The sequence below is a fragment of the Sturnus vulgaris genome, chromosome 1 (genome assembly GCF_052056855.1).
Source record: "Sturnus vulgaris isolate bStuVul1 chromosome 1, bStuVul1.hap1, whole genome shotgun sequence".
Lineage (NCBI taxonomy): Eukaryota > Metazoa > Chordata > Aves > Passeriformes > Sturnidae > Sturnus > Sturnus vulgaris.
Genome location: NC_142243.1, coordinates 49,729,858 through 49,801,028, shown reverse-complemented (window position 1 = coordinate 49,801,028; position 71,171 = coordinate 49,729,858). Strand labels below are relative to the sequence as shown.

Below are 71,171 nucleotides of genomic sequence, written 5' to 3'. Positions count from 1 at the left end.
AGGTCCTGCTACAATTCTCTCAGTACAGCACGTACAGTAGTCGTGTTTTAATGTGATAAAGGGATGTTAGGATGTCATTTCACCTCAATGGAATATGGGGCTGAATGGCTTTTAATCAGATATTCAAAGCCTTTCAATGTTTTACATATATTATTTAATGGCCTAGAAAATATGCTTTTTAGCATATAGGACTGTAGAATTAATACGCAAGGACTACATTATTGTTACAAGTTACAAGTGGCAAAATCGACCACCTTCCCTGAGCATTTAATGAACAAATACCATTGCAAAAGCACCACTTATCTTCTACTACAGAAAGAGCAAAGATACTGTGCTAATACCCTGTTATTTGTATTTAAATAAATGTACAGCATAGACAATCATCCTATCAAATAAATCTGTAGGTGCAGCAGAGTGCATGTTTTTCAATGAATTGTTACTTACCTGCAGCTTTTTGATCTTTTGAGGTGTGTTTGCATGAGGTGCTGATTCAAGGAGACAGTGAGTTTCAACGGCATTCTACATACCTCAGAAATATGATCTAATAGGTGTCCTTGTTTTGTGTTTCAGTCAATCGGAGGCCACTTTATACATAACAAAGACCATGACTGAGAAATAGGAGGTATTATAATTCTGCACACAACTTTTCAGAAAACCTGATTTGTCTTGTTAAATACTACACCTGAATGCTGATCAGGAATCCTGCCATATAATTTAGAATTAAAAATAAAACTAACTAACAATCAAAAAAAGGAAGATTCTTTTGATTCCAAAGCCTTTAATTCATGATCAAACATAAACCTTAAATGAGAAATACTCTCATTAATCTCATTTTACCAATTTCAGATATCTCTTCCTACCATGCATATCTTTTATTTTTCTTTCCCTAATTTTCTCCCCTGAACCTCTGAGGTACGGTTTCACCTTTAAAACTAATAAATCTCTTTAATCATCAGGCTGTTAATTCAAATATTTCTTTTTCACTAGTGAGGAGAATTAACATTTTCTTCACTTCCCTGTAAGGGATTTGCAATCATCCACTAATCAAGATAAATAGAAGAAATCACAACCTACCCGACGCCAAGAGTTTTGTACTTTGCTGCTTAATGACAAGCACATAAATCTATATATAAGCAACCAAATAAACAACCCAATTTTAAAAAAATAAAGAACTTCCAGCAATCCCCATTGATTTCCCTAGTCACTTTGTTTTCTTCATTGCTAGTCAAAAATTGAGTACTTATACACAATGCCATACACTGTGGGTTTTCACATTTGAAAATATTTACTTCAAAAGAACTATTGTGAGAAACTTCTGCCCCAATGTAAGAAATTAAAAATATCAAAATTTTGATGCCAACTGTAAATTATGGGATTAAGAAGATAGCTTCATGTATCTCTTATAATGTCAAACCTATTGATTCATGGTGCCACTGAGTTATGCATATTGACCTGAGGGATTTCAGGTAAATAGCATATAAAAGTGCTCCTAATGACTGGTAAATCAAGGCATGCAGGTCTGCAAAGCCTAAGGTAGTCGCTGCATGAGTTCATATTTTCTTTTGAAGCAGACAGTAGGAAAATTGTTACTAGACTGAAACTCTTAACTTTGTCACAGGTCAGGAGGTTCTCAGACTCTCATTTCTCAATGGGCCTCACTCTATAATCGCTATACAACTGAACCCACACAAGGGGAATTTCTAAATTCAGGCTCCACAGAATTTTGTAGGCAGCTGGTTTGCATCATTTCAAAATCTGAGAATGGGACAGGGAATGGTAAGGAATGGCAAGATCTGAAAAGTAATCAAGAGTGATGGTTTGCCTTCACCCACATCCCTGCTCTGGAGCCTCTGAAATCACTGATACCATAGCAAAACTACTTTGAATACCATAATGTAGGAACATACCCCATTAGAAAATCACCAAGACAAATTTATACCTCCAGAGTTTAGAACAAAACCTACACCTTAAAAAAAAAAGAAAATAAAAACATACTGAAGAATAACACATTGACAAGTGGCTTGGCTACTACTAGATTGTCAGGACATTTATTTTGCTTCAGGCATTTCGCAGGTGGCTACAGAATCTTCCAGCTGAAACCTCTGTGCTCCTGTGGCAACACTCACATGGCAGAAGCACCGGTATCCAATCTATCTTTGTGGGACTGCAAATACAGGATCCTGTTTACTCAGGAGTGTTATTAGCCATAGTCTCAAGCCCCAGTTGTTAGTAAACATTCATTATCAGAATCTTCTATGAAAAGCACAAGAAGGCAGCAAATATGACAAGGCAGTCTTTTCAGTTTTTCTTATACAACTGCCTCTCAGGACTAATTAGGGTTGCTTTTCTAATTCGCAAGCTATAAATTCCTTCAGATGCTTTTGGAAACACTATGTGGTCTCCTCGGTGAGATTCTGCTTTGTGCTGATAAGGCAAGTCAGCTAAACTTCTCAAATCATGTAACAATCTTTCTGATTAACATGGAGAGGAAAACCAAGCATGGTAACAGAATAATGACAGCAGTTTGTTAATTTGATGTTTCCCTTCCTCACTCACTTAAGGTTAATTGTACATCCTGCAGAAATCTACACTCCAATCTCCTGCTAGACTTTTTTTAATTAGCTGAATAATGCTATCTTATTTAATGACTGACCACAGCTAAGAGCTGGAGCAGGCTATGCCTACATTGCAAAAAGAGCAACTCAAAGCCATAAGATGGGAATTTAAAAGGCTGGTTAATGTTGGATACCAAAATGCAGATATTATCTCCTTTTGAAAGAAGCAAAGTATGCACAGCTATAGATTTTAAGTCACACTTGCAATTACTCCTTCCATTCGAGCAGGTAGGACCCACCATCAGACACATTAAGTATGGACCAGACCACTACACAAATATCTCCCAGACACAGATTTAACCGGATCCAGTGCCCTTACAATTGCCCCTGTGGGGGACAGAGAGCCCACAGTAGGAGTGTAATGCACATTTGGAGTGTTAAGTCTAGATTAACCAAAAGGACATTTCACCCTTCTCTTGGTGTGCCTTCCACCTTCACATTAGAGATGAAACACAGAGAAGGTCAACAGATCACCAACAGAAAAGGATTTTTTTTTCCTGAGGCTGACAGTGGGGAAAAAAATAATAGAAAGTTGATTGTGAGAAAAACAGGACAAGGCACCAGCAGAAGAAAGGGAGTGGCAGAGCTATCCATGGCCAAAATGCAGATGGCCAAAATCCAGCTGCATAAGGAAGGACTGGACTGTGAAAGAAAATTAAGAGATCTAGGGTTAGCTAAATGTAATGGAAAAGACTAAAGGACATGAGATGCAAATAATAACTTAGCAAGATGCAGATGGCACTTTAGCAAGATTTTGCAAGGGGATTTCTAAAAGAGGCAAGATTTGAAGAAAGAAAAAATACCTTTTATTAGACAAGACTGATACAGGTGGAAAAAAACACAAGCAGACCTCATATGTTTCTCCTCTGTTTGTTGGGTTTTTTTTCCATTATACCAGTTGACCTAATAAAAGATTTGTTCCAAATCATCTCCTTCTTATATCCTGAGGGAATGACAAGTGCAATAACTTTTTACTATCATGGTTATTTTAAAATATAATATTTAGTCTTTCCTGTAAAAGTATTTGGAGTATGTGAAGAGTTGATGGATATTATAGTAGTATTTTTATTTCAACCATCTCCTAACTAAATATTATTGAAAGCAGAACTAATCAGACTGGGATTTCTTTTCTTCTTTTCTATTTTCCCTTCAGTCAGCTCCTTTGGTGGTAAAGTGTCTCTGTTTTGCTTAAAAAATAAAATATTGAGTAGGAAGATGCAATGTAAATGGATAATGGAAGCAAATTGTTATCAAAATATTTCCCCCTTCACTGCTACAATAAAAACAAATTATATTATGCTAAAAATGCCACATTGTCAAATTCAGAACTACAATTTGGTTTAATATACCATTGCACACTCCATATTCAAAATGTCTCCAAATGTCCTCCAAATCCTTTGCTCACATGTATGAAGGAAGGTCACAGTCTAGCTTGACAAAGGTACACACAGCAACATGGAACAACTCATCCAAAATGTTGTGATGCACATATAAAGGCACTTTTGCTTTTCATGTCTCAATCTGCACTTCAGGAAACACCGGGAAGTTCCTGTACCACAATGGTGGTTTGCAGCAGCTTCTCTCCAGCACACTCCAGCCCTGGAGGACAGACTTTTTCCTCAGTATTTTGACTCTTGCTGCCTTCAACAACTTCCAAACTAATCATTATGGCATACATCAAAACCTTTTCATCTGAAGTTCTAAGAGATTTCTGGAGAAAAGCTTATTCATTTAATAGACACCAGGGAAGACCAACTCCAGGTTTTAAAATCTCTGAGTAGCCTAAATGAAGTTATTTTTTCCCTGCTTAAGCCTTTAAAGCCAAAATAGTGTTATTTTCTTAATAGCTTACCCCAGCTTGTTTTCTTTCACAAGCAGCAGCACGTTAAGTAGAGAGCCCACACTGCAATCATTTACTTGGGAAGAACAGATAGAATTGGACAGACTCAAGGCTGAGTTGCATGCTATGGCTTTTTGTGTGCATTCACCTGTGCTACTTTTCCATTTTTGACAACGTAATTCTAAGACTATTAGTATTTTTTCAGGTAGCAAATTATAAAGTTAAAAGGGTAACTGTGCTTAGCAAACAGAAAGATCAAATACTAAATTGTATTGCACGTGCCTTCTTATTTTAGTTAGAGCGTCCAATTCTTAGTACTTTTAAGGACTTTGGAGAGCAATTTGTGAGGAAAATGAGGAGAAGATAATTTACACAATTTTGCCCATGCCTCTGTGTTGAAAATTGTTTCAATTAGTCCTCTAACATTTAAAAAGTTGTCTGAAGACTGCTCTTCTTCCATTAGCTGCCTGCAGCTTTGAAAACCCACAGTATAGAAAGGGAAAAGAGAGGTACAGTGGGATCCCAGCCACGAAGAGAAAGTTCATCCAATGATGATCCTACTTAATACTCTCCACTGGATTTTCAGAAGGATCATATTAAAAAGAATATAGGCATTTTGGTACAGAAACAATGAAAGCAAATTTCTTTTTCTATTTCTTGCCTTCATTTATATATTAGTTGTAGAGATGAGGAAAGGAATGTGTCTGCATAACTTGCATGTCTCTCAAACATACGTACAAACTGAAACTTTTTAAGTCTATGTAAAGCTGGTGTTCATCTGTGAGGGCATCTGTCTGTGTTATTCCACCTTTTGAAACAGGCTGCCCAGGGAAATGGTGAAGTGGAAGTATTTCAAAGGCACATAGATGTAGCATTTATACAAACACAGTAGAATCTGCAATGATTTGATTCAATGGCCTTAAAAGTCCTTTCCAACCTAAATGATTCTATGATTCTAAAAGAAAGACGAATACCAGCATAAGAGTGTTGGAGTCAGTAAATCAGGAATTTCTCTGAATCCTTCAGAGAGACATCAGAATGCAGTGATTGAGTTAAAGCCTTTAGATGGATTGAAGTATGTTAAGCCTCTCACACATAAGACAGAGGTGAAGATTTAGGTTGTAACATGAGGGAACAAGTAAGTGAATAGAGGGAGAGAGTAAGTAAGTAAGTAAATGGAATAAGTTTTAAGTGCTTTTAGTAAGTAAAAGGTCTTAGATGCCTGAGAAGTAGTACATGTTCTAGTGAAGGTTGAAAAACACACTAGTGTTTCCTTAGAGGCTCTAAGAACCTAGCTTCAGACATAATAGAGTTAGAGTTAAGAATATTGCTTACATTTTTCTGTTAGAACAAGATAGGCCATGTAGGTATAGTGGTCCGAGTCTGCTCCAACTCTGAGTCTTAGCTTGCTCATAAGTTTCTATAAAAGAAGAAGCTCAGAGAGAGCCATTGCTTTTTGCCGTTGCTTTTTATGCTACTGCTTTTGCTTTGCTTTTGTTCCTGTTCTCACTGCTGACATCAACACCCAAGACGAAGATAGTAGCTGCCCGGCTCCTCTGGCCCTGCTGGGACCACGGGGAGCTTCTGCTTCTGTTTGGGACTCTGAGCTAGAACTTAGCATGGATTTGTTATCTGTGCCTTTTGCTTTTGAGACTGATGTGCTTCTGTCCTGGGCAGAAAATGTGTATTCTATCACCATCTGTTAAAATGTGGGAGGGGTGGTGATCCTTATCTCTGTGGGAGATATCCTCTGCTGATGTGCCATCTGATAAGATCGGGGATAATCATCGTTATCTATTCACAACCCATCCTTTCTCCAGAAAATATATTCCATTAATGGGCCATTAAGTCCTATTGTGTGACTGATAAGATTACATCACCCCATTGGAAGATGCCCCAACCAGGGGCAGGAGCCAAGCCTTCCCTACCTAGATAAAAAACTGGGGTGTGGGACCCGAGGGCAGACCTTTCTACTGGATCCCAGAGGAAAGTCGGACCTTTTTCCACATCATTGCTGGATCTTCAAAGGAAAACTGCACCTTCTACAGGAGCACTGCTTCAACAGAACCACATCTGTCATCCAGGAGGACTGCAGCCACCATTTATACGGACTGCTACCAACACCCTGACTGACAGGGTGTCAGGTTGTATTTCTGACTGTGTTGGTGGTTGTTTCTTTTATATTATTGCATGTATTTTATTTTTTTTCTCTTTTCTCCTATTAAATTGTATTACTGACTTGGAGTCTCGCACTGGTTTTACTTTCAAACCAACACATTAATTTGCGCCCAACGTGGGGCACGAAGGGTACTGAGGAAAGTCAGTATTACAATTTTGTTTTCACCATGATTCTCAACATGCTTACATGGGTTTTATATCTTGCTCTCTATATTTTTCCACACATGGGGAACTATCTGCCAGCTGTAATGCTCCTGTGTAGACCAGGATATGGTATAAAAATTGCTTTACTAGCCTATTATGTCTACTGCATGATAACCTCTGAGGCAATGAACATAATCCGGAATATATACTCGACTTTGTTTGCTTGTCCTAGTCTAGGTTGCTACATCTGGGGTTTTAACAATCACACCCAGCCCTTGGGGGGAGGGGTAAAGGATGATTTTTTCCAATCTTTCCGGCCTGATACAGTAGTTTTTGGAAATGTTGAGTTCCGGCTGGATGCTAAAGACAGCATAATATTGTTGTTAGTTCTGCTTTGTCTCCTCTGCACAGCCTTTACAGCCTACAACATGCTTAGAAACAGAACACTACATGGCGTATTGATGCGTATTCTTGAGGAAGAGGAAAAAAGAAACAAATCAACTTCGTCCACGACTGCACAGAATGTCACAAAGAGGAGAAGAACCAAACAAAAAGCAACAGTGCCCGTGTCTATGCAGACTGCCACAAAGGAGGAAAAAGCCAAAAGCAAAGCAACAGTGTCCGTGTCTACGCAGACTGCCACAGAGGAGGAAAAAGCCAAAAGCAAAGCAACAGTGTCCGTGTCTATGCAGTCTGCCACAGAGGAGAAAAAAGACAGAAGCACCATCAGCATTTCCACACAAACCATCACTGAGCCAGAACAGCCTAGACCAGTAGCAGTTGCGCCCGTTCAGAAGAAGAAATCAAAGAGCAAATCAGTTCGCATAGTGACTGACAAGGACGTGGCAGGACCTTCGCACCCAGCAGAAGTGACAGAGCCAGAAATCATAACTCGCTCTCTATCCCTGGGTGAGCTGCGTGACCTGCAGAGGGAATTCACCCGCCAGACAAATGAGTCCATCTTGACCTGGCTGCTCCGCATCTGGGACGCTGCAGCCAATGACACCATTCTGGATGGATGTAAGGCCAGGCAACTGGGATCTCTGTCCCGAGATGTGGTCATTGACCAGGGGATTGGGAGAACCCAAGAAACTCTCAGCCTCTGGCGGCGACTGCTGACAAGTGTAAAGGACAGATACCTTTGTAAAGAAGATCTTCAGGTGCACCAAGGAAAATAGAGCACAATAGAACAAGGTATCCGATGCCTGAGGAAATTGGCCGTGCTGGAGATCATTTTCTCAGAAGATGAAAGATTTCCTAAGAGCCCAGACTGTGTCCAGTGCACGTCACAGATGTGGTTGAGATTTGCACAACTTAGACCAAAGATGTATTCCCGTTACCTGGCAACGCTGCAGTGGAGAGAAGGTGAGGACATGGTAGGCGTCTTGGCCAATAAACTAAGAATTTATGAGGACACTGTCACAGCCCCATTTTGTACCCATGTCTCATCCGTGGAAACAAGGCTGGTGGAGCAAGTCCGAAGCCTGATTGAAGAGGGCCATCAGAAACTAAAAAAAGAACTTAAGGAAAACAACTACCAGATCTCTCCTAAACCAACAAAAGTTTCTGCCATTAGGAGCCGGCGTTCCTCAGGCAGGGAGAGAGGACACACTCCACGAGGTAACCTCTGGTTTTTCCTTCAGGAGCATGAAGAAGACATGAGGAAGTGGGATGGAAAACCCACCTCCTCCTTAGCAGCCCGGGTACGTGAGCTCAAAAGAGGGACACCTACCCCAAGAAGTTCATCTAAAGTCAATGCTGCTCCAGTCTCTCGTGTACAGAACTCCAGACAGTATCAGAATGATGATATGACTGATCCTCTTGAAGGAACCTCAAGAACCTATTTACAGGGAGAGAGCAACATGTACCAGGATCAAGAATAGAGGAGCCCTGCCTCTAGCCAGGTAGAGGAGAGGGATAATCGGATCTATTGGACTGTGTGGATCCGATGGCCTGGCACATCCGACCCACAAAAACATAAGGCTTTGGTTGACACCGGCGCCCAGTGTACTCTAATGCCATCAAAGTATGTAGGAAAAAAATCCATCTCTATTTCTAGGGTAACAGGAGGATCCCAGCAGCTGACTGTAGTAGAAGCCGAAGTAAGTTTAACTGGGAACAGGTGGCAGAAACACCCCATCGTGACTGGCCCAGAGGCCCCATGCATCCTTGGCATAGACTATCTTAGAAATGGATACTTCAAAGACCCAAAAGGATATCGCTGGGCTTTCGGGATAGCTGCTGTAGAGACAGACGGCATTAGAAAACTGAGCACCTTGCCTGGTCTTGCAGATGACCCCTCTGCTGTGGGACTACTGAGAGTTGAAGGGCAACAGGTACCAATCGCCAGAACAACAGTACACCGCCGGCAATACCGTACTAACAGAGACTCAGTGATTCCCATCCATGAAATGATCCGTAAACTGGAGAGCCAAGGGGTGGTCAGCAAAACCCACTCACCCTTCAACAGCCCCATCTGGCCTGTGCGTAAATCTGAAGGAGAATGGAGATTGACCGTAGACTATCGTGCATTGAATGAGGTGACTCCACCACTGAGCGCTGCTGTGCCAGACATGCTGGAACTCCAGTACGAGCTGGAGTCCAAGGCAGCAAAGTGGTACGCCACTATCGATATCGCCAATGCATTTTTCTCCATTCCTCTGGCAGCAGAATGCAGGCCTCAGTTTGCTTTCACCTGGAGGGGTGTGCAGTACACCTGGAATCGTCTGCCCCAGGGGTGGAAGCACAGTCCCACCATCTGTCATGGACTGATCCAGGCTGCACTGGAGAAGGGTGAGGCCCCCGAACATCTACAGTATATCGATGACATCATTGTATGGGGCAGCACAGCAGAAGAAGTCTTCGAGAAAGGAGAAAAGATTATCCAGATTCTGCTGAAAGCTGGTTTTGCCATTAAGCGAAGTAAAGTTAAGGGACCAGCTCAGGAAATTCAGTTTCTAGGAGTCAAGTGGCAAGATGGACGTCGTCAGATCCCAACAGAGGTAATTAATAAGATCACTGCTATGTCTCCACCTACCAACAAGAAGGAAACACAAACCTTCCTAGGTGCCATAGGCTTTTGGAGAATGCACATTCCTGAGTACAGTCAGATTGTGAGCCCTCTCTACCTGGTTACCCGCAAGAAGAACGATTTCCACTGGGGCCCTGAGCAGCAGCAAGCCTTCGCCCAGATCAAGCAAGAGATTGCTCATGCAGTAGCCCTTGGCCCAGTCAGGATGGGACCAGATGTGAAGAACGTGCTCTACTCTGCAGCCGGGAACCATGGTTTGTCTTGAAGCCTGTGGCAGAAGGTGCCTGGTGAGACTTGGGGTCGACCACTGGGATTCTGGAGCAGAAGCTACAAAGGATCTGAAGCCAACTACACTCCCACAGAGAAGGAGATCTTGGCCGCCTATGAAGGAGTTCAAGCTGCCTCAGAGGTGATTGGCACAGAAACACAACTCCTCCTGGCACCCCGACTACCAGTGCTGGGCTGGATGTTCAAGGGAAAGGTGCCTTCCACACATCACGCCACTGACACCACATGGAGCAAGTGGATTGCCCTCATCGCTCAGCGCGCCCGTATTGGAAATCCAAATCGCCCTGGGATTCTGGAAATAATTACAAACTGGCCTGAAGGTGAGACTTTTGGATTGTCTTCTGAAGAAGAAGAGAAGCAAGTGGCACGTGCTAAGGAAGCCCCACCATATAATAAGCTACCAGAGACTGAAAGACGATATGCCCTCTTCACTGATGGTTCCTGCCGAATTGTAGGCACTAACCGGAAATGGAAAGCTGCAGTATGGAGCCCCACACGACAAGTTGCACAAGCTACCGAGGGACAAGGTGGATCGAGTCAAGTCGCAGAGCTAAAAGCCGTCCAGTTGGCTTTGGATATTGCTGAACGAGAGAAGTGGCCAAGGCTCTATCTCTACACTGACTCATGGATGGTAGCTAATGCTCTGTGGGGTTGGCTGGATCGCTGGAAAAAGGCCAACTGGCAACGCAGAGGGAAACCCATATGGGCAGCTGAGATTTGGCAGGACATTGCTGCCTGAATAAAGAAACTGACCATAAAGGTTCGACACGTGGATGCACATGTACCCAAAAGCCGGGCTAATGAAAAACATCACAACAACAAGCAGGTAGACCGAGCTGCCAAAGTGAAAGTATCACAGGTAGATCTAGACTGGCAGCACAAGAGAGAATCATTCCTAGCTCATTGGGCCCATAATGCCTCTGGTCATCAGGGGAGAGATGCGACGTACCGATGGGCCCGTGACCGAGGGGTGGACCTTACCATGGACAATATCTCACAGGTCATCCACGACTGCGAGACCTGTGCCGCAATCAAACAGGCCAAGTGGGTGAAGCCTCTGTGGTATGGTGGACGATGGTCAAAGTACAGGTATGAGGAAGCCTGGCAGATTGACTACATCACCCTTCCCCAAACCCGCCAGGGCAAACGCTACGTACTGACCATAGTGGAAGCAACTACAGGATGGTTAAAGACCTACCCTGTGCCTCATGCCACTGCCCGGAACACCATCTTGGGCCTAGAAAAACAAGTACTTTGGAGGCATGGTACCCCTGAGAGAATTAAATCAAACAACGGAACCCATTTCAAGAACGGCCTTATCAACACGTGGGCCAGAGAACATGGCATTAAATAGATATATCATATTCCTTACCATGCGCCAGCTGCTGGGAAAGTTAAATGGTGTAATGGACTCCTTAAGACTACTTTGAAAGCACTTGGTGGTGGAACCTTCAGAAATTGGGAAATGAACTTGGCCAAAGCCACCTGGATGGTTAACACCCAAGGGTCCATCAATCAAGCCGGTCCTGCCCACTCTGAACCCCTGCACACAGTGGATGGGGACAAGGTCCCAGTGGTACACATGAAAGGTATTTTAGGAAAGACTGTTTGGATTAATCCCACCACAGGCAAAGGCAAACCAATCCGTGGGATTGTTTTTGCTCAAGGACCTGGTTGCACCTGGTGGGTAATGCAGAAAGATGGGGAAACCCGTTGTGTACCGCAAAGAGACCTAATTTTTAGTGAGAACTGTATGTAAGGTTTAATTTTGTATTATATATCTGTAAGAGGGTATTGGTTTGGGTGTGATGTAGATGGTAATAGAATAAGGGGTGGATTATGTCCTGGGGTACAATGCAAAAATGTGTATTCTATCACCATCTGTTAAAATGTGGGAGGGGTGGTGATCCTTATCTCTGTGGGAGATATCCTCTGCTGATGTGCCATCTGATAAGATCGGGGATAATCATCGTTATCTATTCACAACCCATCCTTTCTCCAGAAAATATATTCCATTAATGGGCCATTAAGTCCTATTGTGTGACTGATAAGATTACATCACCCCATTGGAAGATGCCCCAACCAGGGGCAGGAGCCAAGCCTTCCCTACCTAGATAAAAAACTGGGGTGTGGGACCCGAGGGCAGACCTTTCTACTGGATCCCAGAGGAAAGTCGGACCTTTTTCCACATCATTGCTGGATCTTCAAAGGAAAACTGCACCTTCTACAGGAGTACTGCTTCAACAGAACCACATCTGTCATCCAGGAGGACTGCAGCCACCATTTATACGGACTGCTACCAACACCCTGACTGACAGGGTGTCAGGTTGTATTTCTGACTGTGTTGGTGGTTGTTTCTTTTATATTATTGCATGTATTTTATTTTTTTTCTCTTTTCTCCTATTAAATTGTATTACTGACTTGGAGTCTCGCACTGGTTTTACTTTCAAACCAACACAGCTTCTACGATAAATAACTTTACAGCAACTATTAGCTGCTTCTCTTTTTAAAGGAGAATATAGCCTGACAGTGTGGGTGCCCCAGAGGCACCCAGAGGGTTCCCTAAATACCACATAAGAGCATGGTTTCTGATTGAAAAGGTTTACTCAGTTGTTATAGTAACTTGACTTTCACAAAGCTCACTTTGTGAGAAAGTAGAAGTCTTTTGCATTAGCAGAGAATCTTTTGAGAAAAGATCTAAAATTATATATGCAAGATATATAATTTGAGAAGTTACAAAAATCTTCCCTTTGTCTTTGTAATCAAATTAAGGCAGCAAGTACTTTCTGAGTCAGTGACAAAAGCAATGAAGCACATAAGTCCAAAAATTTTTTAAGCTCTCCATACATACGAATAGGGGAGAGACTTTTCCTGGCTTCTCAGCAGCAGCAGAAGTAGTTTAGCTATTGGGGGTGTTGCAGTCTCATACACATTCAGATTCAATATTCTGCCAAGTTCCCTATCATGTAGTTTTCTTAATAGGCAGGGCTTGGGGCAGACGACTGAACGTTTTATCAAAAAGAATCATAACAAGGTCTCTTTGGTTGACTTCCAAACATCCTTTGTAAGGGATCACATGCTTCTTTCCCTACTTCATAAGTTCTTTCTGAAAAAGGGAGATTTAATACACCTAGGGAGACAGGAGCATGTGTGAAAGTCTTGTCAACTGCTGACAAAGTGTCTTGGTGCAGACATTAATTTTTGTAAGGTGTACTTGCTTTTGGGGGAAGATCAGTTTCACACATGTCCTGCTTATTTTTCTCTGACCTTTGAAAGCTAATTACACATGTATACTTAATTAATTTCATTATCCTATCCAATCTGCACAAAGTACTCAGTTTGAGCATGTGTAATTAGCCATCTTTTCTTTGCTCTGTTCCTATAGCCTGAGTGTAATGAAATACATAATGCATTCCTAATGTGCTAGAAATTTTATAGGATTTTTAACTGTCAGTTTGATGTGCTGTTATTATATGTTCTTTTTGTAAATTGATCCATTCTTTCTCTCTCAACACCCCAGAAATTAAACCTTTAACAAGCATTCTTTTAATCCACGTCTAGCTAATATATGTGTATATAACACTACCATAGAATACATATGCACAAACATACACACACAACATATGTCTAATAAAAAATTTCCTCTCAGTATGCTTCCGCAATGCTATATTTGGGTGTTAAATTTAAGCGAAATTCCTCAGACCAAATAATATTCTCCAACTCAGATTCGCATATGTACAATTGACAGTGGGCAGTCAACACCCAGTCTCCCACCTTATCTATCAAAAATGTTTTCTGTTTCTGGGACTAATGTCTCCATTTTGCAGTCAGTTGCACATGTGCAAACCAACAGACAATGAATGTGCCTGTAGAGGTGAATGCACATTTCTCTCACATGAGCTGCAGAAGCAACGATCTCCAGTTTGGCAGAAGAAAGAACTCCATTTCAATCTGCTCAGTAAACATGATGCACATATCCTGGTCTAGATAATGATTAAGCAATCTCCACAACAATCCTGAAGTTTATGCTATTACAATCAAGTAAGAAGCCCTTCACCAGCATAATGAGGAGCACTTATGTAAATAAAAGCCCAATTCATTTTTTCAACTCTTCTCTAACAAAAGCCTATCCCTTCCACAGAGTTACCTCTCACAAAAGCCAGAGAGATACAAGAATCTTTAGCATGATTTGCCCAAGACTCTATAGCCTAAGACAACATCAGGAATAAGAAATGGGACCTCCTGATTCACTGTCTCATGGTCCAGTTCATAGATCATGTAAGTAAATATATTTTACATGTGTTTCGGAAGAAATATTGATTCATGCATAAAGTTATTGTAAGTTCCTGAAAAATGTTATACCTTGTGGAAAGGACAGTAAAGGTACTTAATGAAAGAGACTGTAAATAAATATCCATTCCACTGGACTAATGGCTAAACAATCAGAAGATTGATTTTACAGTTTAATGTTTAATCAAAATGACTCATGCTCCAAAAAATAAATTCTTTGTCTAATTCTTAATCAGCTCTAAGAAAGATGAACCACTCTGTACATGCTTTCTTGCACTGCTCTTCTACATTTACACCACAGATGCTCCAGTCTTCCTCAGTATTGAAATAGGTGTTTTATCATGATTGAAGGCTGCATATTGACAGCACTGACTACATCTATGCTGTCTGAGGAGTGAAGTCCTTGCTTCAGCTTAGCCACCTGTAAGATTGTGAAATGATATTGATTTATTCATCTTTTTCAAAGGGTGAGGATTAGATGCCCAGGGGGGACTAAATGCTGGCCTGTTCCCCAGTGAAAAAATCCAGCAGTAAGCTTGCAAATACTTGTTTGCTTAAGAGAAATCTACATTTAAATACCTCTTATTTTGCTAGGAAAATTTATTTTCAGGAGAACTGGGTGAAACTTCTCTCTATTTCTACTTTAAATATAATAAACTTTTACAAAAAAGAGTTAATTTCAGTGATAATTCTCAGAGCAGTGTGGACCAATGGTTTGTACATTCGTTCTCCAGGCATTGAGAATCTGCACCTAGATTATGCATACATGTAACTACATGTTAAGTCATGGGATCTTGGAACAGTACTTGTCTGTTCTGCTAATTCTTCATGATAGATAAACAATATGTTTCTCACTGACACTACTCAGAAAGTAGGTAATGTAGAAAGATTCTTTCAAGCAAGAAAGGAAAGAAGGGACTTGGAGGGGGGAACAAAAGAAAGCTTATACACCCTAAAGGAAACAACATTAATCATCACAAGTCACAAAAATATTTAGAAACTAGGGTTTGTGTTTGTACCTGCCTCCCCAACATACAAATTTGTTATTTAAATTACAATCACAAGCCAAACAGAGTGTGGAGATAAGAATTTAGGCAATGCCAATTGTTTCTATTTTGTTTTAAAATGTATTTTCTAATCTGGTTTAAGTTTTTATATATAACATCTATCTGTCTTTGCTATCTCCTTTGTGCTTCACTGGCTTTCTAGTCTGTTAACCTGTCATTTATGCTCTCCAGTATCTGTTTCAATTTTACACAGTTGCTTTTCTTGCATTATTTTCTGTCATCCTGGACCTACACTCCCTTTCCCATATAGTTTCCAAAATGCAGTGCAAGATTTAATTTTAAAGAGGGCAAAATAATTTGCACATCTCTGTCACTGCCTTGATATTTTTGAGAGAGATGAAGGCATTATTTCAGAAAATAACTTAGCTTCAGTTCAATTTTAACACTGTTTTGGCCAGTCTGCATAAATATCTCCATCTGTAAGTAGAGATTATGTTTTACTTCCAGGTCTAAATATCCCCTCATGGTGTCTGTCCCACCAAGGCAGCACTAGTGCTAGTTTAGTTGTGTGCAGGAGAAGAAGCAGTGCCCTCTCTGACATCAGAATCACTTGCTCGCACCACACTTTGCTTTCTCTTTTCTGGTGTAGCTGTCTGCAGAGGAGGAACCCATATCAACTCCTATTTCTATCAGATATTTTTGCTAAACTTTAGACCTGAATGTTTTTCTTCCCTAATCTGACCTCATTCCCTCACTGAAGTGCTGTGTATTTTGGATTTAAGCATGCGACTATGTTGCAGTTCCAGTCTGATTTGTGTGTGGCAGAAAATCTGCTTTCATGATTTGCTTAGTTCTCCATTTGTTTTCCTCTCAGCTATAAATAAACAATGCAAATGGCATATCTTTTTGAACGGCTCTTCCCTGTCCCATGCCAGGGACAGAAGGAAAGGGGTGTGAGGGTGTAGAAAGAATCCATCCACAACATGAGAAAGGACAACTGAGAAAACTAATACAGAGGATGGCATATTTTAGGGCAGTTGGTGTCTTCAGGAACAAGGTAAGGACAAATGTTTTCTTTTGTCAATTCCTGCAAATGTGATTTCACTGTCAAAATGAGCTGTTCTCTTTGGCACATTAGGAACTGAAAAACAGTAGACACACCAGTAGTGAGTAAAGCATTCAGAAAGGGAGTCAGGGGGCAGAACATTAGCTCAGCTCTTTACTACATTATATGCCTTGAAGACAGAGACCAAAGAGGGGATTATTATTGCCATCTCACAAGTGAAACCCATCCATGATCTTCATGCAAGAAACACATTCCAAAGTTTTTTGAGAAGTACTGCAGACACCACAACTCTTTTGTGACTGGGTGTGACTTCCCAGACATGAAATGTTCTGCTACCAATCCATCAGAAACTAGACAGGCAGTGAAGTGGTGAGGATAGCTAACAAATGTGTTTATGTAGCTGTACACTGCACAGCAATGACTGGGAAAGAGAGACTTTACAAAGTAAAGTCTCTATGATCTTGAATTGCGTGGTCTGGGAGCATGCAGTTTTTGTTGAGGTCCCAGTGGTCTTATGGAAGTCAGGGGACTGGCACGCAACTCTTCTGATACTAGAGCATATATCTCCTAAAAGGATTTTTCAAAACTATTCTTCAAGGCTAGTTTGGATACCTCTTCTTTTTGTGTTACATCAGCACTGTGCAGCTCTGCTTAAGCACCTCCCTTTCCTTAGAAGAAGTAAATTGGAAAACACAAAGGTACAGCCAACGTCCCATTGACAAAATCTGGGGAATGTTTCTTTCAGCACTGAAGAAAATAATCAGTCAGACCTGGCAGTTAGAAGCAGGAGTGATTAGGTCGTTATCCAACAGGAAAAGAAGAAGATACCTTCTACTTAGCTGGATGAGACCAAACATTTTTATTTTCATACACAAGATCAGCAAGCATGAAGCCAGTTCATCTAGTATTAACAGTAGAGGCTCAAATGTTTTGCATAGTTGCTTTATAATTCTCTCTTTCTGCTGATAACCAAGGGACAATGAGCTGAAAAATCAATGAATATCATGTCAATTCAATGTATATCAATCTTGTGACATAGATTTTATGTAAGATGAGTTTCAGACACAAATATAATATAATATAAAATAAATATAATATAATATAAACTTTCCATGTTGAAGCTAGGGCACTTAGCTAACACTTTAGAAACTAACATTGAAGTTAGAGTAACTGTAGATGTTGGGGAATAAAGGAGAGAGGACCCTCCAGTAATCCTTTCAATCTCCAAATTCTGCTAATTGATTTCTGCTAACAAGATAGAAAGGCTTTAGAATTATTATCATTATCCTTCATTCATAAAACCACTGTTGTATGGGGTATATATTACCCTAAAAAGCATGAGATTTTATAAAACTTGCCCATATTTCCTACCAGAAATTGTATTAGTCCTTTCCTCCCTGTGGCATACCAATTTCTCAGGTCTATCAACTGCTTAGCCATTCAATAAGACAAATAAATATCTACTTAGGTCCACTGATCTTTCTCATTTTTGAGTTAAGACAGATTTGAGGACTGAGTTAAGCTTGATTTCCCTGATGGATGACGTGACGTCCACGCCCCAAAACAAGTCTCAGAAAATTCTATATTTGGCTCAGAAGTCAGTATTGTATGTATTAAAACACCAGCATTTCAAGCTGTGCGGCAAAATGGAGATTGTATGCAGAAAGAACAAAAAAGTCTCAACCTCCAAAAATCTGTAAAATGAGGAAAAAAGGCAGAACCCCTATGACTGCCTTGCTCATTTCTCTACTGATATTTGTTGTTAAAAAGCAGTGCATGGAGGATTAACCAGAGCAATTTGTTGATCACAGAGGCACCCCGCATTCAGTGCTACTCTCCATTAATGGACTAGTGGACTAGCAGAACATGAATAACAGGGCCACACACTACTGACTGCTGTGTACAAAGCAAGACTGGCTTTCATACTTATGAAGGAGTAATGACCAGAAATAGGAGGAAATAAGTAACTTTATCCAGACTTTTTCAAGTTAAAGGGACACCAAGATACTAATCTCTTATTACTCTATGTAAGCAAAGTAATGTTTACACAAAGAGTAAGAGATCATGCCCCAGAACATGAACTAGATGCTGCTGCTGAAATTTAGAAGAGAAGGTTTACTGAGAATCTTATCTTAAATTGATTGTGAAAATATTTCTTGCACCTTTCACATAGGCATCTGTCTCTGTGCACCCTGAGAGGACACTATGGTCTAACTATAGCAAATGTAAGCTATTGATAAATTATTTTCCTTCTTCTGAGTGATTCAGTGAAGCCAGAGCCTGAAAATTTCAGAAACATCTTTGTATGCTTTCTTGTCAATCCATCAATCTGATGGGTCAGTACCCAACTCATTGTGCCCTGCATTCTTTTTCTGACAGCTGAATCTTTTCTCATAACAACAAATCCTACAACAGAGCACGTAGAAGTGCTTGGAGAGTTGTGCCGACACACAAAAACATGTAGCCATGGAAAGGGGTTTTAACCCTTTAAGTGTGGCGGAAATAAGATGCACAGCTACATGGTCATCTTTCATGACAGGAAGAAAGAGACATGTTTATTCAGAAACACACTTGATTTTATAGCATGACTCACAACTCCAAGAGTAGAGAAGAGGTGATTGGTTCAGAGAGAAAACACCCCATTCCCAGGGCCTGGTCACGTACCACAACAGGTGTCGTTATTAATTCCTTTTATTTATTCCTTTGTTATTAATTCCTTTTTATTTTGACCAAATTATCACTCTGGGAGAAATTCTCCCTAGCCTTGAGCTGGACCAGCTTATCGGCTGGGAGCAGAGCTGAAAAGCTCCAGCCTGGAATATTTTTCAGGCTGTAATTTTCTTACTTTCTCAATATGTGTCCCACAAAAAAACCGGTATGGTGTGACATAAGTTTTTAGTTCCTAAGTCAGTTCTAAAATGCTCTGCCAAGTTTTTCAAATAAGGCCTAGAAAAACAAGCTGTCCTTGCTGAAGACGTAACCCACTCACAGCACGAAGGACAGAAGTGATAAGGGGTGTTGAGTAATGTCCCCATAAAACACGCTCAAGTAGCTATGTCCACCAGCAGTAGCAAACTTATTTATCCACTGAAAATAAACAATGATACATGTCTATTCAAATTGTATGTGCTCTCCAGATAAGCAAAAGGTGTTTTATTTGTCAGGCCTACAGCATCTTCCAGAGGAAAACCTCCTACTTCCCTCCTCCTACTTCCATTCCCTTTCCTTATCCTTTCTCCAGCAGGAGCATTTTCAGAGGTGTACTGTCCCATACTGCTGTCTTGGTTCGAAAGACAAGTGTTTGCTAAGAAAGGCAGGAGCCTCTCTTGAAATGGACAATATAAACCCCCTCCCTCCAAATTATTATAATTTTGAAATTAAGGGGCTCTCAGGCAAAGATATGGGAACAGGAATAACAGTTCTTTATTAGGAAAAATTAAAATAAAAATACAGCAATTAAAAAAAACCAAAACAAACCACTAACAGAGTCAGAATACAACCGACACCCCATCAGTCATGGTGTTGGTAGCAGTCTGATTAAATTGTGGCTGCAGCCCTCCTGGAGTGACAGATGTGGTTCTGTTGAAGCAGTGGTCCTGTAGAAGGGTGCAGAGGTCCAGTGATGATGTGGAAAGGTATGGTTTTCCTCTGGAATCCAGTGGAAAAAGGCTGCTCTGATGTTCCAAATCTCAGATTTTATCTAGGTAGGAAATGCTTGGCTCCTCCTCATGGGTGGACCCATCTCACAATGAGATGATGTAATTTTATCAGCCATGCAGTGGGACTCAATGGCCTATTAACAAAAGATATCTCCCTGGAGGAAGGATGGATTGTGGAAAAGATAAAGAACACTGCCTCACCTGGTTTTAACAGATGGACCATTAACAGAAGATATCCATCCTCCCCCTCCCTGCCCCCCCAAGATAAAGATCACTGCCACACCTGTTTTCAACAGATGGTGATAGAATACATACTTTTGGTTACATCCTGCTTTGCAAGCCAAGACAACTGCATAAGAAGAAGTGAAAATATGCCTCTGAATAACCTCCATCTCTTTTGCTTATTTGTCCCTTTTGCCCTGATGTCCCTTCATCTCTTTCAGCTCTTACTGGTCTTACCTCTGCTGCCCACCCAACTGCTCAGACATTATTTTCCATCTCCCAAATTTCCAAACACCTGAATCTAATACTTCTTCACCCTTCCATGAACCTTCTTTTCCATCCATCATCTGCCTAGCAAAGGAGGTAGCAGCTACCATTTCTTCATGCTGGGTTTCCTTGTGGGAGATTTTTCACATTTTTTTTCCTTTCTCCCAGTTCCTGTGCTGCATACCCACTTTCTTGTCCAGAGCTGGAGAAACCTAAGAGGGGAAGAATGGTGGATAACATCCCATAAGAAGAGGCTGAATGCAGGCCTGTCTTCAATGCACACAGAAAGCACCTAAGAAATCAGTTACTGAAAGACTAGTGATAGAGATATTTCACAAACCAGACAAAAGGCTTCAGAGCGGTTAATCCTCAGCTGAAAAGTCAGGCAGGTTTTTTTCCCAGTTGTATCAAGCAGGTAACCAGCCTGGCAGTTCATTTAGCCATGGAAAGATATCTCATCTGATAAAAGCAAGAAGCTTTTTTTTTAGACAGGGACACCTTTGCAAAATCAAATCAGCCATTAAAACATCCCCAAACCTCCAAAAACCCTAAGTTTCATGGTACTAAAAAAAAAAAAATTCTACGTGAAAGCTGTCCAGGAGAGAACAAGTCACAGGGGAGAAATAGTTGTCACACAAATCTGCAGGATTTTTGCACCTTTTTGACAGAAGCTCAGTATTAATCTATTCCTCTCTCCATTTCATACTAGCTACTTTTGAGGTCAGATGGATTTTTACAGGATTCAGGCTTAATATCACTAGCAATTTAAGACCATGAAATACAGAAAACAAACCAGGGCTGTAGCCAAAGGCTTTATGTTTTTTCTCTCTACTATTAGATTTTTTAAAATTTCAATTGGATAGTTAGTTAAAATTCATATACAAACTAAAGAAAAAAACAGTAATTTCTTGTATCTTGATATTTCCCTTTAGAACATGGACACAGTTTTATGTACCCTGAGTATGGAAAACATTGCAGAAAAAGAAAATGCTACGTTGTAGGGTAAATGTTACATATACAGAATTGAAATAATTTTGTTATTCATCTAGATGACACAAAGGCTACATTGTAACATTTTTACTCCAATTAATGACACCATTTCACTAAAATTTCCATTGACTACCAGGACGATTCAATTAGAGCCTGAGTGCAAATATGCTGTATCTGCAGCCAAGGGATGCATTGACTTCACATTTCAAATCAGCTCTTTGTAAAATAGTGTCCAGCATGAGAATAATTCGGCTCGTAATGAGGGCGTTATGGAAAGTTAGCCCCCTTAGTATTCTTCACATTGTGAAAGGTGCCTGGCTCATGTACAGGATAAAACCTAGGCATCAGATGATTAGGATGAAATCAATCTAAATTAAATCCTTAAGTTAAGGACAGAAAGGGATGTTCCTTTTCTGTTCATACTTGAAAGAAACCAATAGGGGGTAGAGAAGTTATTTGCTTTCCTGTGTATTATAAGACACTGTCCTCTTTTCAGGAGTGCACCTAATGTCATTGCAGGGATCTCTGACACCAATGACAACCACAGTCATTCCTCTTCCCTTCATCTTGCAGGTGGCAATTTTGAGGTCCTCTTCTACTCTTGTCCTCGCGTGAGTCTTCTAGTTAGTAAGAAAAATTTTGGAAGTCATCAAGTAGTTTGATGGGTGGAGTAGTTTGAGAAGCTGTAATTTTAAGTTGTTGTGTAGTCTGTTTTGCTGGGTTTTATTGGAAGAGCTTCTTTCCTTTTCTATTTGGTGTAACTGACAAAATGAAGCCATGGTTAAAAAATAAACCAGCTCCAATTATCAGCAGCATTGTAATGCACACTCACATCTTGACAGTTTTTCACAGCTTTCCAGTGTAGGAGGAGAGTGCTTGCCACTAGAGCTGTAAATATAGTTTTTAGAGAAGGTTTCTGCTACTTTTTGGCCTACCTACATTTGAGATAAAAAAATTGAGTATGACCATACTAAATTTTTGAACAGGACATTGTAAAAATATGAAACAACAAGGAAAGTAGAGCTCAGAAATTACAGAAAATCAAAACTCAACCTAAGCAAAGAAAAAAAAAGTGAAGAAGAGGCAGAAACATATTCAGTATAGAGAGCTGTTAAAACAAGGATAATGGCTTTACAAGGAGATTTTCATTCAAAAGGATATGAAAAAGAAAATAAAGAGGTAATAATCATCCATCCATTTCAGCACAAATAGTTGTTTTGTACTGCATGTGTAGATTTCAGTTGTGATATAATTTGCCAAATATATAGTATTCCTACTATTAATATGCATTTGCCTGCAATGAGGAACAAGACCTGAACTATAAATTAGAATATCATTTTTTTAAAAAAAACCTAGACTACTACTTCAGTCTGCAAGACCAGCAAAAAAATTTCAATGAAGTACTTACAAAAGAAACAGCAAGAGGTCAGAGAAATGTCAAGTGCAGCACCTTTTATGGGATATGCTCCAGCCACCCAGTAGCACTGCAAGATGCCAAACCAAGCCGGTGCAGAAAGGATATTGCAAACCATACCACATCATTTCAGTAAGATGCACCAGTCTTGACTTGAAAGAGGACAGTCTTGGTGCTTATCACATCCTTAAAATTTTGCTCACAGTAACAGTAAGACAGAAAAGTGGACACATCTTTTTCAATATTGACTTTAGGAAAATTAAGATTTTAAATATTTAATGAGATTACTCATAAATCCTTCAGTGATTTTTAAATAGCTACTTCTGCTCAGGTTGTCAATATTCTAATCAATATGTCGAAGGACAAATGCCTTGTTGCAGGGCAGTTGTACTTAACCCAATTCTTCCAAAATTAACAGGTAGCCTTCAATCATTTTTCAGTATACATAGGTTTTTTCTCAAGAAAAATTGCATCTAAATACCTAATGTGTATGTGTGACCTAATATTATTCATAGTAATGTTTCTGGGTAAAAAAAAAAATTTAAAAAGCTGCTGAAATCAGAGGTCCAAGTTCAACAAATCATCAGGCAAGTTCCTGACTCTAGGTTCTGCTAATAGTCTTCATTTACATTTTGATACCAAGCAGTCTTTAAAAAATTGAAAAAAGTTGAAGACATCACAAGTGTCATTTTCTTCAGTCATAGTATTTCCACTTGAGAACAAAATGACAGTGAGAATCACGAGAGCTGTATGGCTTATGATAGTAGTGAAAACCCCTCTTCTTCACTCTATCCCAAAAGATATCAAAGGAAATTATCTACTGCACATTGTGGGCATAATCCACTATTACTTTACAGTAATGTTGAAGGACTGTAGAGAGAATGTTAAACACAACAGTGTTGCTTTTACAAGCTCTAGTGCTCTGGATTCTCACTGCTTATTTCTTTGGGTTCTTGAAACATCCCATAAAAATATACGGATGGCTCCTTAGGCTCACTCCAGAGATTCACCTCATCTGTAGCCCGCTTTCAGATGGCTGCTAGAAGAAGATGATGGGGGAAAGAGAGCTGTAAACCACACATGCAGCAAGATGATCCTTCCCCTGGCACATTTTCCCACCTTCTAGCTTCTTTAAGTGAAGACAGACTTTGAATAGGTGTTTAAAAGAGACAGATTTCACAGTGATGAAATCCCATGTCTGCTGTTTTGACAACCCAGATTGTAACCTCTGGTCTAACCCCAGTGTGGGTAAGAAGTATGACACAGTGATTTAACACTGCACATTTTCTCGGTGAATCAACGTATGTATTCAGGACAGGAATTTCTTGGTTTTCAAAATTATACTACTACAAGCAGGATACTTAACAGCAACATGTAATTCATTGCTCCTTCTTGGCTCTTGTATCTCTTACTCTTTGCATAAGACAATAGCTTTTTACACTTCCAACTTGACTTTGAATGGGGAGATTCATGTTTTTTTCTGTCTTTACCACTGAGGGAAGAAAATAAGATCCAAGTAAGTAATCCTCACTGCCTTCAGTAGGATTGCTCTCCCAGATCTCTATGGGGGTCTACTGCTTACTAAGAGAAAAACCAACATTCTCCAGATGACAGGGCCTCAAAGGCAGGGTTGTACAGTGGGATGCAGGTTAAATCAGAGCTCAGAATACATGGGTCTTCATCCTGGCTCTGCTATTTGTCTTCTGCATGACCAAGGTTGAAGCATTTTGGTGTGTCTCAATGACCACTCAGTAAAAACAATACAGATACTTCTTGTGAAGTCTTTTCTGGTTTATGCTTTCCATAGCAATGGTTTTTGCTGTCATACACTCCCACTTTTTATTCCAAGGCTTGTTGAGACCCCTAAGATACGGAATGGGACTAGATGAGAAATAGAAGAAAAGAGTCTTACAGACCATATGCTGGACAGTCATCATCTGACATTACAGAGGAGACAATCTTGATGAACAGTGGTTGAAAAAAAACAATATATTAAGAAGAAATCTGGAAAGGCAGTGTAAGGGGATGAACTCACCGTGCTCAACATAACTGCACAAAGTTTTGATGGAGATATAAAGGTCTATGTGTCTTCTGCTGAATGTATCATGTTTTCATACTCATTTATTTAATATATAAAAGTTTAGTTGAAGGGGGCTCAAGGGGAGTTGTTTATTTGGTGTGTGTCATGGTTTAACATATGGTTTTATAACGCTTGGTTTTTAGTTAAAGAGAAAAATCCATGAGTCAGTGTAGAGGTAGAGCTTTGGCCACTTCTCACATTCAGAAATGTCAAGGGCCAATTGAATGGCTTTAAGTTCTGATTTTGTGTCAGGAGGTGGCTTTGAGGGTGCTTCCCTTTGATCATCACTGTCCACTGGCAGATCGGTTTTGCTGAAAGAGAGAAATGGCCGAAGCTCTATCTCTATACTGATTCATGGATTTTTCTCTTTAACTAAAGCTATGTTAAACCACAACAGTGTGTTTGGTTGGTTGGTTTGTTGGTGTTGGTTGGTTTGTATAATCGGTTCAAACACATAAACTGAAAAACTAATCTGGAAAAATTTTAATCATTTAAATATTTTAAATCTTTTTAATTATTTTAATCATTTAAACAAATCACTACGATAATTTTATGTCATTCTTAGCTGCCATTCTTGCCTCCAGTGCTAAGACTTCAAAACATTATTTCTTTCATTTGGTTACAGAGCATTAATAGATGTCCAGTGAATGCCAGCAGTGGGGGAAAAAGGCAACACATATACACCATGGGAGATTAAATGTTTACAGAAATTGTGCTGGAACAGCAAATTATTAAATATATATCTTTTGAGAATTTGGGATATTGATGTGAACTGGAATAAATGCTGAAATTATATATTTAGCCAGCCTGAAGAAAATGAGGCATTTTGAAAACAGACTGGGAGACTCTCATATCTCCAATACTTTTGCAATATGTGATTTAACCTACCATGACAGCCACAATACTGAGGCTTTGCTAATTAGCTACCTTTCAGTAGCACACTGTATAATGAGAACATCTTCATAAGTCTCTCACAGCAAACATGTTTCAGAAAAAGCTGTAGTAAGATTTGCTATTAAATGTCCCTTGTTAAGAGCATAAATAGAAAGGATAACTAGCTCACCATCTACCCTTTTCCTGTATTCTGCACCATGCATACTCTGGGGAATAACACCGACTAAATTTAACTGTACACTGCTGGGAAGAAGAGCTTGGATTCCAGCGGGACCTCAGGTGGTGACAAGTAGCAGCAGCAGCCAAGGCTAAGCTTAAAGTAGAGGTGTCAGGAAGAGATACAGTGTCCTTCTGCCTCACCTGGTTCAGCAAAACCTACTTAATCTGCTCTACTGTGAGGGACAGCACTTCGGCAAGGAAAACATCAGGTTCTCTTATGTAAACAGAAACAAATAAACCTGAAAAACAACATGGGGTAGGAACACAGCAGAAAAGCTGCCGGGAAGGGAAGGTTGGCGGGGAGGGGGGAGGGGGAAAGGGGTTGGGGGGGAGATTAATTAATTAAAATCCTTCCATTTCAGGAAGCTGTATCCTTGTGGTCTGAAAGGGTGAAGCAGCCCCACAGACACTTTTTTCCTGCACTTCTGCTTCATAGCCCCAGCAGAAATCTGCATAAGCGCTACCCTGAAAATTAGGGTAAACTAGGCATTGGCGAGAGTCTAGCACCATTAAATATGTTTCTCTTATCTTCTCTTCCATAGGAGATGACAGGTGCTATGGATTGAGCACAGCACGGCCCATCAAAGAACTGTTCTGGTTATAGCACAGCAAGGCAGATAATACAGTAAAATTGAGTGCTTTTGAAGCAGGCTATATTACTGCCAGCCCTTTAAGTAGAGTACAGAAACTTTGTTAATAGGGATGTTTCAAGCTGGGTTTTTTGGGAAATGACTCAGCTTTGCCTCATGTTGTATCACCAGATTTACTTTTATGCTATTCTGGATATCCCACCCAAGTCTAAGAAATTACACGGATTATCTCTTTCCTCTGGATATGATTGTTTGTCCAATTAACACAGGTAGTGGAAAAGACCCAAATCCACAAAGCAGAATAATTACTAGAAAAGGATTTCTGAGGATCCCAAAAGCATTGGGGAGAGCTGTGGGAAGCAGAAAACTCAAACCATGCATGATGGTATGAACAGCCCATGGCAAATAATCCTTTCAGTAAGTAGCATTTCCAGTTTTCTCTGATTATACAGTATTTGACATGACTTATCTCTGAAACAGATATTAACAAGGATTAGCTGAAATACACTGCCATAAACCCAGCCTACTTTAGGCTGTGTCAAGCTCTGGAGAGCTATAGATGTATTATACCCAGAGCAAGCAAGGTTGAAGCTCCGCACTTCAGGAAGAAGGGAAAAGGAAGGTGGTGAGTCAGGAAGAGGTGGAAATGCCACAACATTTAACAAGAAGTGCTGACAGAAGGGGTCTTCTGCAGGACCTGTGGGCTGCATGGATGGCAACTTTTGGTACAAATCCCTCCAATGATTCTCACCTCAAGGGGGTGGGGGATCTGAGGAGCATGAAGATGTTTCTTCACTGCAAATAAGGTCTGCAAATTAAAATGCCAGTGCTGGTAATGCTAAGCGCTGATAAAGCTTTTGCTTCAAAGATATAAAAAGTGGCATGGAAAAATCATCCCACTTAAGAAGCTGCAGTTTCAGCAAACTACTTTCTGAAAGGCAGCACACTGTCTTACCATCTAGAGACTTCAAATCACAACTACTCTTCTGAGCATTGTTTCTCTATTCTCTCCTTTTCAGCTGTCTCTCTCTGGTGAAAGGATGATCCCAGAGACCCCAGTTCTGCCACGGGCACGCAGCCCATCCTCATTTCTCCCTCCCTTCAGCAGACTCTGGGGGTTCTTGTTTCAGTGATGGTTAGTCTCCTCGCTGCCTCCTGCAGCCCCAAGCCTGTGCTGCAGCCAGTCCATATGCTTCATTCCACAGGAGCAGCTGTGACACAAATTAAACAAGGAGCCACAGAAGATTTCACAAGAAAGACCAGAAAAACAGAAAAGAGGAATCATTTCCAGAAGTGGTTAGTTTTAATGTCAAAATGCAAGTGTGGAGCCTATTTTGGCAGCAGAACCTAGGAAAGTGAGACATTCTCAGAAGTTAACGAATTTAGGCTCCATGCCAAGCCTGTTTCTTCCAGATGTGTTGAAGAAATTTGTTTCTTTTGTCTCTTTGCCTGACAGCTGCATCACTAACTGGAAATTAGATATGGGATCTCAATTGCCATTGGCTCCTCACTTTATTTCCTGCAACCAGTGCATTACACTTGGGATTCAAAATGTGGAGACAACAAGTCCAATTCAAGAAAACAACACTCAAACTTATTCCATTAAAACACTCAATATATAAAGGAAAATTTTAGCCAGAACAGGAAGAAGCAACAAAACATCACCTTCTTAATAGTACCATAATTTTGCCTGCCTCCAGTCACTCCATCTGCACAAATGAAATGTTTGCCACATCCCATGAGCATGGCAGAGGCAAACCTACCCCTCTGAGGATGGGGAGTGGGAACATAAACCAACCATTAACATATTAGCACTACTGGCGTATCTCAATAAACCTATCTAATGCAACTATTTCAAACATGGTAAGCCACTATTACATTTCACTGCACTGTCTCTCCATCTGAAAAGGTTATTGTTGTTACAGTCTAGATACTACTTCACTTAGCTCATCCTATGAGAGATGCTAGATGCAAAACTGAAGATTATTACCAAGAAAACCCCTCTGTCAGTCCTTGTAAGTTGCTCCTCTGATTTCATCCAAAAATAAGATTACCCAAAGGCTTTAATGAACTATGCTTAATAGATGTCTGATATTAACTGCACCTTCATAAGAGAGATAATATCTTTTCCCCGGGCACATATCACTCATACCCTCACATAAATCTAGTGCTTGTTGAGTGGGCCTATTTAAATCATCTTACAAAATGTCAGACAGATCAGTTCTTGCTCCAGTTTCTAATTTCCTGATATATAACAGATACGCACATCCACAGTTGCCAGGCAGCAGATCTCAGGCTGTAGCCTCCACAGCATTATTCTTCCCAATTTCCATATTAATTATTGACAGGTTGAAATATATTAATTAGTAGCAGCCAGGAATGGCATACTTCATTGTTAAACACTGAGATTACCTGGCATAGCAAAAGAAGGCAAGTAATCTTTAGGGCAGTATCTGAAGGATTGATTGAAGCAGAAATGTACAGAGGATATCCTCAGAGGCAAGAGCTCCCTTTTCCAGCAACAGGCATGTCCTTTCTCCTTTGCATCTGTATCACCAGCACAGGCTCAAGCCTTATGCTGTGTAGAAAGAGCCACAGCCAGGACAAATTAACTGTGTGAACCCCTATGTATGCATGATTCTGAAGAATGGCCCACAAGGCTGAGGAAGGGCAAAAGTTGGCAGGTTCAGCTTCTCTTGCAGAAATACCTTTAAAGCATCATCCAAACCTGGGCCAAAATATTAGCAAAATTCCAGACACACACAGCACATCTGAGCTGAGGAGGAGCTAGACCTTGGGCTTGGTCATGCTGGTGTTTCTGCTTGCCTCAGTGCATTTTGTTACCACTTTGTGCAAGAGACTGCAGGAATAAGTATTCCTGATGCAGGCTTAGCAACACAAGCTCATGAGAGGAAAGTGGAGACAGCCTGCCATGCTTGGTAGCAGTGCCTGGATGGACCACATTCCTTACAGCTGAGAAAATTACAAAGCACTCCTTGGGCCTGATGATGAGATTTCCCTCGGGGTACACAATCTCTTCTCTTTGTAGTGCCTGGTCAGGCATACACAGTGCTGGGAGATACGTGACCTGTACAATCAGAAAAATGTCAGCAAAGCCAAAAAACATCAGGTCCAGCATCTGCTACTGATAACCACCTGAAAGGCAACCAGTCCTGAGAATTTTTCCCCATTAGAACACAAATATGTTATCTCATACACTCCCTCCTGAATACAAAAGGAAGGAGAGCAAAAGTTCTCAAAGTATTAATACTAAGAGAATCACTCATATATATACAATGAGCAAGAACACTGTGTTTCTCCGATGATATTACTTTAAGGAGCTGTCATCCAACTGTATGAACACTCATTTGCACACACACATAGATCAAAGGACTCTAGCCTGCCCCAAAACCTTCTCCTTAGATGGTGTCATAACTCATTGCCAGGAAAATTGCTAAGACATCATATACTTCCAACAGGTAAGATCAAAGGGAACCATGTATGAAAAACAGATTACCTACTTGTCCACACAATCTGCTTCTATACCCTTAAGAAACAGAAAGCCAAATACACCAGTAAGCTTGACTTATCACATGCACCAGCTAACCACCTGTTTCTGGGTGAAATCAGGAAGAATCTTCCTCTGATTCTCTACACATGCAATTATGGAGATTGTGCCTTCCCAGTAAGGGTGCACCTGCTGATGCTTGCTTTGCCCGTCCTCTGCCTAGTTCTTAACTATTCATGAGCCAAGGATTATTGATTTCCAGGCTTTATTTCAGGCTCTTATTATACATTGAGGTCTCAGTGGGTAACTAGAGGAATGACTTGTCACCATTCAGCCATTTGAAAAATTGTTAGTGGCCAGCACAACCTTGGCCTGGCTTGTTTGGCCAATATGATTTAAAACTGAGGGTATGCATCTGCATATGCTTCCCTACCTGTGACCCCTGGAATTTAGTTTCTCTTCTATAGTGCTGAGAGTCTTCCATCGCCATTCATTCAGCAGGAGTTTGAGAACACTGAGCATTGGAGTGATTCCGTGAAAATGAGCATTCCTTGAAAATGATCTGAAAGCACAAAGACAGACACAATCAAGACACTAAGGGATCAAATGCCTTGTCTGTCTCTCTATTTTGAGAGAAAATACTCTTTTTCATCATGTTGCCCTTTTCACTTCATTTCAAACAGCACACAGATTTTTCCACGTTAGAGTATCTTCATCTGCAGCCAAATAAAAACATTTTGATATTCAAGACTATTTTGGATTCATATCCTTGAAGTCTGTAGAGGCCCATTAAAAGGCATGAGGTATCCTCATTAAATGTGGCTTTACAGGTGAGTACAGCTACCATACAAGCATCATATAAGGGTAAAAAAAACAAACTAAAACCCTCTTAGTCAGAAGCTTATCTAAGCTTGAATTAACAGCCCGCACATCCAACTTCCCTTTTGCTGTGTGCACCCTTGCTGCAAATGTTAGCACCTCACGCTGCTCCAGTAATTGTGTCAAAAAGGGCCATCAGATTCAGATCACTGTTTCCCATATTTCTGAATGATATTTATAGACTAAGGCACTCCAGGGTACAGTGTATGCTTATCTTTTGCACTTTAAAACATGGCAGGGGTACCGTGGTTGTGGACTAAAGATGTATTAGCAGCGTCATGTGGTGACAAATTGCATAATACCTGCTTTTGCTAAGTATTAGCTCTTGTATGCTATTAGTCCCTTGCTTTTGTGAACAGTGCGTTTTCCCATGAAAGAATAATATAAAACTCGGTCAAGGCAGAGCTGCAAATAAATGCCAGTACATTAAGCTGAAGAAGCTTTAGAGAGCGTATCTGTCAGCAACCAGGGAGGCAAAAATGTTTGAAAGCACCAAGTTTACACGCAGGAAACTGGTGACACATCACACCATTGCCTATGTCACTTCACATACCACCACAAGGCAGAGTCTATCCCAAGGGTAAGGTTGCTCATCTACAAAGGTTAAATCTCATCCATTTGGCCCACAGTCCACATAGCCAAACTAGGCTGAAGGAGAAGTGGTATCCTATGGGGCCAGGCACCATTGCACTACTGCTCTGAAGGCAGCAACAGCCATTTAACCTTGCTTGCACAGATATTTTGGAGCACTCAGCATTGGCTGCTCTTGTTGGAGCACAGTGCAGAGGCACCATCCTGCGGTCATAGAATGTAGAGGGTGTTGCAGGAACCAGCCCACAGTGCGGTCCCTTGATCTCAGCACTGCACTACAAGAAAGGGAAGCTCCTTATCAGCAACATGGCTCCATTGAAAACACTGGGACAGCTCTGTTCACCAACAGCTGATGAGAAACCAAGAAAAGACAGGCTAATTCCCATGTTTTGTGGTAAAAATGATGGAAAACTGTATTAAAAATTAGGTCTTTCACTGCTCTGTCCTGCAGCAGATTAAAGCAGAAGTAGAGCTTGGTCTGTCAGAAGAGAGTGAAACCCAGACTTGTGGGACGTGGAGAAGCACTCCAGCTGAGGACTGAAACTCAGGAGCAACAGTCCCAGGGCTGATGGAAAATATACTGAATAAGCCAGTGGTGCATCAAAATTAGTAGTAGTAGTAGTAGTAGTACTAGTACTAGTAGTAGTAGTAGTAGTAGTAGTAGTAGTAGTATTTCTTGGAAAGAAATTAGGAACAGGGAAGACCAAGGGGAAAATATTTAAACAGCAAGAGGAAATGTAAGATGATAAGAAAGGCTGAATACAAAATACTCCTTGCTGAAGCAGGCATTTAGCCCCAGCACCAGAAAGGCACATCTGGTGGTGGCCTAGGACTCTCAGAAATTTCCTTATGGTGTTTGTTTGGAACTTTAACATTAAAAAGGGATACAATGTCTGGTTTTGTTCAGCACAGAATTTCAACTACATTTTCACTTCACAAATGTGACACAGGTATATGTAGGTATACAGTTTTCATGCTTCTGAGTCATGGAAATAACATTTTATTACAAGCTGGTGTGGCACGCATGCTAACAGGAGGCTGGAGCAACTGAGTTTAGGAACATAGAGAAAGTGATGCCATCACTATTCTATGAGACTTATATGCAACACAAATACCCCAGTGTTACTTAAGAAACTACTCTTAAACCATCTGCAAATCTTAATTAACAGCATGATTTCTGCTGCACTGCCGAGCCGTGCCGCTGTTTCCTTGGCATGACCAGCGAGGTGAGGTCTCCTCCAGAGACGATGCTGGGTCCAGCAGATGAGACATGGGACAATCTCATGGAAGGCAAAAATCTGTGTCTGGTTCATACACCACTTCATTTTACAGTAATAAAATGACCAAACCCAACATCTTTCCTTTTCACCAGCTATAAAACATTGATACTTACAAACCTCCTGTAACTACCAGAAGGGCTGGAAGGCACAATACAAGTGTCCAAAGTATCTTATGATTTTGCACAAAGGAAACTATCAACAGATTTACAGGTCCAGAAACAGGGAGGACAGGCATCTGCCCCCGCTGCTCTGCCCTGCCTAAGGAGCTCTCCTGAACAGAACATTTGGGAGGTGCACTGCTGGTTTCAGTAAGGTTATTATGCAAGGAGGGAGAAACAACTTTCTGTTCAAGGCAATGACATGGAACACAGAGAACTTCTTTAGCTTTAAGACTGCTGCAGATTTCTTACCGGCTTTGACTTAGCTGTTTAATCTTCCTGCGCTTTCAGTTATCCCATTAGGAGAATTGGGAGATAACCCTTTTAATTCACATGGATGTTGTAGGTGCATTCAAGTTGTTGAAGAGCTCTGATATTAAGATGATTTAGGCTATAAAAACACATAAGTATATTAGGAATTTTGTTGCTAGCTGATTCCTATTTCGTAATACCCACTAAAACTGGCATATGGAGTTCTTAATCTGTAGATAAATTCATTTTAATCCCCAAATCTAGTCAATGGCACTGGTTTGCTTTAAGATCAGTGTAAACCCACAGAAGTCTTGCTATCCCAAACCATTTGGATATTACTGGGTTAAGAGAAAACAGAAAAAAGAGGAAAAGAAGTAAAAATAATGGAGAAATAGAACCATTTAATTATAATCATTCATAATTCATCAATGTTTCAGCTGGTGTGTTTAAACTTTTTACAAGTAGATCCTTGCATAAATTTCCACATGCAAAGTGTCATTCATGCTAATTTAGTTTTTGCAATTCAGAGGCCAGTTCAGGGACACTGTACTTCAAAAATGTAGCGTTAGTTTCAAGCTGAACTATGAACAGAAGAAATGTCTTGAATAAATTAATCATGGGGTTGTTGCAACTCCCTAGATGTATCGGAAATGGTAAATTCCGTGACCCCTGCAATGTCCTGTCCTCTGTTCCCTCTCCCCTCTGACCATACCTAGCTAGCCGAGATCCAATTTCTTCCCACCCCCCTTTCAGACCGTAGAAAAGACCTGTGCCCCCTGACCTCGCCCTCTTTCTCCCTCTTTCTCCCTCTTTCTCTCTTTTCGCTCTTGGAGGACCACAAGAAATAAACCTCTGCAACCACCGCAGGGGGGAAAGAGCCTCTTTTGTTATCTTTTATTCACGTTCATGTGGCAGATCCATGAGGCTTCACCCTAACATCTGACCTAGTCCGGAGGAAAGGTAAAGACTCAAGGGTCAAAGCCACATGGGGTCTTTATTTTTACTGCAGCAGATCACATCTTAAAAAACCAGCAAGTATTCTGAGGATTGCATACCATATAGCAAAGAGGGTATAAATTGTACTGGCAAGAATATAACTAGCAAAAACACCATAACATAAAGTTTCCACATCATGTTAGATATAAAGTGTCCTCTCATAGATCAAACTTCAGACTGAATACAATGAACTTACTGAAATGAGTATCACTCTTGTAGTATGACTAATGCAATCATCTCATTCATGTAACCTGACAAGAGCTTTCTGTATGTGAGATTTAAGGTGAGAATTTAATAACATCATTGAGCTAGAGCTAATGTCATCTGGAACTTTAAATCTCTCAGATGGAAAATTATGAGCACATAACAACCCTTTGTCGAGTTCAGATAGTGATTTAGAATGGTAAATTTGCTGAAATGTCAAGACTGAAATGAAAGATCGTGTTAACATTTATTCTTTCACAATAAAGAATGAATTTAGGAGCTCAGGAGGGCTGGTGTGTAGAGCCCTATATAAAACCAAGCAAAGTCTGGGCAGATGCTATTTCAAACTTACTCTTCTGCCTCCGTGTTTTACTTTAAACTTATCAGAAGACAAAAAAAAATCATCTATTTTGCAACTGGGTGTCTTTTAGCTAGATAATTAACTAATGTTCTTCTAGTCTGAGGCTCTTTGGTGCAGAAAAATATCCATGTGGCAATAGTAGAAAACAATGAATACTTCAAGTGGCATCCTAAATAAGCTCTAAGCTGTGAAGAATGAGAGAACTTGACTTTAATTTCCTAAGACATTTCTGTTGTAAAGGATCATGACTTCTAGTCTTCCTGCAACCTGGATTTGATGGCAAACCTTCATCAGACTGTAAAAAAGAAATCAGATTTTTAAAGGAGCTAAAAAGACATCACTGTGTTTTTAAAATTAGCAAGGGATTTTTTGAATGAGTAGATGAGTTGTCTTGCCAGAAGATATTTAGGTCTATGTATATTGCCAGTAGCAGCAGCAGACAAAAGCGAAGGAGTCCATTGAAGGGCTAACGATCAGGGGGCATGATTTGGGTGAAAACACAAAATAAAATTTCCAGTTTTCTTTTATAGGTGATTTTACAAATTAAATAAATGCAGAGTCTTCATCAAACTTGACATGAAAAAAGCATTTGATGAAATGTCATGTGGGAAAATATTTATTAAGCAGGATATGACAGAGATTTGTGGAAGAAATATAGTGGTATGGATTTTAAATGGAAGTTCTTGGGCAAAATGGAGCTGATAATGGCTGTAGCTGAAAAATCAGCATGAACCATTCACATCTCATATCTTCATATAACAAGTTAAAAACAGGACTGAGCTATGACATTTGCTGAGGGATATCATTGGTAAAGATGAGCATTAGCATATTGTGTGGGAAGTACCCGGAACGTTCAAAAACAGGAGTAGTGGAAATTGAGTCAAATTGCCTAGTACAAAAGTGTCATCAGCTTGCACTTACAGACTAGAAACAAGAAACTTGTCTCTGAGCTGAGAATTCATTAGTCAGTGATGACAGACAAGGAAAAAGGCCTGAGAGTTATTCATAAAAGACAGGATGACTGAGCCATGATGGAAAGTGTAAATACAGTCCTTACTGTTATCAAGTAAAAAATGTTTTGATAGAAACAGGGACATATTAGTGCTGTTATAGAGATCAAAGGTGTCACAGTGGTACCAACTGCAGTATACTTCCAGGCAATCTTATTTAAACAGAAACAAAATTTGAATCACAAGCAGGTAATCAGGATAATTAAGAAAATTAACAGCTTCTTCTTTCAGAAGGATGCAAACAGAAGTGAAACAAAGACTTGAGGAGCTATGAATGCTGTCCACAAGCATAACAGAGAATAAACACCTTCTAGGAAAGGTGAAGATCTAAAGGAAAACATGCACTGAAAAATAATCAATTTGTCATGATAACAGATTAAGACAGAGGTCAGAAGAAAAGATGGGCAGAAGAGCCTTATTCCTGTGGGAAAGTAGTCAAACAAACACAAAAAGGAACAAAAACTCCTTCTAGGTTTAGGGGGCACTGTGATACTCTTCCTGGCATGGTTATATGGCCTGAGTACTTGCAAAACAGATTTGCCTCAGCCCAGGTGGATCCTTCCGGTTCCATACCCCTATGTATTGCTCTTAAAAATATAATATTTACCTCCCACTCCCCCTTTTGCATTCCCAACTCAAATATCAGTGTTTGGACTTAGTTGGTGTTCTGAAATCTGTGGATGTTTAAGAGCTCAAAAAAGATATTCTTTTCCTTCTTTCTGAACTAGCTGAATCATAAATACTGCTATGAGTACCTGACGTAACCTGATAAAGACATGGTATAAATCAAACAGGTGAAATTGAGACTTTAATCCTGCTAAAAAATATATTTGTTACCAGAAAATAAAACATCAAAATAGGAATGGATGTACAAAGGAACAAACAGACAGAAAAAGCTTGTTACAAATTATTTATTTCATGACTGTCAATATATCACCTGATTATAGCAATTCTACAAAGATTTATCTTACATAATCTTCTGTGATGTTACATGTACTGAATCTTCTAATATGTGAGTATTAATTAAGTAAAAAAAAATAAATAAACAGCTGAGAAGCTGTTTATGAGTTGCTTGGAAGATATTGTGAGAAGTGTTTGATATTTTTTAAAACCTTTCAGTGAAGGGGGGTTCAGTCATATTATTATTACTTGCAATGATCATGTAGTTTTCTTTACACAACACTTCCACATAAGGCTTCTTTGTAAGTCTGACTTACAGCCAGAAAGGCCTTTGGTATTATGGATCACCCTAGGAGCAAATTGCTTTCATTTTCTTTTACATTTCTGAAGTAAGAAATAATTTCACAAATTTTTTTGGCACCAAGAATACTCTGACTCACAGGAGTGGCAGTGAGAGCTGGTTGCATCCTAGATGGACACTTTTAACATCAGCACTGAACAAAACTTAGACCTTTTTTCTCAAGCAGGATAATTGCATTGGCCATGATCCCATTCATTCTCAGATGAGTAATGAAATATATGTAAGTGAAAAGCATTCGCCATTGCTGGCTATGTTTTGGGTACAATAACTAACAGAATAGAAAAAAACCACAGATTAAGCAAAATCTTGAAATGCACAGACCTCAGATTTCAAAAGATAGCAGAGGGAGATAAAATATGAGACAAAGCAGAGATTTTTCACCACAAGAAATCATGCTAAATCTGGCAGAGACATACCAGAACAGAATATGAGTGGGAGGAGCTTCCCATCCAAAATTGTCCCTTCCCACAAACTGTGTGCAACCAGTACCTCAACAAGATCACACCTGGCTCCCCAGAGCCCATCCTGGAAAATAAAAGTGAGGACTTAAAATAGCCAAGAAACATTTTCAAAGAACTCCAATATCTCTTTAGCACTGCTTCTTCCATCTTGTCCAGTTTTGATTCCTCTTTGGTGTAAAGGTGGCTGAATTTTAACCCTTGGATAATTATCATTCTGTTCAATTAAGGTTAAAGGCTATTATCTATGCAGATGTCACTCCAGAACAGCATAGAACACTTTTTGTTGGGAGGACCTTTATAGGTCACCTAATCAACCAGGTGATCATCAGGAACAGGATACAAGGCCAAAGATATGTTCTTAACTTACACTCTCAGAGAAATGTAGTAAGAATTTATGAAATTATGTGAGAGTGTGGTATTTAAGGGACCTCATTAAATTTTTCCTTCTGTTTTTGTCCCCTACAGGTGTAAAACACTCAGCCAACAATGCAAACTACGTGCTACTTTTTGTTTTCTTCAGATTGAATCTCCCACTTAAATGCAGAAGGACAGATTCCTGAGTACATCCAGAACTTCAGATAGGCCCCAGATAAGCAGAGGTTTGTTCCATATCATGTGTCCTTGTAGAAGTAAGACTTTATGACCTGTTTTTAAACCTAAACCTACCAATCAGATGACCATGCCATCAACCACAGCTACAGTCATGGAGACTCAGCTTCTGACATAGTTTATAGGGTGGCTTGTCCATTCTAGGACCAAGAGTGCAAAGCTCTGTTGTATATTTAAAAAAAATATAGGGGCCATCTATTGCTGGATTCCTGGACTAGTGACAGAGGCTTTGCTGAGAGACAACTGACTTGAAACTCTTCTTCTACCCCATCAAAAATATGAAACCAAAACAATCCTTCTGTTACAGTACATTCAGTTTATGTCCCAAACTGGGGCTCACATGGAGTAGTACTCTGCTCATCCTAAAATGATCTCTGCCTTTTCCCAGCCTCTCTGTCTTCTGCTTGTGCATTTTGCTTCAGTTGGACAGGAACAAGAGGTACAGAACAAAGCAGGGAAAATAATCAGAGAAATAAACCCCATTTGTCAGCTTAATTTGCTGATATATTCGACAATCCATTCAATTTTTTAAAGTAAATGAATGCAGCTTCCCAGAAGCTGGGCTTTCTTTTGATTTGTCAACCTATTGAGAAGTCAGATATTAAAATCTTTGACCACCATTCTCTGGAACTATACTGAACCCTTAATTCAATTTTTAATAGCTGTTTAATGTCCCAACAGGAGTGTTTTTATAGGCTAGTTTCCAAATTTTCCCACTGAATACCGAACAACTGATAAGAGTTTGTTTTTTCAGTCATGTATGTAAAGAAACTGTAAATGAGTCCTTATTTCACAAATGTAATCCCATAATATATTGGGTACTTCTGCTCAGATCCAATAAGGCTTAGATGAATGTCCTTCATTTCAAGGACACTTCCCTCAGTTGAGTAATGCACTCTAAAAAGAGGGGATAATTAATGTATTTAAATTTTTTAATGTGCATTGTTAAGCTCTTTCCCACTACAGGTGCTATGCTCAGGTGCATTGACAGGATCCAGATACTTGACTGAAAGTGTATCAGACAGTTTAAAACCCCCTTTTCCTATGAATTATAGCAGAAGTTTCTCATTGGGGTTCAAAGTCTGTATAATCATTGCAGCTATTTCATGATCTTATCAACAGAATCCATATTTTAAAGATTCCTTTCTAATTTCTGAGATATCCAGAATGGGAAATTGGACTCCTCTTATTTATTATTTCCAGTGATCTTTTCAGATAATCTTTACAGAGAATTTTGTAAGCTCTTCTAATTACACCAGAAGCATTTTAAGCCATGCAATGTGTTGCTCTGTTGCTGGAGTAGATGCAGAAAGAATTTACTATCCAGGCTCAAATGTTATGTGGCTATTGCTGACTTAAACAGGAATTGTGGTTTTAGTGGGATCTTGAGCCAGAAATCTAACTTTCTATGTGCTTTTATAACACAGCAAAATGAGCAGTCATGAGGTAAACAAATGTCAGGTTAGAAATGAGAAATTTTAAGGACTATTGAACTTTTTTTTAAATGTTCCCGGAGGACTGGCATAAACTTATGTAGCGCCTCTACTTCTGTAATTGTGATATAATGGGAGAACTCACAGTATTCAGTGGTTCATTCAGTGAACTCCTACAGCTTGGTAGTAGTAACCTTGGCTGACATAAAAACCACAAGGATTATCACAGCATCTGCAAGCCTGAAATAGAGTTTCAGATTAGTTTGTATATGTTACATTTTTCATGAACGTTAATTTGCAGTCCTGTTTTGCTCGAAACTTTTTTTGTTGTTCATTTTTGGTGGCCATTCTTCATTTAAGAAAGGACTTTGTTTTCAAATTAATTGGACAAAAGGTAGAGTTTGAAAGAGAGGTTAGACAACTTTATTCCAGGTCTATGTAAAATAAGAGCCATCCAAAGTAGCATTAATGTGCCCAGCATATGCCACCCATGTCATTGGAGTCAGGTGAAGAAATAAAATGCTGAAGGTCACAGTTATTGATGGACAGTGCTCAAATACAAGACAATGGATGGAAATGAGCATGGCCAGATCATTTCACTTAGCACTTGTACACAAGTTTGGTTTTGCACCAGGGAATGAAGAGATCCAAGGGAGAGAATGAGTCCATGCCAAAAATTAAGCAGATGGGAAATACCTGTACCAGGCAGTGAGAGAAACATTCTAATCATCACAGCTTTAAAGCAGCTTTTGGGCAGGACTTCTATCCATAACTTGTGCCCTGAATGACATGTAAAATTTTTGCTGACAACATAAAATTTCTCTTGATTTATACCAAAGTTACTGAGAGCAGAGGCCAGTCTTTTAATAAGAAATGGGTCCCTTGAGAGACATTTCCCAGTAGCAGAGAGTAAGAATTTGTGTCACACATGCTGTAATGACACTGAGATCAGAAAGTGTCCTGTTGGCATTCTAAGAGAAAAGCAGGCACAGAAGTATTCAAATTTCAATTGTGTGTCTGATGTATCTGTCCCTGGAGCAAAGGTTTGGGTCTGGGCATCAAGGAAACTGTACAGGTCTTGTCTTTCTGACCCAGGTCCTGCCTCACCATCACTACCCAGCAAAAACATCTGTATCAACACAGGTCTCACATCTGACCACCTTTTACAAGGAACAGTGATGAAAATCATATCTGAGCACTCATACACAATTTTACAGATGCTGTAAGCTTCTTGGAAGAAAACCTGGAAATATTTCTCAGCCACGTATCTTTATAGGGTGCAAAATGTGGAACTGACTTGGTAGACTCCTTGAGTTCAAGCAAGGATGGAAATAGATGAAAAGAATTAGCTATGCCCTTACAAGTGGTAGCAGCCATCTCCTATTTTACTTCTGCACAGATCTTGGCTCTAATGTACACCTCTGCAGCAGCCCAAAGAAGCCATAAAGCCACACTGGCTGACAAGCAGGAGATTCTCCTTGCATAGGGAATTAATGCACCACAAAGTCAGAAACACCAACTCTGTACTGTTCTTCCTTCCCATGTCAGCAAATGTCAGCAGCAGCTCATAATCACAGACCTCCAGCTGCTGGAGCAGCTGCTTGGAGCCTGTGTTGACCTGGAAAATATTAGAATAATCTTAAGGCTTCTTCGAATCATTCCAAGAGCTAAAACAGTCAGCTTAATATTGCACACTTGCCTCTCACAGACCTACTGCCAGGACTTCCTTCTGCACTACTCAAAACCTTCCTCCCATAGAAAGGAAGCCATGGGTACAGATTATCTTCCCCAGAAGACAGAGCTAAAAGGCTGCTGAATATGTTCAATCCAGGATTCGAGGGGGAGCAAGAAGAAAGATCACCAAGGTGCTGCTATTGGCATATTTTCTTGTTTCTTGCGTAGGTCTTTAGCAAATGACTGACAGTGCTTCATACACTTAAACTAACTGCTGCCCTCATTTTTAATGCCACATGTACCCAAGTCCTTTCCTCCTGCCAATCAAACTTCAAGTGTGCCATCCAAAGTTTGTCTCAGAGTAAAATACATCATTTGTACCACACTGATACAGAAATCCATCCAGCAGAGCTCTGATCAGCAGGAGGGGAGCAAGGTATTTCCTGGAATAAAGCTCTTCATTAAAGAACTTTCCCTAACAGGGAAGCACAGTGTGGTTGCTACAGCATGTAATTAGAAGTCAAAGGACTAAAGCTTAAATAAAAAAAGCTGCGTGACTGAGTTATTAACTTCCTTAGCTATTAATTTGCAATATATACCAACTCATTGCCATCATAGGGATGTTGACAGACTTAATCAGTCAATGTACCTGAAGAACTATATAATGTTGAAAAGCTGAATATTTGGCTTTATGGAGGTGACCATTTTAGTAAACACTGATATAACTGAAATAGGGATGGTAAATTTTGAGCTAAAAGAATAAAATGAACCTGTGGTGGGAATTTAACCCTTTTCTCTCAATATAGCTAGGAAAAGTTTACTTGGAGCACAAGAGTAAAATCTGCTCTATTATTCTGTTTCTGAACAATCTGTTATTTGAATTATTCTTTTAATAGCCTTAAACGTATATCTGGGTATCATCGGGCAAAGTTTATGAGCACTTGGGCCCAGGATTCTTCCCCTAGAGCAGAGAAAAGAATTTTAATCTTCTACTGAAAGCCTCCCCTAATTCGTCAAAAGAATTAAAAAGCTAAAAGAAAGTCCTCAGAAAAAAGATGAAAGTTACAGCAACAAAAAAAATTATATTCACTAGAACTAAGTCTTTCAGTTGGTAACATATAACCATTAGAAGAAACACAGAGTTCTATTTTCCTTTTTAAAAAGCCAGGTTTCATTTAATGAGATATTTAAGGAGAACTGTGCGCAGTTTTAGGTACCATGTTAAAAAAATAGACCCTAAGCTACTAGAGGGCATCCAGAGGAGGGACATGAGGCTGGTGAAGGGCCTTGAGGAGAAGCCATATGAGGAGCAGCTGAAGTCACTTGGTCTGTTCATCCTGGAGAAGAGGAGACAGTGGAGATCTTGTAGCAGATTACAATTGCCTTATGAGGGGAAGTGAAGGGTCAGGTACTGATCTCTTCACTCTCATGACCAGTGACAGGACCTGAGGGAACAGGATGAAGCTGAGTCAGGGGGGTTTGGGGTGTATATCAGGAAATGGTTCTTCCCCCAGAGAGTGGTTGGGCAGTGGAACAGGGTCTCCAGGGAAGTCATCACAGCACCAGGCTTGACAGAGTTCAAGAAGCATTTAGACAATGCGCTTGGGTACATTGTGTCACTCGTGGGCAGGACCAGGAATTAGACTCAATGATCCTTGAGGGTGCCTTTCAACTCAATATATTCTCTGATTCTATGATAACTTAAAGTCAATATGAAGAGCAGAATCTCTTCATGATTGAGAGGTGAAGGTACCTCTGAAGATCATCTAGTCCAATCCCCCTTTTCAATCAAGGGCAGCTACAGCAGGATGCCCAGGACCATGTCTAGTCTGGTTTTTAATATCTTCAGGGATGGAGACTCCACAACCTCTCTGAGCAACCTGTGCCAGTGCTCACAGAAAAAGTTATGCTTAGATGAAATCTCTTGTAACTCAACCTGTACCCATTATCTCTTGTCCTGTCATAAGGTACTGTTGGGATAGTCTGGCTCTCCCTTACTCCCCACTCAGGTGTGAATATACACATTGAAGAGATCCTCCTAAATCTTGTCTTCCAAGACCCAACAATCCCAGCTCTCCCAGTTTCCTCATGTATGAGGGATGTCCCAACTCCTTAATCATCTCTGTGGTCTTTCACTGACCTTATTCTAGTTTGGCCATGTCTCTCTTGCATCAGGGAGCCCAGGAATGGACCCTTCTCCAGGTGTGGGCTCACCAGTGTTGAACAGAGAAAGAAAAGCTTACATTTATCAGATCCTCAGTAAGTATATTTAAGTAAACACATAATCCTTCCATATTCTCTGCACCATGACCTGATGGCACCTGGGCACATGGAACTACCACAACTGCGCACCCTAGTCACCTTAGTTGCTACATCCACAGGACACAAGTCCCATGAAAATGCTACACCATCAGATTATTGGAAGGAACAGCCCAGCAGGAGTGAAGGCTGCAGAAGAAGGAAGAACAGATGCAGCAAACTGCAGCCACATGTAAAATAGCTTCTTAAACACACCTCTCCTGCTTTCCTTTTTAGGAGCCAGCAAACACAATAGTTTGAAAAAATCCACAGAACTAGGCAATTTTGTCTCTGGTCTGTCACAAAATAATGTAAACTAGAAACCCTATTTTTCTTATAACCACAATATACAGATGTAAGAATTTAGTAAAGAGATTCACATGTTTGTTATAAGGCACTAGTTCAATAGTGCATTTTCAGGGGACTGAGTATTCATCATTGTTCGGATGAAATAGTGAGATTATCATGAATTGCTGAAGTAGGAACCCAACTACAGGACACTACAGTCCTCTGTACCACTTGCTACACAAACACATGTAGATGTCCTCAAAGGACTTGCAAACTAAACAAAGCAGAGGTAAAGAGCATTATGCAGTTTGGAAAGATTAACTGTTTCCATCCACACAGTTCAACAAAGACTCAAACTTTCCAGTGTCTGAACTGCAGACCCAAAAATTCTATATCTCCTGAAACTCTCCTTTAAGACTTGGCTAGAGCTCTGGAGCACCAAGATGCTGCAGAATGCTACAAGGCAAGTAAAAAAGAATCCAAAGCTCAAGTCCTGAGCAGAATTATCCTCAAATAATCATATAATGCCGAACTCATGTGTAAGAAAACATATTTTCCCTCTAACTTCACAAAGGACCTTGACTCCTAACTTTCCTTCTAGAACTTTTGCAGAACTGTGCTTATCTCTGACATTTCTCTGCTTGCCTTTCTCTTGCCATGATGTTATTCAGATCTTCCTTTCTGTTCAAAACAGTTTCTAATAAGAGAGAGAATACTTTTCAAAAATAAAAAGTCTGTAAGCAGGGGGAACTATGCATGAGATATTCATGACTACAGGAGCAGTGCAAAATGCTAAAGGCTATGAAGAGCAAAAAATCATCTTTTCATCACAACTCTGAGGAACAGCACATTTTCGATAGAATTCCTGAAATCACCAAGCAAAATCAGGAGAAATAAAGAATGCCAGGAACTTGGTAAAAAGGTAAAAAATTGAAATTATTCATAGTAATTTATAAAGAACACCACCAGGTTACAACTCACTAATAGCACAGGAAGCGTGACATAAACCAGACAAGTTTATATAAAAGTTTATATAGAAAACATATAGGAAAGGCTGCATTTTATGGTTATAACATAGTCGGGTTAGCTGTGGAAAATCCTCTTCTATTTTGTGGTTTTGCATGGCATTGTGTATGCCCTTCAGGGCAAATATTGATGTAAGGACTGAAAAATCATTTGGCCCGTGGATGGACTTAATGGGATCTAAGCTGTATCATGTGGAAGCACATCTAGCATGCTTGGAAAGGTGTAGGCACCTGAGGGCTTTATAGCATGTTTATATAGGCTCAGACACTAAGAGAAATGTCATCTTGTATTTTGGAATGTATGGCCTCTTGAGACCAAATATTCTTCACTAATCAGTAAATAAATAGCAGAGAACAATGAAGTCCTAACTTTGAAAAGCCTGCAGTGGGGGGAGTAGGGGAAAAAGGGCTGAGCAGGTTAGTGAATAAAATTTTCTCCTTACAAAAATACCACCAGTTTCAAAAGCAATTGGTATGGACTAGAGAAAATGGCCTGCAAATAAATCAGAAAATCCTTGATTTCAAAATCTCTGTATCTGGAAGATCAGAATTAAGGTCATCTTATTGCCCTGATGTGTTTAAAAAAAAAAATCTGCTACCATCACAGTGTCAAAACAAATATCTATATGTTTAAGCAGATGTCAGATATTGCAGTGGTGTACACACACTTGCAACTTTAAATGAAAATTTTTCTAAAATTGGAGAGAACTTGTTGCCCTTACTGCAATATACACATAAATCTTGGTTGGAGAGAAAAGTGCTGATTTTGTCTTTTTTCTTTTTCCACAAACAGAACCTGTGTTCTGAGTACAAATAAACTCAAATTAGTAGCATCTTTAGACAGAAGATGCTTTATAGACAGGCCCATATCTGAATGCTATTATCTTTCCTTTTCATCCTAATACTTATATACAAACATAAAAAGAGTGCTGAATAAAATACTGTGTTTCTACAGCACCTAGGAATAATAACAGTATCCTTTGCTGAGACTAGGTAATTCCTCATTCCTGGAAATATGGACTAGTTTTCCACAAAAAAAAGTATTTGTGGAAAGAGCCCATTACTGACATTTATTTAACCACTCTATAGAGTCAATGGCTTATTATTGTTAAAGTCACAGTCACAGCCTCAACAAAGATGCAGATGTAAACAGAGTATGTTAAACCAAAAATAAGTTTCCTCAATAAAGAATCCATGTGCAAAACAGTACATAAAATACATATTTACTATAACAACTTTAGACTTCTGTAAGATACCCACACAGAGGTAGGTCTTTATGAGGTAGGTCTTTAAGAGGGACCTTTAGGAATGCATGTCAAGAAAAACCATATCCTGAAGACTTGTTCAATAAGGTGCATTCCTTTATGCTTATATGACCAACAACTGCAGAGTTTGACCCTGAAGCTAATGTTCAAGCCACTTGTTTCCATAGTGTCAGCTGATAATAAAGCTGCACCCCACACAGGTGGGGTAAAATGAGCAGTCAGCGACAATACGCTATGGACTTTGCAACCAGAACAGGCATCACATCTTCCCTGGTGAGACTCATGGGGCAATATGTGATCTACCAGGATATCTTCCCCTTTTTTCCATTACACAGACCAGTTTTTCCATTTTGTATTCAATTATCTTTTATGCCACATGTCACTCAAACTATTAGTTTAGCCAAGAATTTAAAGGGACTCCAAGCTGTAGACAGCTCCTCTGTCAAGGTTGCATCAAGGTCAAGATTCCTTTAACTCTGTTCAAACTCTGGGCTCATGTTTGTGCAATCGCAAACAGCAGCAAAGGGGTCACTACCTTCTATGTCAGGTGTGAAAGCAACAATGAAATATACGGTACAAGGGGGAAAAAAAAGAAGATTGCCAATATTAAAAATCATGGGATGGGCTCTGAACTAGCTATTAGCACCTTGTTATAATTAGAACCAAATTATTTACAATGAATTATTTATTTGATTAATTTCATCCTTTTTTCTTTTCTATCAATGAATTGTTCAGAGACAGAATGTCGAATTCTTGAATTCATTTGTAGTTTAAATAATATATTTGGTGATTAACTCCAGGTCTATAAGTTATTCATCATTTGCTAATAATCACAATTCAGAGTTTGTCGAGTGGCATGCTATTTTCTGAGGCTCAGAGTACAAATGGACTCTTTCCTCCTCTCTCTCTGGAACAATATGCATGGTACAACATTATGCACACTTCTTAAATTAAATTATTACATATACAGTCTTATATTGTCTTATTGTTAAAAATTGAATAAAAACCACCAAACTTCTGATGCTAAGCTTTACTATTTAACCCTAATGTGATCTTAAAGGAAAAATAAATAGAAATAAATAGAAAATCAGAACAGGATGAACATTTCCTCCAGATATTTAGAAAACAAATTCTGGAACTTGAGAAAAATTATTATAACAGGCTACAGAATGATTTTGAGAAGTCCAGTGGTGGACACTTCTATGCAATTCTTCAAGCCAGATATTTTCAGTGTGGTTTTTTTCCTAACAATCCATCATCTAGTCCCATCTCTTAGTTGGCACAATAGACAATTTCTAAATGGCTTCTGAAAACAAAGACAAAAGCAGTTACAAACACAGAAATTCAACTTAGTAGTGGAGGATGTATGATGTTATAACATAAATCGCTCATGGTGAAAATACCTCCTCTGTCTCATCTCATACAAACTAAATCACCACACCAAAAAATGTGGATCCTAACAACATTTATCCTGAGGTACAATTGTATTTACAATTTGAATAATTTATTTGGTGACAATTTCCTGCTCAGCAGAGATTCATTACTTGCAAATAGCAAATATTCACATGTTGCCATGGTGCAATTTGGCACACTTTCCATGAGGTACAGGCCTCCAAGCCTTCCTCTCTACCTTTCACATACAGTACTTATAGTTACAGCACTCACATTTAGATGACTGTTTGTACAGAACCCTGTTTGTCTTACCAGGTAAGGAAGTTTTTAAGCCCCAGGCTATTTTTAATTTTCTGGATGTTTTTAAGCCTTAAGAAAGGATGCTCTTTTAATTTCTCATTTTAGTCAGCAGGAGTGAAGGCAGACAATGTAATAAGCACACAGCTGATTGCACACATGAAGACTTGAAAACTTGTCTGTAAATTCTGCCACAAATTACTAACAAACATCTGCAATGTTCTTACTAAGGAAAAAATCCTACTTACATAATAGTTCATCACAATAGATGCTGAGTGTTAATATAGATGTACTTTTAACCAATTCCTATGAAAGCATGACTTCTGTGATCACACTTTATATATGTTCATCAATAACTTTTGACCCTATCAGATAACTTCAGCTACCTCTGACAGAATGATGGACTCCTTCAGTTTGGGGAACTGGATCAACTCAGCCTGCATTAGCCACCTGAGAGTCTACTGACTGAGGCTATAGATTAAGGTAAGAAAAGAAGATGGCTCATACCCCAGCCATGGAAATGTTATTCAGAGCTAACAAATTACCATGAAACACAAATCTGTGGGAAACATTGGTCCAGATGTTTATAAAAATCCTTGTCTGAAAAGTACAGGATATTCCACTGGCCCAGAATTAGTTTAAATCTTGAACAAGAAAGATGACCATAATGTGGTGCTTTCAGTTAAAGCATATGTGTTGGTTTGAAAGTAAAACCAGTGCGAGACTCCAAGTCAGTAATACAATTTAATAGGAGAAAAGAGAAAAAATAAAATACATGCAATAATATAAAAGAAAAACCACCAACAAAGTCAGAAATACAACCTGACACCTTGTCAGTCAGGGTGTTGGTAGCAGTCCGTGTAAATGGTGGCTGCAGTCCTCCTGGATGACAGATGTGGTTCAGTTGAAGCAGTGCTCCTGTAGAAGGTGCAGTTTTCCTCCGAAGATTCAGTGATGATGTGGAAAAAGGCCCGACTTTCCTCTGGGATCCAGTGGAAAGGACTGCCTTCGTGTCCCAAACCCCAGTTTTTTATCTAGGTAGGAAAGGCTTGGCTCTTCCCCCCGGCTGGAGCATCTCCCAATGGGAAGATGCAATCTTATCAGTCACACAATAGGACTTAATGGCCCATTAACAGAACATATCTTCTGGAGGAAGGATGGGTTGTGAAAAGATAATGATGATCATCCCCCTGATCTTATCAGGTGGCACATCAGCAGAGGATATCTCCCACAAAGATAAGGATCACCACCTCCCCCACATTTTAACAGATGGTGATAGAACACACATTTTTGCATTGTACCCCAGGACAGCATATAATGAGGAAAGCTTAAATCTGCTCTTGCCTTTGACATAAAACTCAGATTGTTCTGTGATTCTAAAAATATTAACCCCAGACACAAAGCTGCTGGTCATGCCTGAATCTTGAATCTGCAAGTACAAATGTAGAGGCATTATTTCAAGGTGTGCATGAATGTCCTATTTAAATAAGTTGAGAGGGACCTGGTGCTTATAATCTCCTAAAGAACACTTCATCCTGTTCATGGCCTGGATGTTGTGTAAGTCTTCCTCACTGAGCCCATCAGCTTCAGTTGCTCTTTCCCTACACAGCCCTTATCCAATCTCCTGAGGATAAGCAGAGTAGGAAACAGTTCAGAAAGTCACAAAAGCCACCATTAGGAATTTGCAATCCAAATGTGCTTTTGGATTGAATGCTGTTTCCTTCAGTGGGTGACACCAAGCAGGTCTCACAAGGAAATCCAGGAAAAGCAAACTTCTACTCATTCTTCTTTCCTACCCCAGTTTTCTTGGTGGAGCATAGAAGATATGTAATGACAAGTGTTCCTTCTGCATGCTTACTCTTCCACTGCTTCAGAGTGAATTCCCGACACAACTCAGAAGAATGGTTCCCTATATACCCTGACATGAATATGCAGATTCTTGAAGAATTGGACAAGTTCCTAGTTCTGCCTTGCTCTCATGTGCCATACCAGATGCAAATATTCTCCTCCTTCCATGTGACCAGTGCTCAAATGCACTGGGTCTTCAATCACTTTCCAAACAAAAGTCAGTTCCAGGACCCCAACTCTCTGCAGAATTCAAGCACCAAATGAATTTGTACATCACATAGTGCCAAATTCACATTTTCACCCTGCTTATCCTCACTATGGCTGTGTCCATAAACCATTACCCATAGAAGTCTCACAAACCACAAGTAACTTTCACTTTCAGCAGTTTTTATATATGTTGTTATTTCAGCCCATGTTATTTCAGCAATGCTCAGCAAAATCAAGCATGCTTTTTTTTTTAATATTGTCACACTAATATGACATATTAAGATTCTATGCACAAGGATAGGAGTAGTAAAAACAAGAGAAATTTCTCCAGCACTGCATTTAATTTAAATGTGAGAAGATAAGTATATAAACTCTTTCGGACACTCTAGGGAGTTGATATCTTGCTTTGTGGGTGTGCACACGTCTGTCTGCTTCTGTGTGGCTCTCATACCTGCAGCTCATATGTAATTTCAAATTAGTTGAGAAAATGAAAATTACCTTCAAATGGAAGGAAAATGCATTTGACATATCTCTTGTTCCAGCACTTGTAAGACTTGTTATAATTACTACTGTGAGCTTGCAGGCAGATGGCAAATGAGGCAGCACCTTTAATTCAGTCAGCAGGATGCTGCAGAACTGCTCTAACATTTTGTTCAAGATGTTTCAACACACAAATCTAAAAACTGGCAACGAAGACATAACTACTGAGAATATTAGTGAGCCTTAAAAAATGAGCACATTACATCTCCATTAGCCTTCCACATCTCTGTGCACCCACAGAGTGTCACCTATGCTGTACCCAACCTAGTTGTCTGTGCTTGGCCCCAATCAATGTTATTACAGACTCCAAAAGAGAAGGAAGAGTCTGCATTAACAGATGATATTAGAAAGGACTAGATTCTGTTCCAAGGGGAAAAAAAATCTTGCACATATCAAGGAGATAATTTTGAGACAGCAGTGGCATCCAAGTGATCTGGAGGTTGCCAGCTCCCTGAGTCTTACTGAGCTTTTAATATGACAAAAGGAAGGAAAGGGAGGGGGAAAGGAGAGTTTTGGGAAGATAAGGCTTAAAAAAAATACATAACAGGCTAAATATCCAGCTGCCTTAAGACAGAGGGGTTATCTCTATTCATTTTTTTTATCCACCTGGTTCCTTGACTAGGAGATTTGGGAATATCTCTTTGCACAAGAAATCTCTTCCAGTGGAACTGTAGAATAATTTGAGAGGTTGCAAAGGAAAGAGTGTTTATATGTCTGAACAGCCTTATGAAACTAATACCACAGTCCTACTACCATAACAGAACCAGATACAAGAGGGTTACCTATGTTCTCTTGCTTCCATTTTAAAAGAAATGTCATTTATGCTGCTGATTGAGTCTTTCAATTTTGTTTGATACATGAGGTGTGATTTTACAGTTCTGGAGTCTCTGTCTACATAGCTATAGTGCTGGAAAAGCAAACATTGGCTTTTCAGCTGCCATTGCAGGGCAGCCAGATACCACACTGCTGATTTAGATGACAGGAATGAGCACTTTGCAGTATTTCCACAGCCAAGTCCAAGTATGTAAGAATGAAGTGATTAGAGCAGCTTTCACTAAGAACAATGAATTTTCCTTTCTGAAATCACTTTAATCCATGTTATTGCACCCCAAACTGTTTGTATAACTTAAAGAAATGGGTAGAGCTTATACTGCAAAGGTAAAACTATTCTTACTATTTGCTAGCTGTTTATGCTCGTACACTGTTAGGATTTATTTCAAACCACAGAAAGAGGGATTTTTAGTGACATAATACATAAAAGTAAGTTTAAGATTAATAAAGTAGGTAAGATTTTCTAAAGAGTGTTTTTCCATGACCTGAACTCAGAATGATGCTGGTGTAAGAATAGAATCAGGATCACTATCCAAGATGATTTAAGGGTAAAGGCAGAAAATCTACTTTTTATAACACAGCTGCAGCAAAGGTCAACAAATGCAGTACATGGCATATAAAGGGTAGATAAAAGTTCCCATTTTATTCTTCAACTGAGATGCTCAGAAAATTATAAATTCTGCTTCTTGTGTATTTGGCAAATAAGAGCAAACACGGAGCTTGTGATGCTGCAAAAGAGTCAAATCTACTGTTGTGTCATTCACTATCTTGATGTTGTGTCTGCAAAGGTTAAGAGCGGAATAGAGCAGCAATTTCTCTTTGACTGGCAAACCACACCACATGATCAAGTGCCTTATCACTGCTGCCAATACTGTATTTTGATCAGCTTTGGCAATACATTTTACATGCAAATGGATCTTTTGTTACAAATGCATATCAAAGGCAACAAACACCTACTTCCCTACAGCCTAGATCTCAAGGTGATTCCCACTTATATTTTATTGCAGATAAATTACATGAGGTCCATGCTGTCCCTAATCTCATTAAATTTATTTTAGGGTAAAACTAAGGTATCTTATGTTTTCTTCGTAATCATCAAAGTGTGACATATACTGTGAGGTTAAAAAAAATTAATGCTAGCAGTATTCTGCACCATGGAAAAGACATCTGGGGCCTGCCCTCAAACAGCATAAAATGACTCATGTGGCAAGCACTTCTGTATCACAGAATACCCGCAATGGGGTAAGAAAAAAATGCCAGTTTTTCACACTTACCCAGTGACACACCTTGGCTGTCTAGACATCATCACCTACTTCTGATGGAATGCAACAAAGTTGTGTTTTGTAGTGAGTGTTGCCCTCCAGGTGTGTATACAGGCTGCAGAGACATCAAGATTGAGAACTTTAATGCTTTGTTATAAGGGTTAAAATCTGCCACAAGTAGGCAGCTATTGCTAGATTTGGTCAGTCTGAGTTGTACTTAAGCACTGAAGAGAAGGCAGAAAAATAACAAAACTAGGAGGATGTATTTCCTGAATATTTTTTTCTTAACCTAGATAGCTGTAGTTAACAAGTTAGAGCATCCTATTTCTGATATAAACAGCAGCAAATTAGTAGATGAAGTATGTAGGGGCTATGCCTCAGCCAGAGGTCACAAAAATAACACAGGAAAAGTAATACAGGGGTGGAGGGAAGTGTCAGTGTTTTAACAAGCTTTGCATAATTCTGTGACAAGAACTACAGCAAGCAAACCACACAGATCAAGAATCCAGAGGGTTGCAGACAGCACTCAGATCAGAGCAAGAGTGTTCAGTAGGCACAAAAGATGCTGATCAAAGAGTGACATCCTCCCCACCACCAAGCACACCAGTCCTTTGCTAAAAGCCCTTTAACACAGCATAGAAGGAAGGACACACTTTGAGCAGGAGCAAACTTTGAAGTAGGCAGACATACAAAGAAGCACCATGTATCAAAGCAATTAATACCAAGAAACAAATTCTGTTTCCTGCTAATCCTTTCATGTTGTCAAATAGGCAGCCAAAAATAGGATCAGAGGAAAATACTCTAAAACATTACGGGGAAGGATTACAAACAGACCATAAGGTAGGAATATTTTTACATTATATAGATCCATATCTGCTGAAAATTGGCCTCAGCTGTTCATATACTTCTTGGCAGACTTATATTAGAGTAAGTCAGTTAACAACATTATTAACAGAAGATATTTTCCCTGACTGGAATTGGCATGGGGGAAGCTCAGAATCAGGACATTTCCACTGCCAGTATTGTAATGGCCTTCACATGTATCCAGAAAATACACCTTCCCATTTAACTGATGTAATATTCTTTTAGTACTCACTAGACTTTGCAAATGAATGTTGTCGCATTAGCAGTGTTGAAGCATCATTAATGACAAAAGTTACATCTGTAGCACGTTATATTTTTAGAGTGCTTTAAGTTAATCAGTTAATAAATTAATTGATCCTTAACAATATAAGTAGGCTGCTATTTAGACAAACATTTTGAAGTGGATAACAGAAGGCAGGCACAGGTTAAAGACCTTGCCTATTATATTACAGCAGAGGAAATAAGAGAGGCTAGATTAAACCCAAATTAAATGCTGATTATTGAAAGATTTAAGTCTACCAAAAATGAGTTGGGGGAGGAGCTAAACTTCCACATGGGTGGAAAGAATAACACAAAGATATTTTCAACCTAATTTTCAGCAGTGTAGAAAGTCATGCTGAATTTGACTGAAATAATGTAGGCAGAAACCTTCATTGAATAAGCAAGAAGCACTGAAAATCTGTCCCTGAGATTACCTCAGTTGATAAGAGCATGGTGCTAATAACACCAGGATTGTGGGTTTGATCCCTGTATGGGTCATTTACTTAGAGTTGGACTTGATGATCATTGTAGGTGCCTTCTAGCTATGAATATTCTGAAACTTCTGTCTGTTGAGCTACTGTGTTAAGACACTATCAGCACTTAATGCTCTTCCGTAAGATGCCCAGGATTTTGATGTATTCTAACACTTTTGAAAACATGATTTAAGACATCCAGGGACAATCATACTCCTTTATGAAACAGAGAGACAAGGTAAGTTTGCTTTAGCTTATTTAGAAGCTCTTGGGAGAAAAAAAGAAGTATTGCAAGTCTCTATGTAGGAATAAAACTTGCAGATATACATGTAAGTCAGTAAATTTCCCAGAAAACTATTAAAATATAAGGCCAATAAGACTCCAAGTAGGCACTTTTCAATCACACAACATTTCCTTATACAGAAATAATCCCATGGCACATGTAAAGACATATAGATAAGTATTATTGTACCAGCCCAGCAACAAGATCTTAAAGATTTCCCTAGGGAAAATGATTAAGACACTTTTTCCACTCCGTTGCTTTCCAGTAAGATGTGCAGCCATTCCTTATTCACTCTGATACAAATGACAGGAAAATACCCCATTTTTAATTGAAAATCAAAAATCCAGGATCCTCAGTCACAGTGGGAATCTGCATGATGAGAAACTGCAGAGTGCTGCCCTTCAGGGAGCTACCAGAAGTTTGACATCCCTGCTCACTGGTGGGTAATTTTGCTGTTTCACAGGTTCCCTAAAGTCTACTCATTATCAGACTATATATTTAAATCTCATGTAAAGAGTGTTTTGTGGACTTATGCAAGTACCTCTTTGAATTCACCCAGAACTAATGAGAATTACTGCAGATGAGCAGTGCTGGGCTCTTTCAATACAAACTGGGGATTTTTCTATGCCACATATTTTCTCTCTCTGTGACTCCAGCAGACACCACAATTCCTAAGTCTCTGTGGCATAGGTGCTACAGTCACTTGGATGTTTTGCATGAAGAAGCAAACAAAAATTAAAATTTTCATCTATTTTACCTGGCATTCATTATGAAAGAAATATTTTTATTTACAGGGTAGGTTCAGTGTAGTTCAGTATAGGGTATATTCAAAGTCCAATAAGCAGGCTATTCGTAGCCACAAGATTAAAAATGGAAATTAAAAAAAATATGGGGAAAGTATTAAAGAGCTGAGTTGGCCTTGGATAGGTATTTTCACAAATGACAGAAATGCAACAGTTCTGAAGAAGTGTAAGTTACAGAAAATATGACCTTACCTAGTGGTTGTACCAACAGGATTAATAGCTAAGAGGTTCAGGTTCCTATTCTGGTTGAGTTGCCCCCCCAATGGAAAACAATTAGTAAAATCAGTTGATGTTAACTTGTCTGAACTGTTAACTCACAATAAAAAGTTGAGATGAAGAACTGAACGTGAAACAAATTCTGTGCAGGAAATCCAGTTCAAAATTTTACAGAAATAACATTATGTCTAAAATTATCACTTCTATTTTGGCACTACAGATAACAGAATTTAGTAGAAGCATTTCACGGTCTTTCTACCTCTGAGTATTCTGTTTTGAAAATTATAATTCTAGGTAAAGACGAGTTGTGGTTAAGAAAATAAATCAGTACCTGTTCAGATATAATTTAAACTACAGAAGTGAAATTGCAGTGAAGTTAATGGCTTCTAAATTAGTTACTACAAGAAGGGGTCCCCTCTTCTTGCATGGTTTTCATGGTAAAAAGGAAAGGAAAGAAAAGTTCAGTCTTTCTGTAAAAAGAAATGCAAGTTTTGCTTGTGCAGTGATAAAATTTGGTTCAGCATCTTATTTTGCTACAATTTATTTATGAATTCTCTCCAGTCAGTTCCTGTGTTGGGACATGATGAAAAATTGATGAAATATGCTTAGCATATTTCCTATTGCCATCTAAGGTAAAAGGTGATGTACAGGAATTTTAGATTCTAGTTCAACATTCATCTAACAACATACGAGTCGTTCTTGTTTCTATGCAAATGTCATCCTTCACCTGAAGGAAAGTCCCTGCTTCTTAATATTTAGATCTCATCTAATTTTCATCGATTTCTGAACATCACCACATTCTTGAAATTTTCTTAAAAATACACAGAGGGACAAAACATCTTTATCTTTTTTTATTTATTTTACCAAACCAAATGGTCTTTTTAATTCAGACAGTAAGAAAATTTCAGCTATTAGAGAAAATATAAATACAATTAAAATAATTTCCTTCCTTGGGTAAAGAAGATGACACCAAACAGAGAACTGTAGCTGGCAATTTCCATAGTTCAATTTTAGAGACCCCACTCCTAGTGATAGGCGTCTCTAATGCCTCATGGCACCTAAAGGGATAACGTAAAAGTCAGGATAAGGGAGAGCAAAGAATGCGCTGAGTTCCACAGAAAGATTCTAGATATCCAGATTTTCCCCCAAAAGCTCTGTTCTTGTTCTAACACGGTTAAAAACAAACAATCACACCCTCATAGAAGGCATAAATATATCTGAGTGAAACCATAATTAGACCCGCTAAATTATTGAGGGTTGAAATGGGATGACACTGTTACAGCCAGGGATACAGCTATAACATCTGCAAAGTTAACTTTAAATGGGACATTCTTTCAGGTGTAATCCACTGGCCTTTGAACCACACTGGTCCACTGTCTGTAGCCAAACATAAGCTTGCAGCAGAGGTTTAGCGCTTAAATTGATTTCCAGTGTGGAAATGCAGTGAAGGTCCAAAGGCTTCTGGTGTGGAAACCCTTTCACTGAATGTTGGGCACAGCAGTGAAACCTGCCTTGTGGACATAACACTGACCCGTCAATAAGCTGTGAACTGTTTGGAAAATACTCACACAGGACAATTTAAAAGACTGGGCCATTTACCTGCATGCTTTGCTCCCTATGGGTTCCTCCAGGCGCTTGGAGCAAACAGGGCTAGCCAAAATGATACACTGTTCCCATTTGGTGACAGTACTCTAACCGTTATCCCCTCCCTGCCACAGATGATAACACAGAACTCAATCATCCTCGGAGACAGTGCGACAAAGAAACTGCTTTTCCAAGGCCACATACCGTGTCTCAGCAGCCCTGGGTCACAGCCTGCTAATTACAAACAGGTTGAAGAGAGCTTTTCAATCCCTCATTGAAAACACCCCTGGTGAACCAAGTCCCAGGCCAACAGATTGCTAGGAGAAAGCCAGGAACTTCAACACAGAGGCATTGGCAAGAAGGAAGGGGTTGACATTTATATCCCAGCCATTAGCCATGAGAGCAGTCACTCATGCCAGGGGGGCAGCCCTGGCAGCAGAGCTTGTGGAGGTATTGCAGCCAGTACAAGATCAGCCTGAACCTAGCCAGGAATTCCCACTGGTTTTCATGACCCACTCAGGAGATTGTCTAAATAGGTAAAGGTCTCCCAAGCTGTAGTCCCAGTAGCAGCAGCACAGTTATGTAGGCTATACTTTTATGTTTCAGCAACATCCAACTCTATCTCAATTAAATTTATAAGTTGGTTTTCCATGTAGCACCCGTGGCCTCACACAGGATTATTGGCTTTTGCTTCAGGCAAGAGAGGAAAATGAAAGTGCAATGACTCAAAGGCACAGGAAAGTAAAAGTTGAGCCTTAGCTTAATCACCTCAAAGAGCAAAGAATGACTAAGCAAACTAATTATAAACTCTAGGAAACAAAAATCCTTCCTCCCAAAATTATTTACTAGACAACAGTAAAGCAGAATATTTACTTGGGCACTTTACACAGTTTTATTACTTCTAAAGAAAATTACTTGCAAAACTACCTGTGATATACAGATGACTAACAAAATAAATTGTTCTCAGCATTAAAATCAATGTCTCACGCAGATGTGAGAAAATAATGTGTGCTTTCTTATGCTTCTAACTGTGATAAATGTGATTCGTGCTAATTAAATTGTAACTATATTAACAAAATTGTATTTAGAAGACAATTGTTACAGAGTGAGGGGGGAGATGGGTGAGACAGAGCAAAGGACATCTTCCAGATGTCGGGAGTCGAAGAAGGAGGTTGGAAGAAAGTCAAACAAGAATAGTAGAAGGACGTAGGTCTGACAAGCAGCATCTAGAAATAGAAAGTTTCAACCTTGAAATGGGCCAAAGTGGGATGATTCCAAGCATGGGACTCAATTAAAGTCTTGTAATGGAAAACATCTGCTCAGTCACACAGTGCGCTTGCACAACCTGCAGGTCACACCTCGGTCATTGAGGAAGACGATGAGCCTTCATTGGAAATAAGACCCTCAAAAGGATGAGAGACCCCCTAACCCATTAGTAGAGCATGTGCCGTACAACATAGTGACGTATATTTTAGGAATAGAAACTAGGAGTTTTCTAGAAACTTCTGTAGCCTACAGTATATAAGTGGGATTGTTAGCCTTGATGCTTTGGTACGTGAGGAATGGCGAGCCACTCCCCGTATCCCTGGTCGGAGGGGGGCCCCTCCCCGGTCGGTTTTGCTTATGCTTTATACGAACCTCAATGATATTAAATTACTTACTGCCAAATTTTGTATATTCTTAAATATATGCATTTTTATTGTATTAATCTCCAATACTTTAATTGTCATCTCCAATACTTTGATTATATTCATTTTGTTACTATTAAAAATTTACTATTAAATTTAATCTTGTTGCTTGATAAATTGGAAAAATAGAACATCATTCATAACATAACTAAAATGCCTTGGCAAAATACAAAAAATAAGGAAGTCTTCTGTTTCTTTTTCTTCAGAGAATATTGCATTTAGTGGTCATTTTTGCTTTGTTAAATACCAGAAAAAAACTCACAGTGGTCAAGCAGGAGCATACAATCATTCAGCTGCTCTATTTTTTTTACCAGCTCCTATATTCCTGCTGTATCAGAGACGTCAGATGAAAAAGATGCAAAACTGGACAAAAGCAGTGGGGTGAGAACTGGATGTTAGAATAACCCAGAGACACAAATACACAGGGAAAAAATATGTCAAATTTAAAAAGAAACAGAATATTTAAGATGGACCAAAAAGCCTGGAAAGGCTTACCTAGTATAAGAATCAGAACAATTCACTGTCTTGACATAGTATTATTATATTTACGTCTCGGGTGCAGGGGAAAGGAATATATTTAAAATATGCCAAATAATTCACAGATACCTTAAGCCACTCCATCTGGAAATGAGATATAAATCTCTGGAACTTGTCTCAATATCAGAGGATGTTTTTAATATATTGATAGGCTGTTTAAAAACAAACCTCTTACAGCTGACCCCAAATGTTTCATCTACTAGAACCAAGCAGTTATTATAGTTCCCTTTTTAAATATGTTCTTGTGGAAACAGAGATGGTGGAAAGCAGTGCAGTGCAAGAGATACCCAGGCAGGCTAAGATTGAGAGGCAGTGGGCAGGGGAACAGGGCAGTCCCAGAACTATAGCTTGGATCCAGCCAGCAGCAAGGCTTGTGCATCAGCCTATGCACCACTAGCTCCAGGGGGAGGGGTGGAGGTGGGGGGGGGTGGGGATGGGGCGGGTCAGAGCAGAGAACCCAGAGGTATCTTCCAACCTAAATTATTCAACAATATTAAATGGTGTTGATGTACTGATGATATTATCACAGTACTGGGAGAAGATAGGAGAAAAAAAGGGATTATCTATCTGTCTCTGGATATCAAATTTATTTCTGCAGGCCAAACCACTTCACGGAAGCAGTTTCTTGTTGAGCAACAATGACAGTATCACAGATATCCTACTTACCCCATTTTTCCTGAGCCCTTTGCTTCATGTCCTCTGACTTAACCGTAGCTTGCGCCCTGTCATAGCACTCCCACATATCTGAAACATGGAAGTCCCTTACCCTTTAAAGTTTCCCGACTCTATCCCACAAGACCTACAGGAATTTTACAAATCATCCCTGGTGCTGAATTTCTGTATTTTCACTGCATTCAATTTGCTGAAAACAACTGACAAAAAAAATGCAGAATGATCTAGCAATTATGGCAGGTATTAAAATCCTGCACATCATTTTTACCTGGTACAACAGGCCACCACAAGATATTATGCAACTGACCCAATTTGAGGCATTTAAAATAATAGACTTTGATGAAACATGTCTGTTCCAATCTACTGAAGACTGCTCCTGTCTCCACTGAGAATCAGTAACCACAATACTGGAGGCAGAACCAGACATACGTCATCATCGCCCATCTCTATTCTAAATAAGTTGTAATCTTGGCTCTTCAGTGCCTAAATAAGCCTCATCACCATAGCAACAGATGGCTTCACAATCTTTAATGCATTTATTTTCACAAGTCCTCTGGAAACTGATGACAGCTGTCCCCATTTTACAATTGAGAAACTGTGATGCAGAGAGGCAAAGTGATTGGCCTCAAATCCTGCAAGAAATGTATGGAGTGCAGGATGTCAGGGCTCTAGGTCTACCAAGCATCCTACCAGTGCCCCAACCTCCTACTCCAACCTTATTTCTAAAAGTACCTTCTATGCCTATGGCTGCATCAACAGAGACTCTGAAAACTAAGCTTTTTCACGGAAAGGCTAAGGCCTCCATTAAGTCTACTGTCACTTCATAGATTGAGATGGTTTTGATTTATTTATTTCTTTATTGGACAATTATCTGCCCAAGAAGTTGAACTGCAGAGGAAGTCCAAAGGAAATTGGAAAAAAAATTGATTTGGCCAACTTAGTAAGTCAGAAAACACTGATGACACTCTGTGAATCTCATGAGTTTGTAGATATTTGAAAGGCTGCAAAGCGAATTAGTTCTGTGCTTTTTTTCCCCATAGTATTTTACAAGAATCCAACCCTGTACTCTAGGGAACATAAGCATTAGGTAGCTGGCAAAACTAATACCTGTCCAGTTGTTCTTCCCTGTGAGATAGTTACATAAAAAAATAAAGTCCATAAGCTGGAAAGAGCAAAAGTGTGTCCCACACCTGTGCTTTTATGTGTGTTACATGTATCTTTATTTCTGGGCATAAAATTGTAAATCCCAAATATGGAATATTCTGTTCTGGGACTCTGTTTTAGACTGCTTCATAAAAATTAGTCATTAGGTCAGTATTCCCTTCTGAATCCGTCCAGACATTTTTCTGTCTCATCTCAAGGTTCAAGCAGCAACTTTCTTTTCCTCTATTTATAATGATTTATAGGTAAAACAACCTATAAACAAAAGAAGCAAGACACGATTAATTTATTAATATAATCTTTTTACAATTAGCATCAGTGTTGTATATTAAACATCTCAACCTTAAAATGTCTCTGCTTATCACAGCAGTCTACACTATTTGCAAGCCAATTTTCACAAATGCCTTTAAATTGATGCAATGATCACTTTTATTTCACTTTTCTACTTCTAGTATGTTGAGTTTCCTTTTATACTGGCTTTGTTTCAGGAAACTGCTTCATTAATTTCTCAGAAAGAACTGCTTTAAGAGAGGCAGATGGGAGCACCTACAAAGTAAAATACGGAAAATGTCTTTACATGGCAGAAGTGTCTCCCTGGGTACTGGTGAATGTTACATTTTTTAAAAGGCATGTTTTACTTTGGAAACAGAAGCAATTACTTTTAATTGTGCTTCTCAGCATGAAAAACTTACAAAAAGCATGTTTTTCTCCTCCTCAAAGTCAGACCTGTGTATTAAAAACAAAAACACTCTGATACACACTAAAAAATCCAGGACATAGCTGTATTTTCCTGGGAAAATACAGCTGCTCTGCTAAGCATGACTGCATAAAGAAGTTATGTTATGTACGGAGTTGTCTAGGGTTTATTTTGGCTGTCTTAAGTTTGATGAGAGTAGATTTACAGGATCAAATGCAAATACAACCTCTGCTTCATTACAATAAACCTTGGCACTTCTTTAAGCTACCAAAACATGTCAATGCTTCACTGTATCAGCTAGTTAGAGCATTAGCACTTTTTCCCTTAGTTAGGCAGGAAAGGTTAAAATCCAGGACAGATGCTTTAATCTAAAGATAATTACCAGAGAGACCTGATGCCATGCAGAGCACACAATTTGGACAGTGTGATTGACCTCTTGATCCTACACACCTTGGAGGTCCCTGTGAGTCACATTCTGTCTGACAGACACCAAAAAAGGTGTCAAGACAGCACTGAGTTGATCATATTACTTTCTTTTGGGGGCTGTCTAGTTGTCTCCCTCTAGAGGCAAAGAAAACTGCCATGGGATGCCTGAGATATTGCCAGAGTCGTCACCATTACATACAAACCAGCAGAAGGTAGGACATGGAGATTCCTCAAGGATATAAAGCAGGAGAATGCTGTGTGCCCAAGCCAGGTACCCATACGACCAAAAAAATTATGCCATGGTGAAAATACACATGAGCAACCAAATGAGTAGAGGGCTTTAGTGACTGCAAACGTGTATTCAACAGCCTTTGCCTGCAGTGAGAGAACCTGGATTTAATTTGCATCTGTCTGCATGTACAAAAAAAAGTCTCTAGTGACACAAGGATGTCCATTTTCATAACCATTGGAAAAGCTTAGCTCACACAGAAAGGAATGTACAAAGAACATGGATAGAAGAGCACATTTTCAACCCTTGTTCATTCCACGTAGAAAAATAAGCTTCCGTTAGTCTGCTACTTGCACTTCATTGACATAGTCTCTTGTCCTAGTGTGACGTTATGGTGTTTGTATCTCCAGTTGTGTGCTCTATTTGTGCTTGGTATTATGTCCTGTGCTTTCAGGACTGACTCTGAAAGTGAAGGTTTGTTTTGTCTTGTTATCAGCCGGCTCACCTCCCCCATGGTCTGTGTTTAGGAAAGGCTGGCTGGTTTTTGCTTGCTTTTGGATTGCTCGCTTGCTCGCTCACTTCTGCTTCTTTTTCTTTTCTTTGCTTTGCCCTTGCTTTTGCTTATTAGTTAGCTCAGCTAGGCAGTCCAATTTTTTCCCTGGACTGTTTTTTTTTCCCCTCTCCCTTTCTTGGATACCATCTGACCCTGTTCCAGACGGGGATCTGGGAAACACCCAGAAACACCGGGAGTCTGCATTCTGTGACCTGCAGCAGTCGTCCCCCAGCGCCGGAGACCGATAACAAGACCACTCGCAGGAGAGACTTTCTGAGTTTGTCATCCATTCAGAACGGTGAAAGAGTTTTTGTCATCTGGTGTTGTTTTTTTGTGCTGGGGAGTGGTTTCGTTTGTTAAATAAACAGGTTTTTTTCCACTCCTCTCTGAGGAAATTCTTCCCGAAGCTGGTGGTGGGGGGAGGAGTCGTGGGGGTTTGCTTTCTGGGGGCTCCTTCCAGAGGTTTTCCCCCAAAATTTGCCCTAAACCAGGACAGATATTTTGGCGCCCAACGTGGGGCTTGAACCCACGACCCTGAGATTAAGAGTCTCATGTTCTACCTACTGAACTAGCGAGCAAGCCAAAGGCAAGCAAAAACCAGCCAGCGTCTCCTAAACACAGACCATGGGGGAGGTGAGCCGGCTGATAACAGGACAAAACAAACCTTCACTTTCAGAGTCAGTCCTGAAAGCACAGGACATAACACCAAGCACAAACAGAACACACGATTGGAGATACAAACACCATAACGTCACACTAGGACATCTCTCTAGCACAAAGTGCAACCAAATTAACAATTGCTTTTTGCAAAACCATTTTTCTTGTGTATTTTACCTGGCCACAGATTTGTTTGACACTGTCTAGAACTTAATGGACATGAATTTAAAGATTGCCTGGTGAGAAGCAGACTATAATCTCAATTAACCTTAATTCAAAGAGATATTGAAAAATAATATATTTTATATAATATATATAAATTTTTATAATATAGTTTATATAATTTATATTTATATAAAATAGTATATTTTTTAAAATACCATGGAATCAGATTCCTTCCCATATTTAGCACTATTTAATTAAGGAACAATACAATTGAAATATGAAGTTTCACTCTCTGACCAACATACTTTTCAACAGAGAATTTAAATCCAGAATACTTACTTGCACTGTTAAAACCTGATATCAAACACATTACATATTTGCTCATATATAAAACAACCAATAAAGAAAAACAAAAATAAAACAACACAATCCAAAGCCCTGAGAACTGCCCTACTTCCTGAAAATAGCGTTGTGTACCTTGATGAAGAGAGGTAGGTTGTGCACAGCAATACTGTCCCAAGAGGTTGCCCTTGATTCTATGAAACTGCAATTGTAAATAGACATATTTTATGAAAGAATAGGACACAGATTCACAAAAAACACACAAGAAGAGGAGAGACAGGGCATGAATCTGCCCTCTTGCTTGAAAGGAACTGAGATAACACAACTGGAGCAGGCTAAGACTGCCTGAGGGACATGGAGGACAGAAAGGTTTCTTGTTTCCTCACAAACAAAATGCTGTTGGTAGGGGAGATTACAGGAACTCAAAGGTTAATCAGACACTGTGATCAGAGCTACCTATTAGTTTAACACACTTGTTTTGGTTAGAAGATGTCAATGTATATCTTGGTCCAGTTATTTATCTGGTTCTGAGGTCAAAAAATAACATTGGCAACTTCCCACCAAATCAAAATGGAGATTCTTCCAGTTAATATTCCCCTCACAGTAACACACATATGCACACAGCGTGCCCCCCTGCTTTTCCTGTCATACTTTGCATACTCTTAGGGAGGTGATGTGGGAACTACTGAATACTGGTAATGCCTTGACTCTGGGCTTGGCTGCAAAGGTAAGCCACAACACATCCCTATTTCCAGCAGACAGAATTATTTCATGTTTCTTCCCAAAATTGCGGCACCCTAGGCCAAGAAAAGCTACAGGAGATTTCTAAACAGGCTTTATTGGTTGATTAGCTTTGTCTATCAGAAAGTTGCTTCTCTCAGCTGTTTTCCTCATTAAGTCAGTAACAGAGCACCTCAGCAACTGCTCAGCCACCAGAGATTTTAAAAATTCTATAGATATCTACAAAGATTACAAGCACATCAAAAATATACTGGGAAGGTACTACAGAGGATAAACTTCATTACTAGTTTAGTGATTGGGTTGAAGAAGTATTAAAACATCCCTAACATCATAACCTGCTTCCTTGGTATTTTGCAAGCGCTGTTCTAACTGACTTTATTAATGAGCCAAAAGATTCAATAATGAGCGCACTTACACAAAAATGAATACACATATTTCAGCCTTATTATGGCTGCTGCTTAGCAACCAGAAAGGTAAAAATCTCTGCTTCTGCAGCTCCAGAGTGACTTCATGTGCTGAACTGCCATCAGTCCTGACTAGTACATGGCACCATATGCAGTTTGTCAGTAAAACAGAGTACAAAAGCAAGCAAAACAAATTAGATGAAGGGACTCTGCTATAAAGAAGAATTAAAAGAGACAAGTGCCCACAACGTATTCAAGCCGTGTGAAAAGGCAGCTATCGATTGCCTAGAAATGACCAAATATGGCAATAACAAACACAAGAGGATCTATTTAATGTGCTCCAGAGGAATGACTGGAATGCATGGTATGGCACTGTAACTTCTTTGACAAGTTTTAGGAGAATCCCAGTTTCACCAGCATTGATTAGCTATCAGTCACTGTCCCCTGGTTAATTAGAATATTTCACAAGTAATGATGAATTTTCAGAAGTGTTGTGCAGAATTAATTTTAGGTGACATAAATCCAGCAGTGATGTAGTAAAGTTTTATCCTCTGACAAGAACCTTGCTGTGAACTCAAGCAGCCCAAAGTTCAGGCTGTTTCTCTGTATTAAAAGGTCAGCACCAGCTCACTACAGAATGACTGTCCATACACTGCTGCATCAGAGCTCTTGGAATCAGTACACTTAATATCTCACGTATTTCTTAGACTTATTGAATGGTTTAGTTTGTGAAGAATCTTTAAAGATCAGCTGCTTCCAACCTCCCTGACAAGAGGTGGGGACATCTTCCACTAGACCAGCAAAGCCCTGTCCAACCCAGCCTTGAGCAATGCCAGGGATAGGACATCCATAGGTTCTCGGGTCAATGAACTCTTTTCCAGTTTCTCACTACCACTGAGATTAGGGTAAAGTCTCATTCTCTTTTGTGGTCAAAGCCTTCTTTTAGGCTTATAGTGTCTTAGCTGCTCTGTCAACTGCTGCTGCTGATACACATACATCTTTCCTGACAGTGATCCCTATCAGGCAGTGGAGTGGCCTCCTGAGAAAGAGATAAGGTAGCCTTATTGTTGAGAGAATACAAAACTAGGAGAGCACAATACTAGAAACTCTATTTCAGAGATTAAAAACCTGTAACAGTCTTGTTCATGATTGAATAAGGCTTTTCCAGCTTTAATACCTACAAGTAATGCACAAAGTCCTTTGGAAAGCTGAAGGTATTCATATCCCAAAAAAAGAAATCCCAATATTATTTCCTATTTTTAAAACTCATTTCTTCTAGTTCCCCTAAACTACAAAGTGGGATCTCTCTGAGGTAACTCTTAGCACTACTCTAATGGACTAAATTCTAATCAGGTGTGCTGTTCTGTTTTAATAGAAAATATGCACAAACTTACAGAATTCTTCATTCTCATTGACTAATACCTGAAATATTTTTCATTTCTTCATCCACATTTTTCCTCTTATTTTCCACTGTAAATAGTGGGTTCAAGAAAATATTGCTATATTATCTAAATTTTCAGTCTGGCTTAAAGAAGTTATTTCTCTCAGGAATTGCTGAGTTCTGAATAAAAAGGTCTTAGTGAGCTTTCAGCAAGAAAATCAAGGACAAGTTGTTAGTCTAAAGCACCATCTGAAGATATTTCCTTACATTTGTCAGAAACAACTGGAAAGAAAGGTTTATGAAGCACAGCACTGCCAGGCACAATCAGTCAGTCTGCAACATGAAAGACTGGAAGAAAAAATCTGATGATCTAGGACCCAAGGGATTTCTTGACATTTATTTTCCACAAAACATCCAACTGTTCTAGAATTCAGGCTGACCAAATCTCGGAGGGAAAAAAAAAAACAAAACAAAACAAAAGAACACAAACAAAACCACAAACAAAACAAACAAACAAAAACTCAAACCAAAACAAAACAAAAAACAAACAAAAAAACCAGGCAAAGACTGTTTAAAACTGTGCCAAACCCAATACTCAGAAATAAAGAATGAACAGATGCCAAGAACCCCATCTGCCCTTTTCAGAAAAAGAGCCAAACATGGTTCTCTGCTTTTTTGAATTCACACTTGGATGAGATTGCATATTTTTTAAAGGATAGAGGGGAAGTTTAATGCAAATCCACAGAAAGCACACAGAAAAAGTTTAAAGAAAACTATTGCTCAGGAAGCTAAGGAATATTTCATTTTCTCCTGTGGAAAGAATCATGAACTATTCAAGTAAATTCTAGAGCATTTAACTTCAGCTGAGAAGCCTACAAAGAATAAAATAATAGAAACAAAATTAAATAATAGTTAGAGGTTATAAACTAGGTTTATGCCCTCCCTCTCCATCTAACTACAGACAGGGTTAGACAAGACCAAAGAATACAGGTCATGCCCAGAAAAGAACTTCTAACTACAAATGTGAAATAACCATAGACTTTACTGTTTGTTCCCCTTTCTTAAACTGTTTACCAAATTCCTATTAGAAAAAAAAAAAATGAAAAGAGGCCAGAATGAAAGACCATGCCCTCTCTTCCCAGATAAATTGACTGGTACCAGAGTAGGATATTGCCATAAGGTTACCTGGGTTAGGCAGATTGGCAACAGCTTTTCCTAAAGATACAGATGAATTAGACTGTATATAACTCACATTAAATGTAGCCAGAATGTGTGTAAGACTCCTTTGATAAGAAACTTGAGTAGCAAAAGATGATTGAAGACAAAGGTTACACGTATTAGTCTTTTTCTGATTTGTGAAAGAAAGTCCTGCCCTGTGATCATCAGTAGTTCGACATTAGGTGCGTATGTTCTTCTTAGCTGTTTTGGGAGGCATTTCTTTGAGTTCTGCCTATTCACTTATAATAGTAATGAAATAGACTAATTAGTCTGCCTTAATATTGGTATGCCAAAGTACATTTAACAGTTGCCTACCACCATGGATTTCAATAGAACATTTCCTCATCCCCATCAGCACAAGCTAGAGAAGAAACAGCCACAAAACGAAATATTTGCAGGATCTTGTAAGTGGTTTACTTCATCTAAATGCTACAGTACTTCACTATAATAGGAATGATTGATTATATGTGGATTGAGCTCACTTAAGCATCACTATGGTAATGCTCTCTCTTTTGTTATCCAAACATCATTGCACATGTTCATCAGGATGACTGAAATTTACCCAAGTAGTGAAGTCAATTTCCTAGTGTTCCGGGTTGAATTTTTCCCTTTTCTCTCTGTGGAATTTTTCCCGTTGTTATGCTAACTATTTGTGGCTACACCTTAGCTCAGTTAGCTAGAGTAACAGTTTCTCTCAAAGGGGGTGGGGAGAGGAAGAACATAGGTAAAGGGGAGGTGGGGCAGGGGCTTGTTCTCTCTGGCTCGTTCGCTCTTTGGTGGAGGAGAAAGACAGCCAGTGCTGCTACCTACCACCCTTCCCACCATCCCAACATGGGGAGCCACGTTCCCTGCTATCAAACATTGCACTGCTGCCTTCCTGCTTCATCCTACTACCTCCGGGCACTCTGCCGAACACCACGACCGACACCATGAGGGGGGAGTCGCTCCTCCATCCCTCTCACACCTGGGCCGCCGCCGCCATCACTCCAGCCCTCTTCGACTGCGCGGGACCTGCCCTGCCCCCACAGCACCGGTAACTGAGCGCAGGGAGAGGGAGCCTGTGGCCAAAAGGGACTGGAACTGAACTATACTGTTCTGTTTCATTGTCAGTTTTTATAGCTGTTGTTTCTGCGGTTTGCCTTATTAGATATATTAGTAAAGAACTGTTATTCCTACCTCCCATATCTTTTGCCTGAAAACCCCCGATTCCAAAATTAAAATAATTGAAAGGGAGGGAGTGCAACTCTCCGTCTCAGGGAAGGGGCTTTTGCCTTTTCTTAGCAAATACCTGTCTTTCAAACCAAGATACCTAGCTTTAAGTGAGCTAAATTTAAAGAAATAATTTTAAAGCCTGAAACTAACTGCTCTCCTTCACATTTGTGACTTTAAATGTACATGCCTCAACTGCTCACATACTGGATACAAAAATGCATTGCCTGATTACTTCACAAGTCCCTGAGTACTGGACAAGTTCCTTCCAATTCTTTCTGAACCCTTTCCACAACATTCTATGTATTATGTTGAATATTTTAAAACTGCTAACAGATCCTGTCACCTTTTCTCTATGCTAAGAAGCTGGCTTTCACACATTTATGTCTTTGAAAATCTGATCTTTCTGTTTGCTTTTCCATGAACCAAGAGTTTGTTCACATCTTCCTTGACCTGTGGCACCCAAACTGGGCAAACCACTCTAGGCAAGTAGTTTAGCAGTATCTGAGCAACAAATTGTTTCATGTTTATGCATCCCTCAATGTTCTTTTATTTTTCTTTTGTGTTTGTGCCTATATCATGTTCCACTTCACCATTTTCCACAGAACTTAACCACTCTGGATTTGCAAGATTGATTTATCCTATCTACCTGTAGTATCTTTCCTTGTTGCTATTGTATAGCCTCTTTGGTTTTTTCGGACAGTAGCTTCAATCTGTCACTTAGAATTCATGTCCTCCCTTAAAATACTCTGGAGGTCCCTTGTGGATTACTGTCATCTGTGCATTTAACAATTATGCTCTCTATCCTGTCTTCTAGGTGACTGATGAAAATGTTCAGTAATACTGGGTCTGATATAGCCTCAGTATTTTTATTATGGGTAACTCAGTGACATTTCAGAATGCTTTAGCCTTGGATGATATTTCTTAAGCCAGCTTGATTTAAAAATATCAGATTAGTCAAGAAATCTCCATTCAGTTCTTCCCCGTTAAAGGCAGAGATCTTACCCTTTGTCCCATATGCTAAGTGTGTCTGACACAAATTCAGTGAAGGCCGACGGAATAGTAGTAATTTCTTAACATCATCTGTTGCTTGGATGTCCAATTCCACGAACAGTTGACCAATTCTTATCTTAGCCATTCTGTTGTTGGTTTATGTTGCTGTTTCTGTGCCTTGGCAAACAGAAACAGTGTTTGGTTCAGTGTGAACCTACCTGAAGTGTGCCCTTTTTTAATACAGTTAGAACAGCATTATGCTACATTTCAATGCAAGGTATTACATTTTAATGCATTTTGGCTTTAAAGAAGTTTCTTGAAAACACACCATTGCTACTGATGCCTCTTTCCCAAATGCTCTGCAGTCTGTTTGCACAGGACATGAACTGCAAAAGCAGGCAGCTGTAATGAGGTTTTTTCCTACATTATCCTAAAATTTTGAGACATTTGACTGTAAAACTACCTGATCTTTCAAGTCATTCTGTTGTATTCTCATTATGCACATTCACTTTTTCATAACTTCTCTGTTTTCAACATACAATAAGTGGATCATTTCAGACTGATACACAGATTGCAGCTGACATATCACACTTGCAGCAGAAAACCTTCCCCACTCCATAGGCACGTATTTATGTGTACACATGTATACATACACATATTCATATATGAATTTGTTTACACACGATTTGTGTACATGTACACAAAGCTAGGTGTTTGTTCATAATACAAATTCTGTATTGGTACCTAGGAGCTAAAACAGAATATTTTCTGAATATTAACTCAATCAAGAAATTATTATCCAGAGTATAGAAGGAGGAAAGTAGTAGGTTCAAAAACACACAAGAAAACAACCCAAGATGTGCAGCCATGAAAATAATTGTGTGGGGATT

At 39.5% G+C, this 71,171-nt stretch overlaps 1 long non-coding RNA gene and 1 other non-coding gene across 2 annotated transcripts; both read right to left on the bottom strand.

Annotated features, from left to right (window-relative positions):
- Positions 1-19,915: 19,915 nt before the first annotated feature.
- LOC148225203 (uncharacterized) lies at positions 19,916-52,841 on the bottom strand. Its single transcript, XR_015804391.1, has 4 exons — positions 52,737-52,841; positions 33,463-33,601; positions 30,736-30,864; positions 19,916-20,819 (listed from the first exon to the last, which is right to left on the bottom strand). It is a non-coding gene; the product is annotated as an uncharacterized LOC148225203 (long non-coding RNA).
- A 10,835-nt stretch (positions 52,842-63,676) lies between these two features.
- TRNAK-CUU (transfer RNA lysine (anticodon CUU)) lies at positions 63,677-63,752 on the bottom strand. The gene has a single exon. It is a non-coding gene; the product is annotated as a tRNA-Lys (tRNA).
- Between the last annotated feature and the right edge of the window lie 7,419 nt (positions 63,753-71,171).